Consider the following 72089-nt stretch of genomic DNA (forward strand, 5'->3'; position numbering starts at 1 on the left):
ATCACTCATTTTATTTGTCCCTTTTAATCTTACCAAACATGAAAAATGTATCTAATATATCACTCCCCTATTTATTCCTCCTCTTTTACCCTCAATCCAAGCAAGTCCTTAATAGTAATAAATGAGTGCTTTAACTACTTCCTCCGTCTCGATCATTTATTTACGTTTTATTTTGGCACAAATAGTGACAAAGGAGTGCTTTAACTATTTCCTCCTCTTTTACCCTCAATCCAAGCAAGCCTTAATAGTAACAAAGGAGTGCTTTAACTACTTCCTCCGTCTGGATCATTTGTTTACGTTTTGTTTTGGTACAAATAGTGGACAATAAATTATATCGATGATCAAATTATCCTTTAAAACTATTCCTATATAAAAAAGTAAACAACTGACTGTGAAAACTCATAAATAAAATAAGTAAATAAATAACCGGAATAAAAAGAGTAATAAAATGACCGTCTCACCCTCTTATTTTGTAGTTTATGTTGAACTAACGTAAGGAATTAACGAAGACAAGTATAGAGCATACCTAAAACATCACCAGCCCTAAAGGACTTGCCTCTAGGCCAATTGACCACATTGAAGGTCCAATTAATACTGTAGATGGCTCCAAGAGTAGGTTGGGCTATAGCCATAAGACACAAAATGGCTAACCCAATAGCCAAAGCCGGTCTAGCACTGCCTCTTCCCTGACCCATTTTCTCAATTAATTAGTGGGCTAGCTACTTGATTTTTTGTGTAAGTGTTCAATTAGCTAGTGAGTAGTATTGTTGGAGTGCTAAGTGAGCATGAAGTGATGCTCTATTTATACTAGTTTTCTTATAATTAAATATATTTTTTTCTTTATTGAAGGGTCGTATTACTCGTATAGTAAGAATACTTTCTACTTGTGTGGAGATTTTGAAAGATACATGAAGATTTTAGGGTCCCATAATATAATTAGTTAAATTTGCATGCGAATTAGATAGTACGTTTGAAAGTTTTGTTGGTAAGTATGACTTTTTGTAATGTGAATGTAAGACTTCTTTTTTTAGAACCTACTTCTTCCGTCCCGATCAATAGTTATTTATTGTTTTTCGCATAAAGACTAAGTAAAACAAAATGGTGATTTTGAACTATACAAAAACACACAAATGACACAACCAACTTGCACATGAGAGATGACCCACAAAAATCAACCAAAAAAGAAATAGATGACTATTAACTAATACATCCCAAATTAGAAATAAATAACTTATAACCGGAATAGAGGGAGAATAACTTAAATATAACTCCAACCACTCCACTATTGTGGGAATTAACACAAGTAGTCCCTCCATACCACACCAATGGTAACATTGACTTTTTTCACACTTGTCGAGACACGTTTTGTAACGTGAATATCTTTAGTTACACATTATTAAAAATTATAAAAATTTGATATTCTTATAGCATTCATAACGATAAATCAAACAAGATATCACATGACTATATTTTGTCTTATAGATTAAGAATAATATCAAAGATTCCCTACGACCATGAATAGTGTCAAGATTCTCAATGTTACCATTGGTGTGGTATGGAGGGAGTATATATAGTACTTCATTAATATTTAACCCGTATTTTAGCCCAATCTGTTTAAAAAGTCATATAAAACGACATTTCTCAAACTTTAAATTACATTTTGTGAATCGCGATAACTAACCTACTTCCTCCATTCAACTCCACTCTACCTATTTGTATTTTGCACAAATATTAAGAAGGGTGGGGTTGGGTGGAAAATATTGTAAATAAATAATGGGGTATAATGTAATTAAGTGGGATATGAGTGGAAAATGGTGGAATTTGATGTAGAAGTAGTGGGGTATGAGTGACAAATATTGTAAATAAGTAATGGGGTATGAGGACAAAATGGTCATTTGGCATTCCTTTTTAGGAAATAGGTAGAGTGAAATTGAATGGATGAAAAAGGAAAGATGGTAGAGTGGAGTTGAATGGAGGAAGTATATTTTAACCCAACCCCGATTCAGTTTAACAAATTTATTTATAGTTCTACACCAACTTTAGAGTCACTCCAAAAGTCACTAATTGAAGACATTATGGTCCCAAAGTAATAAAAACTACACAAAATCTCATTGAAGACGGACACTATCCGTCACAAGCTGAAGACGGATGTGTCCCTCTCACAAAATGCAAATGGATAGTGCAAGTGAAAGGAAATGGATATCCCCACTTGCCCTCCCACTTATATTTTGTGAGAGAACCACTATCCATCTTCAACTTGTGATGGATAGTGACCGTCTTCAATGGAACTCACTGAAAACACTAGGGATTTTTCAACAGACCCAAAACCCAACACTTAAAATGGCAGATATATGAAACTATGAAAGTCGAGTTGACCGGATCTCAACAAATCTTAGTCTCCTACTATTATTTCAAAGATTTTGGGCTTGTGTTAAAGTACCAATCCTATTCGAAGAGTTACCTGCCAATAGTACTATCTTATTTTTATAGTGCCTTTAGAACAAAAAAAAATGTGAGTGCCTTTCTTTCGAATTTCAGGCTTAATTACACTTCCAATTCTACGTTTACCAATCAGTCGGCACTACCTAGTCAATTCCGGCGTAAGTTGATCATGGATGTTGCTTTAGAGTTCTCTTTTTAATAATCCGTCCTTTAAGGGATGTGCACATTTGAAACTAGGGATATTAGTGTTGAGATTGATATATGAGATTGCGAATTGGTTTGAGATTAGTAATTGTTGTTATTGGTGGTTGATTGGTGGTTTCGTTAATACCGGTAATATCGTTACTACTTTTGAGGGATGTCGATGTTGTTTATTGTAGTATTGATTTTCCCTACTCAACGTTTAGTTGACGTGTTTGTGATGTATGTGTCGTCCACCCAACCTTTATAAAATTACTGACTTATATTATGATCTATTTGTTATTTTCGTTCAAATGGAGAGCATTGAATCTTGCAAGTAATTGAGTTGATGATATTAGTTGTTGGATGCGTGATCACGATGGGTGATTCGAGGACTAGACGTTCTTAGTAGATGACTATTTACTTACGAGTATCAAATTGAATATAGTAAATATTAGACTTTCGTAATAAGTCATTTTTTGGGAGGTGATGTGTCCATTTTATATATGCTTTTACCCCATATTTTAGCTCAAGTTTATATGATTATTGCACTAATATTAGTGATTTTGTGAGCTAATTCCGTGTTCTAGTTGCATTTGCTTGTTTCATCATGTTTTGTAGGAAATTAAGCTTTTAGTACCTTTTCCCGTCAAATAGCAAGCAATCGAGATCACGAGGCTAACAAAGACCAAGCATGACCATGGAAGAGTGTGTTTTCAAGCCCAAGCAAGAGTGTATGAGATATGGATTGATAATGCAAAATGATCTTACAAAAAAACCCAAAAGAAGTCCAAATTTATGAAGAAAATATCAAGCTTAGGATGCTCCTTTGGATGCTCTTAGGTAGTATTATGAAGCATTAACCGGAGACTTGAAGAGGACATTTATCACAAACATTGGATCCTCTCAATATTTAATCAAGAAATTATGGAGGAATAGCCGGATTCACTCGGCCCCAATCGGGGTTTGCTCCCTCTTAGCTTTTTACGTTATGCCCCTATTTCACTATAAATAGGGGCCTTAATCCGTCATTAGGGGATACCTTTTCTTAAGCAATTCCATTACGTTTTAGTTCACAAAATCCTCTAAATTTCAGATTAGTTTTAGTCATTAGGTTATGTTTAGATTAGTTTAGTTTTTATGTTGTTTACATTTCCTTTAAACAGTTCAAGTTATAATTCAATTTCCATTACAAGTTATTTACATTTCATTCCTTGTTCTTTATTTGCAAGTTCTTCCATTATCAAGGTAATTTCATTTCTTGCATTATTTTTATTATTCATTTGTCATTAGATAATTTACATTATGTCCGAGTAATTTCCTTAGTCTAGGGATTAAGGAAGCCGTGCTAAATAAATAATCACAATTGTTAAAATGAGATGTCATGATATCAAATAATAGTTTCTATACATGTTTGCATTGTATTGTTTAATCTTTGGTTATTGGCCGTAATCGTGGATTAAGTTTGTTAATTTATTCTATAAGTTTAGAGGCACAGAATTGAATTAGACTAAGCATGTGTAGTAGGACGACCTAGTCATAACGAGAGTTCTCTAGGACCTGGTCTATGGTTGACACTAATATCAAGAGATGGGTGTCTAAAGGCCTAAACTATTTATCATTATCAATGCATTTCTAAATTAACATGACTAATTAGTAATTTGCATGTGTGACCCGACTTCCCTAGACGCTTTCTTTATTATTGTTCTCATTTTATTTGCATAACCAACCAACCAACCAACCAACCAACAACCGATAAACCAACCTCGATAGAATTCAATCCATAGCAACTTGTTTAGTAAACTCCCATCTCCTTGTGGTTCGACCCCTATTACTACATTTATTTGTGTCTAGGGAATTTATCTTTGATTAGGTGTGCGACATAGCCTATCAAATTCTGGCGCCGTTGCCGGGGAGACGGTTTTGTTTGTTATTAGTTGTTTAATTTTATCTTGTTTTATTTTGTCCCGGGGAAAACTTGTTCCTTGGGATCTTTCTCACGGTTTTCTTGTAGTTTTAGTGCCTTTTTCAGGTGGTAAAACTATCTCGAGGGGATCCTCATATCCGTCCAATGGCCGTATTTCCTTTCCTGCAGCAACAAAATCAACCCTTTCATGACTATTTGTCCCAATTTGACGAATACGTTAATCATATTGCTTCTTTTGGATTCATTTACAATGAATATTAATTGAGTCAGGTTGTGCTTGACGGAATGGATTCTGAGTCCCGTGAATTGGCTCTTTACATGAGTTGTGAGAGTCTTTACTACAAGAGTGCGAGGGAGCTTTTGGTTTTCCTAAGGTTCATGGTCGACCAATGTCGGGAAGTAGCTCGCCAAGAAAATTTAAGGCGTGTCGCAGAGGAACTCACAATGCTTGTTCAAACTTATTTGGAGCAACAAGCGTCTAAGGCCCGTTCCTTAAAAAGGCTTGAAGACATGCTCAAAAAAATGCGAGAAGAAAATGAGCAATTTATCGAAGCTTCTACTATTCCAACTTCCCAATGTGAGTCTTATGCCTCTAATAATTTAGAATTATTGGAAGACGATGATGATGGACATAATTTTTCTTTTATTCCCTTTAATATCACTCCAATTGGCCACTTAGAGACTCATGTTAATGACATTGACCTTGTAGTAGATGACACCCATGACATAGATGTTGTTGGGCCCGATTTTAATGAACACGGATGAGGTTTCACTCGAGCCTTTGGAAACCTTTGAGAATCCTTTCACGGAGGATATAGTTGACCCAATTGTGGTTGGTGCGGGACTTCATGATGAGCCCATCGAGGATAAGTGGGAAGAACCAACCATTTCCAATGAGACCCACCTCCTTGATTCCTCGTGCCACCAATTTGAGACCATATATGATGATAATTTATGCACTAACGATTTATTTCATGATCTTAAGCATGACGCTCCATCTCTTGCTGACGAGTGGAGTAATACGGTGGTTGTTTTTGAAGCCTCTCCTACGCATTTTGATAAGATTTTTCATCCTTGTCCGTTGATCTTTTATGCGTTAATCTTATTAATTGCGTACATATGATTTTGTATTGCCCATGCACAGGTATATGATCAGCTTCTAAGGGCTTTGACTTATTTTTTTAAAGGATGACGAAGGCCGCAACGTTCGAAAAATAGGAGTCTAGCAAGACTTAAACTTTGCGCTTGTTAGGAAGTAACCCAAGCTTTTATTTATTTTTTGTTTTTAATTTTTCGCAAATTTAATGTTTTCGTAGATTTAGAAATAAAATTACTAGACTTGACGGTATTTTGTGATTTGTAAGTGAAAAAAAAATGAAGAAAACGAAACTCGATGAGGTTTTGCACGCTTCCCCATGCACGAACCCCGTTAGGGGACGTAACTTTCAAAAAGGGGACGGAAATAAGAAATAAGAGAAAAAGTCAAAATCGGTCTAAACTCGGTCAACCCCGATCGGGGTTTCCAACCCCCGATCAGGGGCGCAACTTTTTCCGGAAAAAAAAATCGTAGAAAATTGATAAATCACTTGCAAACATCATTCTTCATTATAAAGTCTAGTAAGTGTTCTTTCCTTTACATTTTAGTTTAATTTCTTCCCTTTCCCCATTGAATATAACCCTTTGTCTTATGTGTTTTGAGCCGTTTTCGCGGTTAGCTTGGATGATTTACATGTGGGCACATTGAGGACAATGTTGTGTTTAGCTTGGGAGAGGCATTGCATTCGCATCTTAGTTAGTTTGCATTTTCAATTCAATAAAAATCTGAAAATTTGAAAATTTTGTGCTAGTTTTTGCTTCATATGCTTTGCTTTCCTACCTTTTGTCATGGTTTTATACTAAAATACCTATGCATTTCTTAATGATAGCTTAATAGCTAATGACTCTTTATTATTGACGGGATTATTGCTCCATGGGGATGTCTTGACATAGTATGTGGAAGATGGAATTTGTGGACCGAATAAGCTTGATCTTGACTATTGGCAAGCCACAAAATTGGTAAGGTAGAACCTCCTTAGACTGATGCATCCATATTCGGTCTCTCTTAGGTGAGTTATTTAAGTCTCCTTATGGTGTGTGTTTCATCAAAATACACAAGTGTGGTCTTTATTCCATCACTAACAACTAACAAGCATTACTTTCATATTTTCCATTGCATTTGAGGCTATTCACTTTGATTATATTGCCCATTTCTAGCCCCTTTTACACATTCTTACAAATTCCCTAGCTACATTATATATTTGCCTACCTTGTCAAGCTAGTAGCTATGTCATTGGCGTAAGGTGCTCATTTGGGATGTGTCTTAATGGAAATCATAGTGAGTTTGGTTAAACGGAATTGCTAATTTCCATTTCAAATGATTATGAAAAAAAGAAATTGAAATGAAAAAGAAAAGGAAGAAACAAGAAAAGAAAATAAATAAATGAGAAATGAAAAGAAGAAAAAGAACATGATTTGAAAAGGAAGAAAGGAAGAAGAAAGAAACTCCCATGCTTTATTCATATATTTTGGGGAGTATTTCTATGTTTTACATTGAAAAAGAGGTCAATATATTATTATATTTGGTTTCTAAATATTGGGTTCGGGATTGAGCATTGTTACATTTGGTCATTGCTAGCTTGATCACCTAGCCCCACAAAACCATAATTCACATGTTCCCCCTTATTACCCATTACATATTGCCTTCTTCTTACCCATTTGGCTTCTTATATGCTTGCATTTTTTATTGTTTTGTCTTATATTTTGGATTGATTACCATATTAGATTGCGGCCACACTCTCATGAGTCGAGGATAGGTGAGTGTTACTCATGTAAATATCCTTTCACATATAAAAGAGCTTGAGTGTACCGTGAGAGTTCAAATTCAAAAGATCGTGCAAGAGCTTAAAAGTCCATTTGAATTCTTCCATGTTACTCCGCCATGTAAATCTCATGTATGTTTTTGCATTATCTTTATGCCCATGTTGATTCGGGATTTAAGTAATTATGCTTACTAGTTTGATTTGGGATTTTGCAATTGATGGGAATTGGTTTCTTGCTTGAGGACAAGCAAGAGTTTAGCTTGGGGGAGTTTATTGTGTCCATTTTATATAAGTTTTTACCCCCATATTTTAGCTCAAGTTTATATGATTATTGCACTAATATTAGTGATTATGTGAGCTAATTCCGTGTTCTAGTTGTATTTATTGTTTCATCATGTTTTGTAGGAAATTAAGCTTTTAGTAGCTTTTCCCGTCAAATAACAAACAATCGAGATCACGAGGCTAACAAAGACCAAGCATGACCATGGAAGAGTGTGTTTTCAAGCCCAAGCAAGATTTTATGAGATATGGATTGATAATGCAAAATGATCTTACAAGAGTCCAAAAGAAGTCCAAATTTATGAAGAAAATATCAAGTTTAGGATACTCCTTTAGATGCTCTTAAGTAGTATTATGAAGTATTAACCGGAGACTTAAAGAGGGCATTTATCGCAAACATTGGATCCTCTCAACATTTAATCAAGAAATTATGGAGGAATAGCCGGATTCACTCGGCCCCGATCGGGGTGGCCTGTCCCCGATCGGGGTTTGCTCCCTTTTAGCTTTTTACGTTATGCCCCTATTTTACTATAAATAGGGGCCTTAATCCGTCATTAGGGAATACCTTTTCTTAAACAATTTCATTACGTTCTAGTTCACAAAATCCTCTAAATTTCAGATTAGTTTTAGTCATTAGGTTAGGTTTAGATTAGTTTAGTTTTTATGTTGTTTATATTTCCTTTAAACATTTCAAGTTATAATTCAATTTCCATTACAAGTTACTTACATTTCATTCCTTGTTCTTTATTTGCAAGTTCTTCCATTATCAATGTAACACTACGGATTTTATAGGCTGGTACTCGACCGAGTATGGCCTACTCGGTCGAGTAAAGTGTGTTGGGTATTCTGTTTGGCTACTGCCCAGGAATACTCGGCCGAGTATGGGTAATACTCGACCGAGTAGAGGATACTCGGCCGAGTATACTCTATACTCGACCGAGTATCCGGTCTGACGGGTAATATTTTCCGCGGGTTTGATTTAAATGATTAGAGGTTATATCGTTCGTCAGTTTCAAAAGTCATTTCTCCCCAAAAACATAAACTACGTTCATTCTCCTCTAATCATCTTCATCAATTCCAAGTCAATGGTCGTCGATTGTGGGTTCTAGCATCTCATTCCGTGTCAATCGCCGTAGTAGGTGTCTTATCCTTGTTCATCTATTGTCATTCTTATAAGTTAACAAACCCTAATTTGGTTAATTTGGGAGTCTAGGGTTCTGGTCATCATATGTTGTTGATTGTTGATTATCGTTGTTGTAGGTGATGATGTGTTACTAGTTGTGCATTTGTATGATTGATTACAGCGTAGCGGATTGCGAAAAGGTAGGGTTTCCCTACTCAGTTCTTGTTTAATTGATTTGAGATATTTGTTGTATTGTGTATGATTGTTGTCTGCTGATCATCGGATTGTTGGTGTTGTGGTGACGGTGGTGATGTGGTTGTGTTGTGACGGTGGTGGCATTGTGACAGCTGTGTTACGGTGGTATGTGTGATTGTGGTGGAGTCACTTGCGGGAGTGGCTTCACACCCTAGTTCGCCCTCCGTTGAACCCGTCACGGGAGGGGATGTGCACATTAAGGGACAGGGATTGTTAGTCGCTCGTTGATGAGCTGGACTAGGTGGGGATGGGCTGCGGTCACCCACTGGCGGCGAGGATTACCTGTTGCGATGGGTAATCTGGCAGGGCTACACACTTCGGTGTGTAGTCGGTTAATGTGTGAAATCGGGAGACCGGGGATGGAGGATGATCAGCCGGTTACGCTATTTGTTTGTCTTATTTGAATTATGCGTGCTCGACCCCGTGTTGTTGTTTTGTAAACCTGCGGTGATCCATTCGGGGATGGTGAGCAGATATGACAGTAATGCGATGATGTTTAGTTATGGGACAGACATGGGGAGACATCACTTCGAGTCTAGTTTCATTTATTCGAGTTTAGCCGTCAATGATTTCAGTTGTATTGAAGTTCTTACACTTTTAGTTTGAGTTGGTTTGAGATAATGTATTCGCTAACTCTTTATACTTTATATAAATGTTGTTTGGAAATTGTAACTTTGATATACTAACCTCGGGAAACCGAGATGGTAACAACCTTTCATGCTAGGGTAGTCCTTGGTAAGGTACCTTGGTATGAGGGGTTGTTACAAAGTGGTATCAGAGCCGACGATTCCGGCACCTAAAACAAATGAACCCAATGAACTTAGGGAGTCTAAATAAAATGAACCCGGGGAGAGTTGTTTGGAGATACCGCAAGGACTTGGGAGACGTCCCGGAGTCGCACTATGGCCCTCACAATCTCAAGCCGGTCACGGGGGGAACTGTGTTGTGTGTTTATTTGATTCATGCGTGTGTTGTGTCGAAATCTAATGCTTGGAACATGTAGTAGGAGGTGTAATGTATGAAAATTTGTGAAGGACATTGTGGAAGTGGTAGAAAGACATGATGGAATTGATGTGTGAAATCAGTTGAAACAGTTTTGGCATGAAAAGTATTGGCATGTTACGTGTTTACTATGTGGCTTTCAGATTTATGATGTAATATGCTTAACTTTGGGTAGCGATGCATGGTATATAGAATTGCATGCTTAAGTATGTTATCGTAAGTTTATGTCGTGTTTAATTTTCATGTGAGTATGATAAAAGTGCATCTATGTACTGGTTTCTTGAAGTATTGAGTTGTTGTTGTTGCCTTATGCATGTTCAAATTGTTTTGGTTGAGACAATTTGATTTGTATGAAAACCGATTACGGAAGGGTTGTCTTAAAACTGTCATAAGTCGAGTTCTAGAAATGATATGGCTGTGATTCCAAGTTGAGGTGATAGCTTGTCTTCTTACGATTCTAACGATAGGTCGCACGCCCAAAATGACCAAGTAACGAGTGAGATATGACTGTTTTACGAACACTGGACGGAGCTGAGAACTGCGCCGATACTCGACCGAGTAGTCCCTACTCGGCCGAGTATCGTTTATACTCGACCGAGTATTCCATATTCGGCCGAGTAATCTCTCTGTGATAATACTGTTTAGCGTCTGGAGTCGTGAACTCGGCCGAGTAGTCTCATACTCGACCGAGTAAGGTCTACTCGGCCGAGTATTCCCAATACTCGACCGAGTAATCCTTCTGCGACAATTGAGTTTGCTTCTGGAGTCAAAAACTCGACCGAGTAATATAGTTACTTGACTGAGTACCTTGTACTCGACCTAGTATATTATGTACTCGACCGAGTACCTCATTGGATGGCCACTTTGAGTCGGTGGCTATGTTCTTACTTTTGTTTTGAGCCAGTGGCTATGTTTTTACATTGTTTTGAGTCGTAGGGTATATACACATGTATGTTTTGAGTCTTAACGCATTCTTTTATATGTGAGACGGTCTTGATACGTAAGTTACCGGAAGTTATGACATGGAGAATGACGGCTTATGAGGGACATGTGCTGGGTAAGGAAGACATGTGTTAATGTGGTTGTGAATGATAGTGGAAAAAGAAAAAGGAAGAACGATGAGCTAATGGAGGTAAAGAGCATGTTTTGTGAGATATGATGAGTGATATAGTCGTGTGTATGTTGAGTAATATAAAAGTAAGTATATATGGGCAAAAGTAATGTAAGTTTAAAGAAACGTGAGAATGAAAGATTGAGATAAGGGATACGAATAGTCGCATATTTGGATGTGTAAGGATTTATGGAGGAAGACAGCTAGGAAAGAGAGGTATATAGTGAACTTAAAGGAAGTTATGTCGCGATGTGGATTTGTAGATAGTGGCTAAGTTTGGAAAGTTGGAATATCAAAGGGGTGAGCCTAGTGTGTAATTCTTTGGACAAACGGTATGAAGTGAATTTTGGTTTCTAGAGATGCGAAAGGGAGATACGACTAATTGACGAGTAACTGTTAGTGTGCGGACTTGATGGTGACAAGGGTGAGTGTGAAGCAAGATGAGAGATGATAAATGATAAGAAGAATGATAAGATATTGAGATGAATTAATGGAATTAGAGTTGTGGAGCTATGGAAAATAAACAAGTGACTAAAGAGTTAGGTAGAAAGAGAAAGGAGATGACTTATTAATTGGCATTATTGAGTAAAAGGAGGGAAAGAGGGACGGAAGTAAGTTGAGAGAACGTTGACCGGAGTTAAGGAGCATGAAGGTAGAAAATTATGAAATGTACGATATCCCCACTAGAGGGTGTGAGTTATTGGTTATATAGGAGAGCAAGACGACGTGTTAGCCGTGAGTTTCGAGGTATTAAGGGAATAAGGAGCTTGTAGAGTGTTTGCACGATCTGAGATTTTGTGGAGAGTTAGGTAACGATATGATAAAGGATAGAATTGGGAATAATGCTGAGATAAATCTTGTTGATGGATTGGATGTTCGTTATTTGGGATGATAACCAAAGAGAGAAAACGGATTGTGATATTACGAAGTGATAGTAAGAGAGTGGTCACATGAAGGATGTTGGTGCCATAGTATTGTCACTAGTGGTTGAGGATGATGTTACTTTAGGGAAACTAGTGTTCTAATGAGGTTGATTTTGTAGAGACCAGATAGATATGTATGGTTGTGAGGGAGTATAAGATGTGGTTATATGAGGCGGTTGTTAGTAGTTGAGTATTAACGGTATGGTTACATTTGGCAGGGGGTGATGATTATGCGAATGGGAGAATATGTTATGAGGGGTGTACGAGTTAAGCTCGGGTGAGAGGTAACTTTTAACAGGTGGTAACTTACGTGATCAGGATTGACTAGTTAGATGTGATTATGGGTCTATGATGTGTATAAATGTTTGTGTGAGGTTCTGACCTCACGAGAAGCGGTAGGGTGTGATAGTCATAAAGTTGTTATATGAATGTTTGTGATATATGTTGGGTACGACAATCTATTGGAATAAGGTTCAAAAGGTAATAATTTGATTGATCTGGCATGGATAGTTAAAATCGTATGTGTATTGATGATACATGTTTATTCCGTGAAAAGGTATGGATGATAGGCATGAGATTCTTGTATGTTTATTCCGCATAAAATGTTGTGTTATGGTCGAGTAAAGCGATTTTGAGTAAGTTTTCTTGTCCTGGAGAGTTATCTTTGAGTCGGTGTTTGTGGGAATTATATGTGGGCGTGATGTTTATCGATGTGGTTGTTGTGCCTCGGGTGGTGATCCGGGCACGGTACTTCGTGTTGTGATGCGGGCATTTCCGGGCTGCGGTGCGGCTGTTGGTGGCGGTGTTGCGATGTCGTCACCGGTTGTGGTGGAGTATATGGGGTGGTTACGATTTGAGTTTCAAAGTCTGACCCGATTATGCACAGTTGTTGTTTTGTTCTTTGTTGTTTCTTGTGAGTTTTGGTTAGACATGCAGACTGTTGTTTTGTTTGTTGATGTTTCTTATCAGTTTCAGTTTGGGAATGAGGGTAGAGTATGATATGAAAGAGAGTTGTATATGTTTTCGTTGTTGTCATGGTATAGTGATATTCTGTTGATGGGACACAGTTGGGATATGTCGTTACAGTAATTTTGATCTTGTTCTAGATGAGGCTTTGGTAGACATGTTAATGGCAAGTGATTCGTAGAACATGTGTGGTAATAATCTGATATATGCAGGTGGTTCATAATCCTTTGTTGAGACAGTGAGTGTAGGGTGTTGGGTAATTAGTGTCGTGTTAAGTTATATATGAGTCTTGCGGTAATGAAAGAAAGGAACTTGAGGATCTAGTGTGAGTGTACGTAACAAGTGTGGATCGTGAGTTATGCTTTTGGCGATAAGAGTTTTATATAGTTTATATAGAGAGGTATGTCGTGTTGCGGTAATGTGGAAGAGTTAAAGTGTTTGTTATGATCAGGATTGTGTGGTTTTGGTTAGATGGAGTGCAGAATGAGTTGAGGTATGAGAACTGTTTAAGTATGAGAGCCTTGGATATAGGTATAGTAAGTGTTTAGATTATAGGCGGGTATCTTTCACATGTGGTGGTGATGAAGATAATGAGAGGTATAGTTAAGGATCTTGTATTAGTGAGTTACGAGGACGTAACATGTGTCTTAAGAGGAGTAGGATGCGGCAAAGAGCGTTTGAGGATTGTGCATGTTGTAATATTATTGGACGTAGAGTGTTGGTGTAGCATAAGGAATGGATGGGTACATATAGTGGTTGATAGTGTTAAAAGGTCATGGCTGTGCTTGTAGTAGTTCGATGTTTAGGAGTGTTCGATAGTGTTGATAAAAGTGGATGATGATATTTAGGAGTTCGAGAGTTTTGGCAGCTGGATGATGAAGTTGATGAGTGTGAGTAAACTTCGAGGACGAAGTTCCTTTTTAAAGGTGGTAGAATGTAACATTGCGTTTCGATGGTTGATCTTGTTTGTGGATTGTCTTGGTATTGAGTTGCTAGTGAGTGTTATGGAAGTGAGACAAGGTTGGCAACGTTATATTGTGGTTATTTGATAATATTATGGAGTCAATATCGAGAGGATATGTTATCTAGTAAGCGTGGTTAGTGGAGCTGGTGTTAGGTGTTCATGTTTTATAGGTTGGGTTGGAACTTCGGGGACGAAGTTCTTTTTAAGGGGGGAAGATTGTAACACTACGGATTTTATAGGCTGGTACTCGACCGAGTATGGCCTACTCGGTCGAGTAAAGTGTGTTGGGTATTCTGTTTGGCTACTGCCCAGGAATACTCGGCCGAGTATGGGTAATACTCGACCGAGTAGAGGATACTCGGCCGAGTATACTCTATACTCGACCGAGTATCCGGTCTGACGGGTAATATTTTCCGCGGGTTTGATTTAAATGATTAGAGGTTATATCGTTCGTCAGTTTCAAAAGTCATTTCTCCCCAAAAACATAAACTACGTTCATTCTCCTCTAATCATCTTCATCAATTCCAAGTCAATGGTCGTCGATTGTGGGTTCTAGCATCTCATTCCGTGTCAATCGCCGTAGTAGGTGTCTTATCCTTGTTCATCTATTGTCATTCTTATAAGTTAACAAACCCTAATTTGGTTAATTTGGGAGTCTAGGGTTCTGGTTATCATATGTTGTTGATTGTTGATTATCGTTGTTGTAGGTGATGATGTGTTACTAGTTGTGCATTTGTATGATTGATTACAGCGTAGCGGATTGCGAAAAGGTAGGGTTTCCCTACTCAGTTCTTGTTTAATTGATTTGAGATATTTGTTGTATTGTGTATGATTGTTGTCTGCTGATCATCGGATTGTTGGTGTTGTGGTGACGGTGGTGATGTGGTTGTGTTGTGACGGTGGTGGCATTGTGACAGCTGTTGTTGGGGTTGGTGTCCTTAACAGTTAGTGCAAGGACTTACAAACCTCTAAAAGGATCAAAGGGCATACTTTTGGTATTATTATCAGTTGATCCACGTTTATCAATAACGGTTGGCTTGCTAGATAAGTTTGACGTTATTGTCATACAGATGGCGGTGATCAACTGGTCCCTAAAAGTCACACCTATAGGATACGTTTGAGAGACGTGACAGTATGAAAATACAGTCATGTAGATGCCAAATTTGACTAACCAGTTAGTCCGAGTTATTTGACTAGTAATTAGTCAAAAATGTGATGTTGAGATATTATATTTAATACGGATTAAATATCATGGGCTAAGGCGAATTAACCAGTTAATTCGTAAAATTAAATATAAGCGATTTATATTTAATTAATGTATATTGAATATAATTATACAATATTGTCTTTGTCGGACATGTATTAATACTTCAACTAACCCGTGTTATTAGTTGATGTTTTAATAGCCGATAACCGATGACGATTTATAATAAACCGCGTCATATACATTTAGCAATTTTCGGGTCGTACCATGAGTTAAAAATTAGAGAAAGTGGAAAGCCCACTTTCCCATGTAAAGCTCTCGGCCAAACCGAGATTAGGAGAACAAAAGGAGAGCTCCTCCTCTTGTTTTAACCTAATCATTCACTTCTACAGAAATTAGGGTTTTGGAGACATTTTCTCTCTGAAACCTAGATCTCACATCTCGAAAACCTCACAACAAGTTCTCTCAATATTGCAAGGCAATCAGAGAACAACTTCTAGCACAAGGGCATTTCTCAGACGGTCTTGGGTGCAACAATTAGGAGGAAATCTCTGTTGATTTCTGTTCTTTACGCCGTGCATCAAAGGACCCGAGGTTAATTCTTGTTCCTTATCGTTTCTCTATTGTATTTATGTTTTATGACGATATTCGCATGTTAAATTTACGTTATAGTCCTAAATTTAGAGGGTCTTATACGAATATTACCCTACAAGTGGTATCAGAGCGAGGCCACGTAAATTTTTCTATGTGTTTTTCATAAAACGATTTTGAAACGGTTGTGTTTGTCTCGAAATCCGTGCCTTGTATACACGGATGTTGCGTTTTGTTAAAACCGTCGCGGCTTTTCACACTGTCTTGGGTTATTTTTCGATTTGTTCTTTTACATGTTGTTATTTTATACGGAGATTATAGCAACATGTCAAGTTTTGTCAATTGTTAAATTGTTTTGATGCGTTTTTGATCAAAATTGCAATTGATTTTGTCTCGACAAACTGTTTTCACGAGGGTTTTGTATTTTCCAGAATTTTTGACCTCGATCGAGCATGTTTTTACTCGATCGAGAGCTTTTTCTGTCTTGTTTTTGCTCGATCGAGTCCCTGTTGTACTCGATCGACCCCTTTCTAAACCCTACTGCTCGATCGAGTTGTCCTCGTACTCGATCGAGTAGATTTGCTGATAAAGGTACTCGATCGACCACCAGTTTAGTCGATCGAGCACTTTCTGTTTGGCAACCCTCTCGATCGACTTGCAGTTCAGTCGATCGAGTCCTTTTGTCCCTCGATCGAGCACTTATGTCCCTGGATCGAAGGATTTTTGTTTTGACAGCTTTGAAAATTTATTCTTTTTGCTTTAAATTTTCTTTTGGCCTTATTATGTACTTTATACGGATATTGTACACTCGCTATGATTGTGAAACGGTTCACACACGTACCATTAAGTTATTTTAACGTGTATTTAAAGTAACGGACTGTATTAGATTAAAATTAAATTGATAGAAGCGGTTTTATCACATGAATTTTAATCATTAAAAGGTGGTTTGGATAAATTTCACATAATTACGGAATTATGTCACGAATGAATTTGTTTTTAGTTGATGCATTTATTTTTCGTTAATGTTGAATGCTTTTGAATGCCTTTTATTACGTATTTATTTATTTTGCAATCAGTTGTAACTTAGTGTGGCCTTAGTAGAACGTGTTACCGTAATGATGGAACACGGTCTTGGTTGTATTTTGAGATCTCGTATCTCCGTTTTGGATTTTTCACTTGTAATTACAGTTTTTAATTAGAATGTAAATAGGTTTATATTTGTAATTTTAAATTGTAATTTTTGAGAAGACCAAAGATGGAGACCGGATGCTCACTCCCGCTACTTGGATCAAGATGGAACATCAAGACAAGCTTCTCGGGTCCAACGGTGGATTCCAAAGTTGTTTTATGTTTTGTTTTACTAGGATAGGCCACACTAGGAATTTTTATTTACGTATTGCATTCCTTTATTTATTTTTCGTAACGATAATATGCATCATATTCCGCCTAAAAACCAAACCACCTAATTATTGCATGAAAACTGACACATATAGAGGTCACGAGTTAGTTTTCATTGATATTCTCATGTCACACGATTTTTAAGCCATCACCCAAATTGATTCATTCACGCAGACGCTAGTTATTCGTTCACTTAAAATGAATTATAATTAAGTTGATGGGATCTTCCTCGTATAAACAAAAATTGAGAACGGTCTTTATAGGTCAAACTCCAATGAGTCCCTTCTTCGTCGGTAGGCATAATATGACCCCTTCTACGTCGGGTAAGTTGGAACCGATTGACCTATTTTATCTCAACACTATGGTCACTCGTGCGATCGATCCTGTGATGTGGTGGACTATAGATAGGATTTACGGAAATCTATCGACCAAGAGTTCTTCCGGAAGAATTAGCTAAACAGTTGGCTTATCAATTTACAGAAATTGAGTCTTGGGATCACTTGTATCATTCTTGAGGGAGATCAATTATGCAAGTGCGAGAGTCTACATGTTTAAAATAAATTTTAAAATAGACTTAAATCACCTCGATGAGTTGCTTATTTCGTTTTGTTTTTCTTTCTTTTTCAGTGTAGATCACGTTTTATTAAACTGCAAATAACAAATGGCTGGTTCTACTGATAACCCAATGCCAAGTGCCACATTGGACCGTGAGTCCTGGCTTCGGATCTTCATGAATCAGATGAATCAGTCCACTCGACTGAAGAATGATGGATCAAACTTCGCGGATTGGGAGGCGGCATTACGGAATGCTGCCGCTGCTGACGGGAAGCTCAAATATCTCTTGGAGCCCATCCCGGCAAACCCAGGTCCCACGGCTAGAGCTGCTGAAATCACCAAGTTTAATGATTTCTGCATGGAAGCGGGTGCGATTAAAAACGTACTCATTTTTGCAATGGAACCCAATTTGCAGAAACGCTTCATAGCCCATGGTGCAAACAAGATTTTCACCACGCTCACCAAGGAATTCTCGAAAGCACCGAGAATCGTGACCTATGAGCATACCACTCGCTTCTTTGATGCGAGACTCCAGAAGGGCCAACCGGTTAGCCCACACATTCTCAGCATGATTGAGAATGTCGAGAAGCTGGAGACCTTTGATTGTAAGATCAGCGAGAACATTGTTATTGACCGCATACTTCACTCACTCCACGATGGTTATTTGCAATTTAGAGCGAATTATTATATGAATGATTTGAAGAAAACTCCGCATGAACTGCACTCCCTCCTCGTACAGACCGAGAAGGACATGAAGTTCAGTGGGAGCATGAAACAGGATGTTCTCGTTGTGACAAACAAGGGAAAGGGTAAGGGCAAAGCTCGGCAAACCTAGCGAAAGAGGTAAGGCGAAGTTCAAGAAGTCGGGTTCGGGTAAGAGTGGGCCTGGTGAGTCGAGCACCTCATCGGCACGACAAAAGAGCAAGAATGAAAACATGGAATGCCATCATTGCCACAAGACTGGGCATTGGAGACGCACATGTCCTGTTTATCATGAGGACTTAAAGGCAGGTCGTGTTAAACCTGTTGGTATGTCTTCCTCTTCTTCTACTTTTATTCATATGATTGAGATTAACCACGCAAGTTACGGAACTTGGGTACTTGATACTGGTTGTGGTTCTCATCTGTGTAATCATGTGCAGGGGCTCCGAAACATCGAACCCCTCGTAAAGGGTGAGGTGGACCTGCGTGTTGGGAATGGAGCAAGAGTGGCTGCCATCTCAAAGGGGACATATGTGATCCAGCTTCCTAGCGGATTTGAGTTGTCATTATATGACTGCTATTATGTACCTAGTCTTTCGAAAAACATTATTTCGGTTTACGCACTTGATAAACTTGGTTTTTCATTTGTAATAGAAAATAATACTTGCATTTTCTCATTACACGATATGATTTACGGCAAGGCAGTCTCCATGAACGGAATTTATGTTTTAGATCAGACCACGGAAATATTACACGTAATGAATAAAAAGTTAAAGGTTGGTGACAAAGATCAAACGTATCTATGGCACTGCCGTATGGGACACATAAATGAAAAACGCGTAAAACAGCTCATTAAAAATGGAGCTATCTCGGCCTTTGATTTTCAATCATTTGGCACGTGTGAATCATGTCTCATCGGTAAGATGACTCGGATTTCCTTCAAAGGTGTTGGAATGCGCGCTGCTGACCTATTAGGGCTCATACACACGGATGTATGTGGTCCTATGTCAATCACCGCACGAGAAGGCTATAGGTATTTCATCACTTTCACGGACGATTTAAGTAGATATGGCTATGTCTACTTAATGAAGCACAAAAGTGAATCCTTTGAGAAATTCAAGGAATACCAGAATAGGGTGCAGAACCTATTGGGTAGAAAGATTAAAACACTGCGTTCAGATCGTTGTGGCGAGTATCTTTCTCATGAGTTTGCTCAACACCTAAAGGACTGTGGGATTGCCCTACAGTTAACTCCACCTGGAACACCTCAGTTGAATGGTGTGTCCGAACGGAGAAATCGAACACTACTTGATATGGTTCGATCCATGATGAGTCACACCGTGTTGCCTGACTCGTTATGGGGTTATGCTCTTATGTCAGCTGCTCTAATACTTAACCGAAGTCCGTCTAAAGCTGTTGACAAGACTCCATGTGAACTATGGAAGGGAACGGTCCCTAACTTGTCCTTTATACGGGTTTGGGGCTGCGAGGCTTATGTCAAGTGGAGACCTGAAGATAAGCTCGGCCCGCGATCGGTCAAGACATACTTTATAGGTTATCCTAAAGGAACACTTGGTCATTACTTCTATTCGCCAACCGAACAACGTGTTTTTGTTGCGGCTAGTGCGACATTCTTAGAGAAGGAATTTCTTGAGAATGCAAAGAGTGATAGAACCTTCGACCTGTCGGAGATTCCAGAACCAAACACCGAGCAACCATTGGAGGAACCTGTTCCTTCAATCCCGGCTGCGGTGAATATTCCTGAGGAACCTAGGAGGTCGGGAAGAGTCTCTATTCCTCCGCATGATACATTGGTATGGTCGAGGAACATGACATAGATGACGTTCTACTCTTAACGAGTAGTGAACCCGCAACCTATAAAGGTGCCATGACTAGTTCTGACTCAAAGCTATGGCTTGAGGCCATGCAATCCGAGATGGACTCCATGTATGAGAACAACGTATGGGATCTTGTTGACTTACCTGCTAAGGTTCGTCCCCTTCAATGCAAATGGCTTTACAAGATAAAGCATTCTGTGGAAGGTCAACAAGATATCTATAAAGCACGACTAGTTGCTAAAGGTTTCACCCAAGTGCCAGGTTTGCACTACGATGAAATTTTCGCACCCGTAGTCATGCTGCGTTCCATTCGGATTATCTTAGCGATCGCCGCTTTTCATGACTATGAAATTTGGCAAATGGACGTGAAAACCGCCTTCTTAAACGGTTTTTTGGAGGAAGAGTTGTACATGGTACAACCCGAAGGTTTCATCGATCCACAACATCCTAAGAAAGTATGCAAACTTAAGCGTTCCATTTATGGACTTAAGCAAGCATCTCGGAGTTGGAATCATCGCTTCGACCAAGTGATAAAAGAAAATGGATTTACTCGATCGGTCGAGGAACCATGTTTATATATCAAGTCGAGTGGGAGCAAGATTGTTTTCCTAATATTGTATGTTGACGACATACTCCTGATTGGGAATGACATACCTCTCTTAACTTCGGTGAAAGTATGGTTGAAGAACCATTTCCAGATGAAAGATCTGGGAGAGGCACAAAGAATTATAGGCATCCGTATCTATCGAGATAGATCACGACGGATGCTATCTCTCAGTCAGGAGTCTTATATAGACAAAGTCCTAGAGAGATTCAGCATGACGAACTCCAAGAAGGGGTTCCTTCCCATGGCTCCAGGGGTGCATTTGAGCAAATCTCAGGCACCAGAGACACCGGAAGAGAAAGAGCGCATGACACGGATTCCTTATGCTTCGGCTATAGGATCAATCATGTATGCCATGATATGCACACGTCCGGACGTGGCATATGCATTGAGTATGACAAGTCGATTCCAACAAAGATCCGGGTGAACCACATTGGCTGGTTGTCAAGAACATTCTTAAGTACCTACGGAGGACTAAAGATTGGGCATTGACTTATGGAGGCGAACAAAGGCTATGCGCAACCGGTTACGCAGATGCTAGCTTCCAAACGGATCGAGATGACTCGAAATCTCAGTCTGGATTCGTTTTTACTCTTAATGGCGCTGCAGATCAGTGGAAGAGTTCAAACAAACTGTTACAAAGATTCTACGACTGAGTCCGAGTACTATGCCGCGTCTGAAGCTACAAAGGAAGCGATATGGATGCGTCAATTCTTACATGGACTCTCTGTAGTGCCTAGTTCGAATGACCCGATCACCATCTATTGCGACAATAGTGGTGCCATCTTCCAAGCTAAGGAGCCAAAGTCTAGCAACAAGTCTAGACATGTACAACGGAAAGCTCATCTAATCCGGGATTACGTGGAGCAAAAGGAAGTAGTGATAGAAAAGATTGCTACAGATGATAACATAGCAGATCCTCTCACAAAAGCATTACGACAAGATAAGCATGAAGGGCATGTTAATTCCATGGGAATTAAACGTGTTCCTAAGTTGTAGTACTCTTTTATGGATCAGATTCATTCTCTCTTGTACTCTATACGACATCATCGTTTTGATATTTTATATATATATTTTGTTTTTCATGTGGAATTGTACGACAATTTTGAACACCACAAAGTGAACTGAACAAACATCATATCTTTTTAGTCCTTAATTGCCCACATGAGCTGATAACTCTGGCAATTATTTTGTGACGTTGGTTGATGGTGGGTTCAACGAGCCATAAGTCAACCGGTTGACTGACCAATCACAGAGGCGATTTATACGGATATTTCGTAGGACACTATTGTGACATCGACGTGGAGTCCTAAATGTTTTATAACATTCCGTGCCCGGTCGTGGATAGGACCTCCATGGTGATCCTAAGAGTCGATTTTTTTGACTATCGACTGTCTCTTGAGACTAAGGCAGATTTTGGGTGACTTTGGTTTCTTTCTCACGGTCATCCGTAACATGGGGCCAAGTAGATTTTTTCTGGGTCATTTCATGCTGTGCTTAGATCGGAAGGAGTCGAGTTGAAGGAAATATTCACCTTTATCGTGTACTCGATATTTCTCGGGGCCACTCGAGGAGTCAGAATCGAAATGCATGGCCATGCTCGAATACGGATTCGTTTTATCAGTTAAGTTACTCTCTAGTCGGGAAACCACTCTAGATACAGATCGATTGTAAAATACGACCTTTGCGGATCCGGATCTGCAAATTGTTTTACATTGAGTGGGAGAAATTTTAAATGAATATGAGAATCGGTTATCGCACATACACTTGTACGGACAAGTGGGAGTTTGTTGGAGCTTGTGTCCTCCAGTTAGTGCGGATAACGTCATTGCACATGCACTTGTACGGACAAGTGGGAGCTTGTTGGGGTTGGTGTCCTTAACAGTTAGTGCAAGGACTTACAAACCTCTAAAAGGATCAAAGGGCATACTTTTGGTATTATTATCAGTTGATCCACGTTTATCAATAACGGTTGGCTTGCTAGATAAGTTTGACGTTATTGTCATACTGATGGCGGTGATCAACTGGTCCCTAAAAGTCACACCTATAGGATCCGTTTGAGAGACGTGACAAGATGAAAATACAATCATGTAGATGCCAAATTTGACTAACCAGTTAGTCCGAGTTATTTGACTAGTAATTAGTCAAAAATGTGATGTTGAGATATTATATTTAATACGGATTAAATATCATGGGCTAAGGCGAATTAACCAGTTAATTCGTAAAATTAAATATAAGCGATTTATATTTAATTAATGTATATTGAATATAATTATACAATATTGTCTTTGTCGGACATGTATTAATACTTCAACTAACCCGTGTTATTAGTTGATGTTTTAATAGCCGATAACCGATGACGATTTATAATAAACCGCGTCATATACATTTAGCAATTTTCGGGTCGTACCATGAGTTAAAAATTAGAGAAAGTGGAAAGCCCACTTTCCCATGTAAAGCTCTCGGCCAAACCGAGATTAGGAGAACAAAAGGAGAGCTCCTCCTCTTGTTTTAACCTAATCATTCACTTCTACAGAAATTAGGGTTTTGGAGACATTTTCTCTCTGAAACCTAGATCTCACATCTCGAAAACCTCACAACAAGTTCTCTCAATATTGCAAGGCAATCAGAGAACAACTTCTAGCACAAGGGCATTTCTCAGACGGTCTTGGGTGCAACAATTAGGAGGAAATCTCTGTTGATTTCTGTTCTTTACGCCGTGCATCAAAGGACCCGAGGTTAATTCTTGTTCCTTATCGTTTCTCTATTGTATTTATGTTTTATGACGATATTCGCATGTTAAATTTACGTTATAGTCCTAAATTTAGAGGGTCTTATACGAATATTACCCTACAGCTGTGTTGCGGTGGTATGTGTGATTGTGGTGGAGTCACTTGCGGGAGTGGCTTCACACCCTAGTTCGCCCTCCGTGGAACCCGTTACGGGAGGGGATGTGCACATTAAGGGACAGGGATTGTTAGTCGCTCGTTGATGAGCTGGACTAGGTGGGGATGGGCTACGGTCACCCACTGGCGGCGAGGATTACCTGTTGCGATGGGTAATCTGGCAGGGCTACACACTTCGGTGTGTAGTCGGTTAATGTGTGAAATTGGGAGACCGGGGATGGAGGATGATCAGCCGGTTATGCTATTTGTTTGTCTTATTTGAATTATGCGGTAACTGACCCCGTGTTGTTGTTTTGTAAAACCTGCGGTGATCCATTCGGGGATGGTGAGCAGATATGACAGGTAATGCAGATGTTTAGTTATGGGACAGACATGGGGAGACATCACTTCGAGTCTAGTTTCCGCTGTTACGAGTTTAGCCGTCAATGATTTCAGTTGTATTGAAGTTCTTACACTTTTAGTTTGAGTTGGTTTGAGATAATGTATTCGCTAACTCTTTATACTTTATATAAATGTTGTTTGGAAATTGTAACTTTGATATACTAACCTCGGGAAACCGAGATGGTAACAACCTTTCATGCTAGGGTAGTCCTTGGTAAGGTACCTTGGTATGAGGGGGTGTTACATTCAAGGTAATTTCATTTCTTGGATTACTTTTATTATTCATTTGTCATTAGATAATTTACATTATGTCTGAGTAATTTCCTTAGTCTAGGGATTAAGAAAGCCGTGCTAAATAACTAATTACAATTGTTAAAATGAGATGTCACGATATCAAATAATAGTTTCTATAACATGTTTGCATTGTATTGTTTAATCTTTTGTTATTGGCCGTAATCGTGGATTAGGTTTGTTAATTTATTCTATAAGTCGAGAGGCACGGAATTGAATTAGACTAAGCATGTGTAGTAGGACGACCTAGTCATAACAAGAGTTTTCTAGGACCCGGTCTATGGTTGACACTAATATCGAGAGATGGGTGTTTAAAGGCCTAAACTATTTATCATTATCAATGCATTTCTAAATTAACATGAGTAATTAGTAATTTGCATGTGTGACCCGACTTCCCTAGATGCTTTCTTTATTATTGTTCTCATTTTATTTGCATAACCAACCAACCAACCAACAACCGATAAACCGACCTCCATAGAATTCAATCCATAGCAACTTGTTTAGCAAACTCCCGTCTTCTTGTGGTTCGACCCCTATTACTACATTTATTTGTGTCTAGAATTTATCTTTGATTAGGTGTGCGACATAGCGTATCAGAAGGATTGTAATTCATTTTAGTAAATTATATGATTATAATTCATTTTAGTAACTTATTTAATAAAGTATTTAATTATTCTTTAATTGTTTGTTATGATGCTCACTATCTCAATTTACCGATATTGTAACTCCCTTATTTATTTGGGAAAGTCTAGTTAAGGGCTTAAGGCCCCTGGATAAATGAGTCCGGTGTTACATTTACAGAACCTTTAACCCCGACAAATGAGTGATTTATGAGAATCTTAAAAACATAAGTTTGAGAGATTTAATAGGGGGTTTTAGAGAAAGGGAGAAAATCTATAATTTTAGAAGAAAAAATGAGTTTTAGAGGTTTAAGTGATGATTTTCTCATAAAACTAAACCTAAAAACTTGATCCAACTTGACTCATTACTTAATGAGTCGGGTACTACTAAAATTTCGCATAGAATATGATTCTCTACTTTATGTGGGCTTGTTTAGAATGATTTTAACCCAACTAAGCAAAAAATGAAATCCATAAAAATAAAAGCAATTATTAATAAATTACTGGTTTAGAATAATTTATTCAATAAAATAAAAGTGAATATTATCAAATTAACAAGAATTTGTATCTCTCTTAAACAAGTATGTGGTTAATCAGAGGTAAACAAATAATTAAAACATAGGAAGTATCTATTTAAAATAGTAATACTTAACCGGTTTTATTGTAAAATGCTAACTGTAAGTTAAAGAGGTTCCTCGCCAGACGTGTCACAATAAAGAGGTTATCCTCTTGTAAGTAGGGACGACCATGGTCCAAGACCCTACCTAGACTCTTTGGGTCTTACCCTAATGGGCCGAGTACTGGTCTTCTTATTTTGATTAAACCACACTACAAGGGCCTCAACTCTTATGTAATCTAGCTTTAAGGACCTCAATCATATTTACATAGCTTTAAGGACCTCTTACTACTTATTGTATAATACTACCCTTTTTTATTGTTGATATATTAATTGCATAACTATATATTTTACACAAAGGTAATAATTTTTTCCAAAGCCAAAATTTTGAGTTAAATAGCATTTGAGCCGAAGATGAATCCGCTTTTGCCGCTTATGTAATTTTGAGTTTTCGACTCCTTCATATTAGATATATTATTATTGATACTGACGTGGTCCCCACCTTGTGTTATGTTTATTGTTGTACACTAATTATTCACCTTAAGTAATCAGGCCCGACCCGAACTCTCCAAACCCGAAATCGATCTGACCCAGGCAGATCCTACTCGCACTCGACTCGGTTGACCCATTCAGCAGGTCTAATTTTAATCAAAGGTAAATAAATAATTTGAACTAAGGGAGTACATTTTTGAGATGTGATTGTTTAATATAACATAAAAATTGTAGACATGACGGAGTATTCATCTTAAATCTTAAAATGAGTCGAATAATACCACGTGAACATGTGACGGTAATGATAAAATGTTTTGCATTTCGTATGCAACTTGGCATGTGATTTGGTATGTATTTGAGTTTTAAACTTAAGACGGATAATGCTCCTCTTAAATGAGAATTTGTGAATATAAATAGTAGGTTTTTCTTAAGACAGATGAATCTGTCTTAATTTGTGAATATAAATAGTAGGTCTTTCTTAAGACAAATGAATCTGTCTTAAGAATAAAACGGGTCAAATAACATCCCACTTGCATATATGCGACAACCTTTTGTTAATCTCAATGCATTTTGTTTTTGTCTTATACGTGATATTTGACTCGTCTTAAAGTTAAGATAAATATGCCTGTCTGAAATGAAAATTTGTGTCTTTTTTAAGGTGTACAAGGTCTGAGAAAATGTAAAAAAAACGAAAAAAAAAAAAATGACGAAGTTGAATTGGCAAGATTGTCTTATTTTTTTTATTTTTTTCAATAGATTGACCTGTTTGTTTAAAATACTAATTTTGGCTTTGAAAAAATTATTATCCTTGTATAAACATATATTTATGCAATTAATATATCAAAAATAAGAAAGGGTAGTATTGTCCAATAAGTAATAAGAGGTCCTTAAAGCTATGTGAATAAAATTGAGGTCCGTAAAGCTTGATTACATCAAAGTTGAGACCCTTGTAGTGTGGTTTACTCTCTTATTTTGGACCCTTATAAGAATGGGTCGAGTATGGGTCTATGCATAAAAAATTGGGTATGACCCTGCCTTAAAACAATTTATAGAAATATATTTAGCTTAATCTTTTAAGTTAAAGTATAAACTTTTAAGTTGATTTACATTTTTTTTTCTATCAATCATCTTTCCCTCACTCAAGATCCATCTTTGTCATCATTTCGGTTGACGTTGACATTTGTATTCGGCATCATGATGCGTGGTTATTTTCAAGTTACGTGTATGGTGTTTTGATATATTATGAATATAAACATGAAAGATTTTGTTGCTTGTCTTTGTTATTACACTTTCAATAAAAATTGATGATATTTTAAAGCTAAATAGTACATTTATAAAATATTATTAAAAGGGTAGCCTAAAATGGCACGTAGACAATGTCACATGTGATGAAAAAAAGCCATGTACACAATAACAATGTGACTTGGTAAACTAATATAACATGGATTGCCAATTTATTATTATATTGCATTAATTTAATTCACTTATTTCCTTTAAAAACCCATCTATATTCCATTAGCTTTAACACTACTACAGATATAGGGTATAACAACGGTTAAAGACCGTTGTTATATAAAAAAGCGGACGTTGTTAAAGCGTCCGTTGTTAAAGGTTTTAACAACGGTTTTTTTTTTAAGAAACCCGTTGTGAAAAGTCGTTACGAGTCATTCGTTGTGGAAAGTGTGACTAATTTTTGGTTGGAAAGTTATAACAACGGTTACAATAGAAAAAACCGTTGTTATAACTAAAGACAACGGTTTTTTTTAAAATAACCGTTGTTATTGTTTTTAAAATAAAAATAAAAATACAAAGCATTACTGCCAAAATCCCTCCTGCATCAATTAATTATATATTACTAGATGCATTATTACTGGCAAAATCTCTGCATGAAAGGGCACAATATATGGAATGCGAAGGGTTATAAGATTTGAAGCAGGGATATGGCACAACTTACTAAACAAAAATATACTTCGTATTAATTTAAGCATCAAACCCTAAACATATTAATTAAAAAACAACTCAAACGACACATATACTAATTATAAATTCATTCCACTATCTCAATAACCAATCCATTATATCACTATCTCCACCCTAAACTCCAAACCCTAAATCTTTAAAACCTAATAAACTCCAAACTTCCTTCAATAATGAATGATACCATTCGTTTAACTTGCATTATAACCGAGTACAACAAAAGTTTCATGCGCCACTTACTGGAAATCGAGAGGAAGAACAGGCTCTTCCTTGAGGAAGCTCGGATCTGGCTTGGTGCAGGATATAGAGCCGCAGTGAAACAAGGCTTGGTGCAGGAGTTAGAGCCGCAGATAATGCAGCTATATGAAGATATGGCATCTGCGAAATGAAACCTCCAAATAGCAAAAGAGGAGAGGATGATTCTCATAGAAGAGAATGCATCCCTAAATGAACAGCTAAGAAATGTATTTTTAACAATGCATTAAGTTTATTTATATATATCAATTAATTAAGTTTATGTATGTTAAATGTGGATTTGTTTTACTATCCTCTCCATCATCTTCTTTGTTTTATTTTATTTAAGTTGTTTTACTAATAAACGCAGAAAAACTAAACGAATAATTAGAGAAAGAACAATGACGGAGAAAAACACAGCAAATAAAATAATTAGAGAAAGAACAATAATGACGGAGATGACAAAACCTAAAACCATAAACCGATAGATATATACCTGATAATTAGAGAAAGAAAGAGACGATGACAACAACAGTGACGGAGATGATAAAGCGACAATGAGAAAGAGACGATGAGAAAGAGACGATGCAAAAGAGTGTGGTTGTGTGTTTGTGGTTGTGGTTGTAGCTGATCTGTGTTTGTGTGGTATATATAGTGGTATTTGCTTGAAAGTATTGACAACGGTTATTACACATAAACTCATTGTCATTAGATAATATATTAACGACGGTTCCTTTGACAAACGTTGTTAAAAAGTATTAACAACGGGTTCTAATATAACCGTTGTAATTACTTTTCCCTAATTTTGAGCCAAATTATTAACAACGGTTATAATGTATTACAAAGTAAACTGTTGTTATTAGTTTTTATATTAACAACGGTTATGTAAGTTTTACCCGTTGTTAAAACTAATAACAACGGGTGACAAAATAAAACCGTTGTAATTAAGTTTAGTAAAATTGCGCGGAAAAACAATAATTCATTCAACAACGCCTTTTCGTAATTTTCGTGAATAAGCGTTGTTAAAGGGCCGTTGTGGTTGCCTAGTATTGTAGTAGTGTAAACTTAATTAACTAACTCAAAAAAAAAACTACAATACAAAAATACCGAAGTTAATAATTTCAAGATATTTCATATGAAGTAGTATTATATTTATTCAAAATAAAAAAAAAAAACTGAATACATAAGAATTAAGAACGAAGAAGAATAAATGAAGTTAAAAAGAAAAAAAAAATTGTATTGTCACTAATTCACTACTTTTTTTTTTGAAAGATACTAATTCACTATTGTTGTTACTATAAAAAAAAACAAATATACTATAACTTTGTTGTATATAGAAAATATTTTACAAAACTAATTAATCGACAAGTGAGTATTAAAGATCATATAAAATATTTTCTTAGGAAAATATAAAATATATGGAAAAGAAAATATTTATTTAATTTAAGTAATTTACAAACAAATTCTATAAATACTTAAATGAAATTAAACCCACTAATAATAGAATTTTACAATGGTAGTAATACCATGTATTTAGTTCATGAAATTATTTCACATAAAGTATAAGGTTTTGTAAAAAAGAAAAAAAAAATTGCATTGTTTAGCAACATATTTAGTAAGTAAAACTAAAATAATTATATTTATAATTTTGTGTTCATGGTGAATTTAAATGAGACCTTCTCCATTCTACTTTTTTTGTTTAATTATCCTTTAAAATTTATTCCAAATTAATTGTTTTTTCGAAATTTAGTATGATAAATGACTTAACTATCAGTATCTATACAATATAATAAAAGGCAAGATGAGTTGTTTATTATTTGACGTGTGTCATGTTAAGCAATTTTAAGTGCCACATTTTATGTTATTTTTCTTTGCATTTTATTAGAAATAGTAAGAGACTATGAGTTGGTATGTATAAATTATGACACAATGAATTATCATACTTAAGTTTATTAGTGAAATTATGATACAATGAATTTGCATAATTAAGTGTATTAGTGGTGACTTTTCGGTTGCTCACTGTGTTTGTATAAATACCTCCTCATAGAGAAATAAGAGAATCAAGCAAATACAAAATCAATATTGTAACTCTCTAAAGTCAAACACACTCATCCTTAATTCTTCATGGGTCATGTAAAATGTACATTGAAGACAAACATTCCATCCACCCCTGTTTTATTGTGCTTTGAAAATCAATGGTTCAATGTCATATAAATTTTGGATCTCAAAGGCGCTACATTGCTACTTAAGTTTAAACTTTTTAGTTTGTTTGCATGTTAATTTCTCCTGATTGTTCATAGTATAAAGCTACAAAATTTAAAAAATTAATATTTAAGTTCTGCGTAAAATAAAAAAGTTCAACTTCATAGTTATGAAGTCAAATAACCAACTCCAGTTCCTTCCTTGCTAATCTCTAAATCACGTGATTAGTATTTGTAATCTGCTTATAAGGTGATTAACTTGCTTTCATGTATTTTTTTTGTTGACATACAGGTAGTACGTATAGATTATGTAATTGAACAAGCCAATATGGAAGATGTTGTGCATTCATTACGTAGTTTGATTTACATTGCTAAGACAAATTTGTCCAATTTCAAGATTTCGATAGATTTGCAATATGTGATTAGTCACAACAATCGTTTGGTTTGAAACGTGATGTAGAATATTCGGTTGTTACCCTACAAAGTAATTAAATACAATGAAAAACGATTATGCATATGACTTGAGGCAACAAGTTACATCATCATGTTTAGAATGTTATGTACTGTAATACAACTCAAATTCACAAGATAGTCAACCAAAATGAATTTAAGTTTGCATACTTTGTCATTAACATAAGAATTTCCACGTAAATAAAACTATGTGTTCCTTCTTTGTTTATAATGTCATCACATTAAGTACACGTCGACTTAGTAACAAAAAAGTACATTTCGACTTTGCAACCCACTTTGAACAAACATATGCATGAATAAGTTTTAAGAAGGATTATACTCTCTATTAACTAACCCACTTCTCAAACTAAATTCTTCCATATTTTAAATCTTACCACAACATGGATTATTTCACAACATGTGTCAACCGTTTTACATTTTATCTTAAAATCTTTTAGTTATAGTTGAAATAAAAATTGATCTCCATTTTTCTTTCCCTTCATTAAATTTTCGTATTAGAACAAAGTTTTAGGGAAGCGTGTTATATATTGATAAAACTCATGCATTGCACGAGTCACAAAATTAGTTTTAAGTCAAAAATTGTATGGTAAATTAAGCGAGATCAGGCCCATGGTTAAACCCAGACTCTATCCAGACCCATTAGGGTCGGGTATGGGTCTATGAATTTCTGTCCCTGGCGAATATGAATCGGGTATGGATCAATCATAAAAATATGGGTACAAATATGGGTTTTATCGAGCCTACTCATATCCTACCCATCACCATCTCTACCTGTAAGGCCCTGTTCTTTTGGACTTAAAGTCACTTAAGTTAAGTTCACTTCAGATCCTATAAGTTCGATTCGATTCGAGATCGATCATCATATAAGTTCGATTCGGATCCTATAAGTTCCGTTCGATTCGATCCTATAAGTTCGATTCGATTCGAGATCCTATAAGTTGATTCGATTCCTATAAGTTCGATTGATTCGATCCTATAAGTTCAGTTCATATCCTATAAGTTCAGTTCAGTTCAGTTCATATCCTATAAGTTCAGTTCAGTTCAGATTAGATCCGTTTCAGTCCAAAAGAATAGGGCCTAAGAGCGAAAAAGCCGAGAACGTCTTAGTTCTTTGTTGTACATGATTTTGGAGGTGGTGATGGTAGATATATAGTAGCAAGTTAAATAAAGCTAATTTTCATATCTAAAGCTAGTGTTTCTACTAATTAAGGGGGAGTTTTACTATTTATTGACATAATTAAATTCGTTAAATAATTTAGCTAAGTCAATTAAGTACATAAGAAGTTTCAAATTTTAATTAGCTCCCCCACTTACCAGTAACACAATGTTTAATCTTGTTAAATGATACTGTAAATAACCCAACAATTAAACACACGAAGATTAATTATACTATTATATTAAAAATTGATTAATCTTCAAACACACAAAAGCTTACATCGCATTACAAACGTTGCCTTCTAGATTACATCTAGCAATAACAAGTATGAAAAACCATACTGTTGTTTCCACTCATTATTTAGCTCATTACTCTTTAACACACACTAAAACACACATATAAGGATACATATAGATCCTAATTACAAATAGAAAGTAGGATCATTAATACAAAAACCCATTATAAGCTTAATTAGAGACATTAGTAGTAGCAAAGCTGATTAACTTAATTAAGGAAATAATTAAGCAGCATTAACAGCAATCTTCATGCCACCCTGGCAATGTCCTGGGAAACTGCAGAGGAAATAATTGGCACCCCTCCTTAAAGTGAACCTGTCTCTACCAGTTTGGCTGACTCTTCCACCTCTGCCATTGCAGCTCTTGTATCCAGCGGCACTCACTGGGACCACATTGTGTAGAGTTCGTGCATAGTTGAAAACTGCATTTCAAATATTTCACTTAATATCAGTTAATCAATCTACATTCAAGTGTTAGATAAACTCAACCCGAATATAAAAGAATGAACTGAACTTGTTGAGTTGACTTCTCTTAACATATGTCCATTTAAAAATGACATGAGATCGTCCAAAAGAATTTGAGAGTCGACTCTTTAACTGAAACGATTTGAAAGATTGATTAATTTAATTGGAGCACGGTCGATTACTCGAATCATACCAAAAAAAAACATAATAACAATGTATCGAAATGAACCAACAAAAACCTACTCGAATCATACCAAAAAAAAACTTAATAACAATGTACCGAAATGAACCAACAAAAACCTAACCCGGCACTAAATTAATTTGGGTAGGTAATGAGCATTGTTTAGGAGTAGCACAATCACATTGAATTGAAGCTTTTACTTAATACTTGAATAATTAGTCTTGCTGAAGACGGGTCGGAGCAAATGACGGGTAATGCCATTCACAAAATGGATAGGGGGGGACAAGGTGGGGCACCCCATGTGCTTCCCTCTCTCCTCTATTTGGGTCATTTGTGAGAGGAAATTGTATCTGTCACTTTATAAGTGCCGTCTTCAATGAGATTTTGTGATACTTGAATGACATAAGAGTGATGGGGTGATGGCATCACAGAATGACACATTGCTAATTGGTAGTATCAAAAAGCGTAGACATTTTAAAAGAGCATTAAAGTCGGTAACATTCCACGGTTATGAAAGTATGGCCCAAAGGCTACTATTATAAGAAATTATCACACTTTTGCTTTCATAACTGATTTGAAAGATGAAATTTTTTAGTGGGTGTAAATTTTGTAATCGACCGCTCTAGTGTATTTGCATGAGCCAAAATTATTAAGCTGACAACATACTTTCTAAATACGTATAAAAATTCGTATTTAAGATATAAAAATTTGTTTTAAATATGAAATAAGTCAAATAGATCACAAAAACAAATTATTTAGGAAGTGGCAAACATTTGTCCATCTATCTATGAAGGAAATGGCCGTTATAAGAGCCATTTGACAAAGATATAGAAAGCATTCCAATTGTTACAATACGAACCATGATTTGTATTCCACGTTTAATTGTATACACTAAACAATAAACCTCACCTAATGTTAGTTAAATTAAGTATGCTGATTTATTTATTAAACGACTTATATAGAAATTTAGGCACAATATTAAGAAGGCATTCAATACCTTACACTAAGGTGAAATTAATTATTTTTATCAATTGAGTAATGTGTCTATATGACATAAAACATGAATATAGACTGAAAATGGCTATTAACTTTCATCACTTATTTTTCATATTTAACTTAATCATGACCAGTAGCTCCATAACTTAATCATGACCAGTGGTGAAGCTAGGGAGCTAGTAAGGACGCTAGCTCTCGCTAACAATTGAAAATTTCAAAATTTTTAATTAGAATTTTCCAAGTTTTTTCAAATTTCCCTTACCAGCTCACCCCTACTTAGATTTTTCGTCTCCACTACCGTTAATTTCTGGTTTTACCAGTGACCATAACCCTGTTAAACTAAATCTACCCCAACAGATGTGGTAAAATAAAGTAGACAAGAAAACGTGTAGCCTCAATATAGTACATGCCCAAACTTTAAGGCATGTCAGAGTAACCAACCTACCATCATAATCAATCAATCAATCAACATATTATATCTTAAATTAACTAATTAAACAACTAATTCCTTGTCATCTTTTAGTGTTTTTATAGTGTGAGATTATCCTTTTATATACCAAAAATATTCATTTAGGGATAATAATAGAGAGCATTTAAGTAATACAATAATCATCTAACAATGTTATTCTAACGTATAAAACAAAAGTAATTAACAGAGACATAATAATGGTAAAACATACCTAAAACATCACCAGCCCTGAAGGACTTGCCATTTGGCCAATTGACCATATTGAAGGTCCAGTTAATATTGTAAATGGCACCAAGAGTGGGTTGAGCTATAGCCATAAGACACAAAATGGCTAACCCAACAGCCAAAACTGGTCTAGCACTGCCTCTTCCCTGACCCATTCTCTTAATCTTAATTAGTGAGCTAGCTACTTGATTTTTTGTATTAAGAGTTCAATTAGCTAGTGAGTAGTGTTGTTGGAGTGAGTAGTGAGAATGAAGTGATGCTCTATTTATACTAGTTTTTATTATTATTAAATTTATTGTTTTCTTTTTTGAAGGGTCGAATAGTAGGACATTTGAAAATATATGAAGACTTTAGGGTCCCATAATTCAATTTAAATTGCATGCGAGTCTAGTACGTTTGAAAGTATTGTACAATTGTAGGTGGGGATGACTTTATGTAATGTAAATGAAAGACTTCTTTTTTGGGAGATATAACTTAAATATAACTCCAACAACTCCCTCCACTCACGATACATATGTCGGATGCCTTTCAAGAGGGAAGATCGATAGATAAAGACGTGTCTACTTCGCATAACGAGAATTATACGTTGTGCGTAATTGGTACTTTCTTCGTCCCGATTATTTGTTTGTCTATTTGATAAGATTATAAAAGAAAGAGTAATACATATAAATGATTTGTATTATTCAATTGTGTCTTATATGATATATGGTGAGGTATTATAATAATACCTCACACCTTAATTTAGCAAAACCTAATGGTTAGTCAAGCTTACGTCTAATAGCCTAATATCCTAATACTATTTTATTTTGGACGGTCTTAGTTAATTATTTATCTTTCTATTTTATTAATGTCTTTGATAGACAATTGAATCTTTTACACTCAATTTAATCTACTTATTATTTAATAATTAACATCATTTATTTTTTCTTTTTATGTCAAAACTAAAGACAAACAAATAATCAGAATGAATGAAGAGACTAATTGAGTAGTGTTTGGTTTTGGAGTTAGGCACGAGTCTCTCATACTTCAGTATGTAGGTAAGCGACCGTGTGCCCTAATTTAATGACATTATTTGACTTGTCGATGAGATTTTGATTTCAATTATGTATTTGATTTGATTGCTTCACATTTTGTACGTATGTACGTAAGGTAGTTCCTTAATTGTAGGCTAAAACATCTCATTGTCATTGATTAGCATGAATTTATTTAACTTGTGTAAGATGATTAAGGAAAGGCAAGTATTATTTCATTTTTTCATGGTATTACATTTGTAGTAAGGAGTCTCTTCACTAAAGATGTCTTTTAGTCTAATAGTTATGATGAATTTGCTCTCAAATTTAAATTCCCACTCCCCTTTATTATAATGTGACTAAGTGCGCATTAAAAAAAAAAAAAAAAAAAAAGGAACAAGCTTCTCAAACATCTCGACTCGACCAATACCCAATTTAGGTCGTTGTTTTACCAATTATGTGGAATCCAATTGCGTACTTTTATCACATAATCAAATCAAAGTAAATGAAAGTCGAACCACACCTCAATTTAAAGATGATCATAAGAAGTTTTGAGTAAGTCTCATGTAAAACGTTTTTACAATATCACATTGTAAAACCATATAGCGAAAGACTTTAATGCCCGTATTATGGAAAGTGGTGATCGATTGGTTTTATAGTAATGCTTATGTAAACGATTTTATATAAATATTCACAGTCCAATTTTGTGTCTTATCTCATGTCTCCTTAATTCTCCTTACGACACATCATCACTTTAATCTAAATCATCATTATCTTTAGAGTTTTTTGATAACTGCTGACATAGGTAACCCACTTTTTGAGAACTGCTACCAAGGTAAAAAAAAGTTTAAAAACTCTTACCATAATCTTTGGTTCGGTTAAGAATCAGTACCAATTAACCCCGAAGCACATTTTTTCACTTGAAAAGACTAAAATGCCCCTTCTTTAACCTTCCCCTTTCTTACCGAGCCATAAAACACATTTAATCTAACATTACAACTTAACACTCATACTCACTCTATCAAATTCACCTTCATCACTCAATTTTTTCCATCTTCATCCCTCAAGTTCAATCAAATTAACCAACTCATTTGAAGAATTTAATCTAACAAAATTCACCTTCATCACTTACCTTGATTTACCTGAAAAAGCCCCTTTTCAGCATTTTTAACTCATTGTAAGGTTTGTTATCCATCCTTATTTACTATTTATTCTTAATTTACCTTTAATTTAGTAGTACAAATTTAAGAAAGTTCATTGATTTCCTAAGCATGGCAGCGACTTCCTCGAGCTTCTGATTTTGTTCCAAGTGTGCATTTTCGCACATAATCATCATCAACTCACAATCTAGTACTTTACCTCCTTCTCCAACATCAACTGATTAATTGTATTTCTTTGCCACTCTATTTGTTCTTCATCATACCATCTAAAATATCCACAACCAAGAGTTGAATTTGGTTTTGAAAACTTGCAACTAATAAACCTTCTCCTAGGACTCTCTTGTGTCCATGACTTCAATAAAGCTACTGGAACGCCACATCCACACTTAACACCACCCCCGCGTTATTGGACCCAAAATAGGAACCCGAAGACATTGTTGCACGATTGAAATAACCAAAAGCCAGATTTCACAACCCTAATTTGAAAACAAATTAGAGATTTTAACATATGTAATACTACGGTTTTATGGGTTTGAGGGTACTCTATCGAATGGAGCTTACTCTGTCGAGTAAGTTTGATTTTATACAAAACAGTAGTCTGCCTGTAGGGTACTCGGTCGAGTAAGTTTGGCACTCGATCGAGTAAGGGTCACTCGATCGAGTAAGTGATTTACTCGATCGAGTAAGTCGGTTTACGGGTGATTTGCGACGGGTTTGTTAATAATGCGGATTAATATATATTAAGTTCCGTCACCTTTCTTTAAACACTTTTACAAAACCTAAATCACAGTCAAGAGAAGTTTCAAGTTACGTTGTCTTGTCCCTTCGCATTATTAGCAAATCTCGGAGCTAGGAGTGTCGGTTTTCATCATTCTTTACACCTTTATGATCCTTGTGTCGTGGGTAAGTTCTACATATCATTTTTATATCATTTGGTTAATGTTGGTTAAACCCTAATTTGGGGATTTGGGGGTTTTTGTGATTATGTGGTTACGGTAGTGATAATATGTATGTATGTATAAGAGGAGGCTTTGTTGAGGAGAGATTCCAAGTAGCTGCTTAGATCGCCTGATTTCGTGTTGCTTTCCAGGTAGGGTTTTCCCTACTCAGTATTAGTTACATGATGTGTGTGGTGGTTGTATTGTGGTTATTGATTAATTATATTGCTGGTGATTTTGACGGTTGTTGGTTTATATTGTTGATTGTTGTTGTATAACTGTCTGTGATATTCGGGGCGCGTCCCTGGCTGAGTGGAGTCACTTGGGGGAGTGGCTTCACGCCCTTGGTTCGCCCTTTGTGGAACCTGCCACAGGAGGGGATGTGCACATTAAGGAAACTTGGGTTTATCGCTCAGTGGTTGATGAGCGGGGATTTGGTGGGTACGACTGCGGTCCCCCACTGGCGGTGTGGACTACTTGTTGTGATGGGTACTCTGACAGGACTACACACTTTAGTGTGTAGTCAGTTGTGCGAAGATTGATTATGGAGACTGGAGATTGATGTGTTGATTGAGCTGTTTGGTATTTGTTTCATTGTGATTTGTATCGTGTAATTAGTAATGACCCCGTTATTTGTTTTAAAAATTGTGGTGATCCATTCGGGGATGGTGAGCAGTTATTGAGCAGGTATGATATGACGCTTATGGGATAGCTGGGATGAGTCATCACGTGGCAGTTAGAAGAGTCTTCCGCTGTGTCAGACGATATTTTGTAGTTTTGGTAGTTTTGTTAGTGGTCTGTTTGAATACCTTGTATTTCAGTTAACAGTTTTGGATTTTGGAACATGTAATCACTTAAACCGTATTTTATCTTTAAATTATGTTTCTTCATTATCTTATGATTATCATTGCCTCGGGTAACCGAGATGGTGACGTTCTTATACCTAAGTGGTCCTGGTAAGGCACTTGGAGTATGGGAGTGTCACAAAGTGGTATCAGAGCGACGATCCTGAAACCTGTAACCAATGAACCTAATGAACATAGGGAGTCAAATTAAAATGAACCCGGGGTAGAAGTTGTAGGAGCTAATGCAAAGGCTTGGGAGATGTCCTAAAGTCGCGAACTCGCCCTACAACTTTGAATCGGTCACATGGGGTGCGTGTAGGGATCGTATGTTTTATCTTCTTGTTTGTATGACTATATAATAACATGTGGTGAATCGGTGGATGTATGAATGTGGGGGATAGGAGGTATGGAATGAAGATGATGATTATGTGATTTGTATGTTGGATGAATGAAGGCATGTTGTTTGTTTTATAATGTGTGATACACTCATTTTATATATACTTTTATCCCCATATTTAGCTCGGTTTTATAGTATTTATCCGCTCTTAGGAGCGATTTATTGAGCTAATATCGTCTTGGATAGTATTTCTTGTGTTTATGTCATTTGTAGGATTTGAAGCGGGTTTTCCGTCAATTTCCTACAATATTGATGATCCCGAGTAAGGCGGAGCTAATTACGAGTAATAAAAATAAGTTGACGTGCCTTGTTAATTTGCAATTCCCGACTCAAAGGGAACGCGTTTCATGCCATTTGAAGTTCAAATAAATAAACTACAAGATGGTTACCATGCCATAGTAAAGACGGGTTTATGCCAATGTTTTATACTTAATTGAAGATGGATTCATGCTCATCTAAAGATGATAGTGCTGCATTTGGGCGTGAAAGAATGGAGCAGCACGGCCTGGTCATAGGGGTTGTATACTAGCTGCAACGGAGACGGAACTATGCCCAAATAAATAGGATGCGACGGTCTTTGTGCTGAAGTTCAGACGGAGTTTTGAAGCTCGTATGTTGATGGGCTCGTGCCAATGGTCCATGGTTGAGCACAGTGGCCTGATCTGGTGCTGGCCGTGACCTGGTGGTGCCGATGGTGGTGGCCCACGGCCTGGTTTTGCATGAAATAGAGAAAAGCAGCGAGGAGTAGAGTACATGGCTTCAACCCCGACATCCTAACCCCTGGCCACCCGGGTTACATCATAGCATGCTCAAGTTTGAAATTTAGAGAATAAAAATGACAAACTCACGACCCCGATCGGGGTGGTGTGGCCCCGATCGGGGTGACTGATGGCAGGCTTGACGGTTCAAGTTCCAGCGTGTTCCTATATAAATAAAGCTTCAGTTCGTGTTTTGGGGGATTTTTGGGAATTTCCGCCGTCATTTTCTTGCTTTAGCCTTAGATTAGAATTAATAAAAATAACCTACTATATTTTAATACGTACGTACGTAATTCATTTCAATTATTTATATTCTCGATTCGGTTTTAATCTACGCATTCCGTTCTTCCAATTTCTCGCTCTCTTGTTCCATTTCTTATGGTATTGTTCTTTTCCTCTTTTTCCTTTATCAATTTCATTAACTTATCTTCATATTTGTTATTATGTCATTATTTATATTTATATTTGTCAATTGTTTACATTTTATAATGTTTGAGTAGATTAATATTCTAGGGTGAAGGGGATTAACATGTTTAATTAGCGTTTTATATTGTTTGAATCGGGTTTGTATCGTCATTGTAATTGTCTATATTCTTTTCTTGATTTAATTTATAAACTATGTATTATGGCCACAATCATTTGTTTATACTCGTTAATTTCCGACTTAAAATCGAGAGATGGGAAGGGAATTAGACAAAGCAAGAATACTAAAGCGACCTAGAAAGGGCGAGAGCCTCTAGAACCCGTTTTATTGTCGGTAATAAACCGAGAGGTATGTGCCATTGACTTAGTGATGCGTGTCATTTATATGATGTTTTACACCTCATTTTACACGTATTTCAGAGCTCATTTGTGTAGTTTATGCTATTATTCTCCCTATTTCCGTCTACTTTCGCGTTTTTGTACATTATTGCAGAAATGTGAAGAATCCAGCGGAAATCAAGCCAAAACCGTCCCCGAGTACCTTGCATTGCATTTGACATGAAGTATTTACACAAGGAACGAACTTGGTGCGCATTTTGGGGCCTGAAAGATAATTTTATGAAGAATTAGAAGCCAACTGCCAGCTACTCCAGTCGATCGACTGACCTCCATAGTCGATCGACTGACCTCCATAGTCGATCGACCAGAGCACGACATACAGGAACCACTGTTCAGTGCAGACAAGTCAATCGACCGGTCCCAGTGGTCGATCGACCAAACCGTGATGCTGGCGTGAATAAAAAGATCGAGAATTGAGAAGCCCATTGTGTATTAGGTTTAGGAATAAGTGTTAAGTTATATTCCTATATAACGTAACCTGACATTAATGAGTTTCATCAAGTTTTTTTTATCATCAAATTTATTAGGGTTCTATATTGAGTTTAGTTTCTAGGGCATAATTGTTCGAATACAATTTACCTTCGTTCTTGCTTTTCGGATTCTTCCTTTCTCTGCAATTCCATTCGGTATTTCTCTGTTCCAATTTCAGTTTACTACTTTATTTCGTTCGTAGTTTAGAAATGTTAGAGTAGTTTCCCAAAAGCCAATTTATCGTCTCATGTTAATTGCTTGTTTCGTTAGTTTAATCATGCATTCAAAATCTTTATTCATTAATTTCATTGTTGTTTCCATAATACTCATGAGTAGCTAAACTTGTCGTGCTAGGATGTAGGGAATCTGTAGAAGTAGGCGGCATTAGAATAGTAGACCAGGAATCGCGCAACGGTCGATCGACCGCACACCCTGGTCGATCGACTGGCCACGTGAGTTTTACCTTCGTTTTAATTAATTTAATTGCTATGTTTGAGGAATCGAGTGCACGCGACTAGTTGAATGCTTAGGAATTGACCGACCCAATAAAGATCGAAAGATAGGGAAGGGAGATAGCCTACCTAATTAAGACGACTAGATTAATAAGATCGAGAGATGGGTTAATTTAGCCTTTTTAGTCACTTTTCAGGACGAAAGTTAGTATTAGTGATATTAGGGACCTGTAGCGAGATCGAAAGATGCTACCTGTAAGATTGGACCGAGAGGACTTCTTATTTTCCCGTCTCACGTGTTTGTTTTAGACCTACCTAGTATACTGTCGCCGAAACTATAGTGAACCGACCATCTTCACACCCTTTTAATATTTGTTTTCATCCGTTTATTTAGTTTACTTTTCTTTTATTGTCTTTAGCTATAGAACAAATCAAATCAAACCCCCACACTTGTTACTTTAAAGACTAAAATCAGACAACTATTGATTGCATCGCCTCCCTGTGGTTCGACCCTGACTGCCACTAGCTATAGTAGTAGTTTGGACTATAAATATTATTTTTGGTGCATACAACGACATGCATCAAATTTTGGCGCCGTTGCCGGGGAGGCAATTGTTTAAAATTTCTAGTTGTTTCTATTTTTAGTCTTTTTTCTAGTTTAAGGGACATCTGTTCCTTAAACTATTCTCATATTCTACTTATAGTTCTTCTTAGGCGCAGGTCACAGGGTGGTGAACTACTACCGTTTAATCATGAGATTGAGAAGACTTTGCATGAGTTGAGACGATCATCTAGAGTATTGCCGACAGAGGAAGAGCTGCGTACTCTGTCTAGTTACTACGAGAACGAGCTGTTTGAGGAGGACCCACCTTCATCTCCTATTTCTACCTCCTCAGCTGAGACCGTCACATCTCCAGACATGGCTGAAGAAGCAACTATAGCGAGTCACTCCGAGCCGACAGCTGAGAATCTCTACAAGGGATTCGCATTACCAGGGACGGATAGCAAATTCGAGCCGAAACCGTCCTATATCAACTTGGTTGAGAGAAACCAATTCGGGGGAGCTGCAAATGAAGATGCAGCCAAACATATGGAGACATTCATTGATTATTGCTGTTCCATACCCCCACCAACTGGTGTGACCCAGGACCAGGTGAAGGAGACCATGTTCATATTCTCTCTCCGTGATGCTGCAAGGGAGTGGTACCGAGACCTGGATCGAGCTGCTAACGGGATTACTGATTGGAATTCGCTGGCCTTAGCATTTTACAAGAAAAATTTCTCTGCCTCGAAGACAAATGTCATTAGAGCTCAGATCACAAGCTTTAAACAGGGTCCGGATGAGAATTTTCATGAGGCATGGGTTCGTTTCAAGAAGCTGGTGCGAACTATTCCGCACCATGGGTTTGAGAAGTGGAGCCTATGCAATCAATTTTATAATGGGCTTTATGACGATCAGAGGGCTATCTTGGATGCGGCAGCTAATGGTAGATTCCAGGAGAATGTTGGAGAGACTAAGGGGTGGAAAATTATTGATGATTTGGCCACCCATAAAGCTGAGTATGGAAATTCCAGGGGAAATCAAAGGAGAAGTGCTGAATCCCCTTCTGTAGCTGCATTAGAGGCTCTCACGGCGAGATTTGATAAGTACGAGTTGGGAGGAGCTTCAAAAGGAGGGATCTATCATGTGAATGCTATTTTAGACGGTCCTTTCGTCTACAAAAGATGTGGAGGAGAAGGACATGTTTCAGACAACTGCAGCATTTCCTATGAGTCTTGTGCTGCCTTTCAACATTATAGGCAGACAAACACCTATTTTGAGCCGAATGTCCATCCGAACTTGAGGTGGAGTAGCCAAAATGTCCTAAATCCGACTCCACCTCCACAGCAGCAGCAGCAGAATTATGTGCCCCCTCATAAGCAGCAGCAGCCATATCAAAAGCCTCCCTATGTTCCACAGCAGCAGCAACAGTCCCAAGGTTCCGAATTTGTCGAGTTGAAAAATTTGTTGCTGAAAGAGTCTCAAGCTAGAGAGGCCGGGATGAAGATGTTAGAGAGCCAAATTGCTCAATTGGCTAACAAGAGTGCAACTCGAGCTCCGGGGCATTTACCGTCGCAGACGGATCAAAAGGAGACCCTTAATGCAATTACTTTGAGGAGTGCGTCTACCCTTGATGGGCCCGCTATGGTCGAGGAAGCTACTGGAAAAGATGAGGCGGAACCAAGCAAGAAGAAGGCAGTGGCGAATAATAGCAAGAAAAAGACGATCAGCAGGTATGTCAGTCGATCGACTGACATACCCAGTCGATCGACCAGTCCGCGAAGTGAAACGACTTTGTAGAAAGTCGATCGACTGACCAACATGGTCGATCGACTGACAGCGCTGCTGATAATGAGTCTTTTCGTCCTCCAATGCCAAATAACTTGAGGGACCACTTGTTTCGGGGTACGACCACTCCGAAAATATTAAGGCAAGACCCAAATGCTGATGGGTCAGTTCCGGTTCCGAAGTACGACCCGATGACGATTAATGGTTCATTTTTGAGACGGTCTGAAGAAGGGTCAAGCTTCAACAAGGAGAAGGTAGTGGATTTTCAGCCTAAGTCCACCGATGCCGGCATGAGAGACCTAGAGGAGAGGGCTAAGTTACTTCTTTCAGCCCCCTATCCGGAGAGATTGGTGCCGACGAAGGAACAGGTATCGTTTAACAAATTTGAAAATGTTATTCGTAGCTTAAACGTACAAGTTCCTTTTTTTGAGTTAGTTAATCAAGTGCCTGCCTACATGAAATTTATGAAGCAACTTTTGTCTAAAAAGAAGTCACTTGAAACTGTGCAATCTGTCGCACTAACTAAGGAGTCATGTTCTTATTTGACCCACACTGCACCTCACAAACTAGAAGACCCATGTAGCTTTTCAGTCCCATGTAGTATTGACACCTTTTCTATAGAGAAGGCCTTGTGTGACCTAGGAGCCAGTATTAGTGTCATGCCCTTGAGTCTTGCTAGGAAGTTGAAACTGACTAGGTTTGCAGTCACCAACATGACAGTACAGATGGCTCATCGATCTGCGGTCCAGCCTATAGGAGTCTTAGAAGACATTCCTGTGCAAATAGGAAAGTTCTTCTTCCCTGTCGACTTCGTTGTACTAGATATGCCCGAGGATGCCCACATTCCTATCATATTGGGTAGACCATTTCTGCACACTGCTGGTGCAGTTATAGATGTTGGCTCAGGGACATTGACCTTCAAAGTAGGGAAACACTCCATTGTCTTTTCCCAGACAGCTAAGAAGAAAGACCCCATGTGGCCCGTCACTTGTAATACGGTTTCTGAAAAGAAATCCTATTTTACGCTATCTGACATGCCTGTCTCTATGCCTGTTTCTGCTATAACACCTCCGCCCCAGATTGGGAGCAAATTGGAGGAAGATTCTTCTGTTTTGGATATTGCAGGAGCTGGTTTGGGGAAAGAAGAGCCGCGTGTTGCTCCAGCTGTGAGGGAGCCAATCGTTCAAAGAGGCGGCCTAGGATGTCTTAGCTATGGCACTGATGAGGAGCCTGATGAGGAGCCAGTCAAAGTGAGGGAGTCCGATCTGGATTCTGATAAGCCAGAAGAGGTCATTGATTGGGGAGATGCTGAAGCTGTTGATCCGTTAAGTTCCGCGGATGTTGGAGTTGAGAAGAGTGCAGCTGAGAAGATGAGCACTGTAGAGGCTACTTCTTGTAGCGAGAAGCCGAGCAAGTGGGCCATTCCGTGGCCGTTCTTGATCAACTATTAGTCGATCAAGCGCGTTACAAACATTTTATTTGCTTTCATTAAACTTTTTCTTTTATTGCTTTTGTGTGCGCGAGACTTCGCATTTTAATAAGTTTGCTTAGGATTTTATATACTTTAGACTGTTACTTTGGGTTTTGCGCAATTTTGGGCGCGTTATTGTGTGTATTTGCAGGTTCATAGACCTTGATAGCTCAATTTATTGAGCTAATTCGAAGAAATCAGAAATTACAAAGAGTTTTCCATCGATCGATCGACGCCTGTGTGGTCGATCGACCGAGCCTGCGACTTCCGGAGCTTACATTCTGTTCACCCTGGTCGATCGACTGGGTGATGTGGTCGATCGACCATGTTCGCTGCTGTGCCTGTTTTCGATCATTCCTCTGCTATGTTTGGTCGATTTGCGGAGTTGAGGGAGTCTTTTCTCCACTTTATTCTCCGACTCATTTCTGTTTTCTTCCGTTTCTTTATTTTACACATAATTTTGTGTTTCATAAATTGCTTTCTCGGAATTATGCGTGGTATTGTCTGTCTTTTCAGGTACTTATTGGTAGCACTACTGGCTACTGAAACCTCCTAGCTCACGCTGATTTGGGGAGGTTTCCTTTTGCTGCGCTTAAAGTCTTGTGAGTTTTCCGAGTCCTTACTTAATGTCTTGTTTAGTTAATTTAACGCAAATTCCCGTTTTCCTTTTACTTCATTACATGATTTTGCACAATGGGGACATTGTGTGATTTGGTTTGGGGAAGGGTTTTGCGTTGCATTTCATTTGCTTGCATTCACGTTTACATTTTGTCTTGCATTGTTGTTTATTTTCTCTCATATATACAGAAAATTCAAAAAATTTCAAAAATTTCAAAAAAATGCACGTTTATTTTAGCATATAGGTTGAGTCGGAACGGTAGTATTTCAATGATGACATTGCATTTTCAGCTGTTTTATGCCTAAGCCTTGCTAAATTGACATGTTATTAGTAGAATCATTTGCATAGTCTACGAGTTTTCGTTAAATTTCTTGCTGAACTTGAGACTTGACTTGGAATTTTGGCAAACTACATCATATTCTGAGGTTTAGAGCCTATAACTGGTGTCATCCATGACCAGTTTATCTAGGATTGTGAGTAGTTACTCCTTATGAGACATGTTACATCAAATTGAATAAATATGAACTTAATCTGCTTAATACCTATATGCGTTCGGTTTGTGGTTTGTTGACACATGTGGAAGAGGTTTCCTTTATTCATTTTGTCCCATAAGCTTCACACTGCCAAAAATAGACTTTTTGTCCCGTTAACTACATCCTACATTTAGCCTGCCCTTGTCAAGCTAGTAGTTTATGTTCTTGGGATTGTTACTTCGTTTTTGGTAGTTAATGCTCATTTTGAGGTGTTGTTGGGAAATTGAAAAAGGAAGGAAAGGAAGGAAAAAACAGAATTGAAAAAGAAAAAAAAAGAGAGAAGAAAAATGATTCGAAAAAAAAGATGAGTGCTGTACTGTAGAGGGCGGTCGATCGACTGCCCATCTTGGTCGATCGACTGCAGCCCGAGAAGAAAAGAAAAATCAAATCGCATAATTCAAAGTCTTTATTAAATGGCGATTTTTGCTCCCATGTTGCATTCATATCTTATGGGGAGTTGATTAATTATGGAGATTGTGAGATTTGTGCTTGTTATTAGCACCGTTTCGATTGAAATTTTGAGCAAGAAGTTGGTTGTTGTCATAATTTGGTTCCCTTAGTTACTAGCTTGGCTTTTAACTCTGTTTTTATCCAAATTTATTTTAGCCTCTTCTTACCCATACCTCACATATCCATATTTACCTCGGCATGTGTCATGGTCATCTGTTTGGTTGGAATGCAAATGTACGGTTGTAGAGATTATCTTCATATTAGACCGCAGGCATGTTCTTATAGGTCGTAGTTAGGTGAGAGTCATTACAATATTACTTCTTTCTATCTTTATATATATTCACCTTGTGCTTATTTGAGTGATATGAGCGACCCATGAGAGTCCAATTTTAAAGGTCTTGCAAGGTTGACGGTTCAGCAATTTTTAACGACTCCATAACTCGTTTGCATGATTCGTATTGCTAATCGATTGTTAGTTGTTGCATTAAACTGGCTTAGGCTTTATAGTTGCATTTCGCTCTGAGATTGAACTCGTTCCATTAGGTTTTAGGATAGAGTCTAGTTGTTGCTTGGGGACAAGCAAGGGTTTGGTTTGGGGAAGTTTGATGCGTGTCATTTATATGATGTTTTACACCTCATTTTACACGCATTTCAGAGCTCATTTGTGTAGTTTATGCTATTATTCTCCCTATTTCCGTCTACTTTCGTGTTTTTGTACATTATTGCAGAAATATGAAGAATCCAGCGGAAATCAAGCCAAAACCGTCCCCGAGTACCTTGCATTGCATTTGACATGAAGTATTTACACAAGGAACGAACTTGGTGCGCATTTTGGGGCCTGAAAGATAATTTTATGAAGAATTAGAAGCCAACTGCCAGCTACTCCAGTCGATCGACTGACCTCCATAGTCGATCGACCAGAGCACGACATACAGTAGCCACTGTTCAATGCAGACAAGTCAATCGACCGGTCCCAGTGGTCGATCGACCAAACCGTGATGCTGGCGTGAATAAAAAGATCGAGAATTGAGAAGCCCATTGTGTATTAGGTTTAGGAATAAGTGTTAAGTTATATTCCTATATAACGTAACCTGACATTAATGAGTTTCATCAAGTTTTTTTTATCATCAAATTTATTAGGGTTCTATATTGAGTTTAGTTTCTAGGGCATAATTGTTCGAATACAATTTACCTTCGTTCTTGCTTTTCGGATTCTTCCTTTCTCTGCAATTCCATTCGGTATTTCTCTGTTCCAATTTCAGTTTACTACTTTATTTCGTTCGTAGTTTAGAATTGTTAGAGTAGTTTCCCAAAAGCCAATTTATCGTCTCATGTTAATTGCTTGTTTCGTTAGTTTAATCATGCATTCAAAATCTTTATTCATTAATTTCATTGTTGTTTCCATAATACTCATGAGTAAACTTGTCGTGCTAGGATGTAGGGAATCTGTAGAAGTAGGCGGCATTAGAATAGTAGACCAGGAATCGCGCAACGGTCGATCGACCGCACACCCTGGTCGATCGACTGGCCACGTGAGTTTTACCTTCGTTTTAATTAATTTAATTGCTATGTTTGACGAATCGAGTGCACGCGACTAGTTGAATGCTTAGGAATTGACCGACCCAATAAAGATCGAAAGATAGGGAAGGGAGATAGCCTACCTAATTAAGACGACTAGATTAATAAGATCGAGAGATGGGTTAATTTAGCCTTTTTAGTCACTTTTCAGGACGAAAGTTAGTATTAGTGATATTAGGGACCTGTAGCGAGATCGAAAGATGCTACCTGTAAGATTGGACCGAGAGGACTTCTTATTTTCCCGTCTCACGTGTTTGTTTTAGACCTACCTAGTTTACTGTCGCCGAAACTATAGTGAACCGACCATCTTAGCACCCTTTTAATATTTGTTTTCATCCGTTTATTTAGTTTACTTTTCTTTTATTGTCTTTAGCTATAGAACAAATCAAATCAAACCCCCACACTTGTTACTTTAAAGACTAAAATCAGACAACTATTGATTGCATCGCCTCCCTGTGGTTCGACCCTGATTGCCACTAGCTATAGTAGTAGTTTGGACTATAAATATTATTTTTGGTGCATACAACGACAGGCATCACTTAGACAATTACCGATTTCACTATACCCGTGTTCGACAATATTCCTATGCTAATTTACATGTGAAACCCCGTCCCCTAGATTTTCCTTCTTATTGTTATTTATCTTTTTGTCAATTGTTTTATTTTACAAACCCAACATCCAACCAAACTCGTTAATCGGCCTTGATAAATTTCGCACCATGACAACTAATTAACAACTCCCGTCTCCCCGAGATCGACCCCTACTTTCCTAACTACATTAATTTGTTTGTTAGCCAAGCCTAGGGTAAAAATATTATCTTTGTTTAGGGTACGCGACAACCCTATCAAATTTTGGCGTCGTTGCCGGGGAGCACGGTTTTGTTTGCTAATTAGTTGTTGAATTTTATCTTGTTTTCTTTTGTCCCAGGGAACACTTGTTTCTTGGGACCGTTCTCATGGTTTCTTTGTAGTTTTAGTGCCTATTGTGTAGGTCATGAAGCTATCTCAAGGGGGATCCACTTAGCCGTCCATAATGGTTGTATTCCCTTTCTTGCAACAACAAAACGAACCCTTTCATGACTATCTTTCCCAATTTGAAGAATATGTCGGCCGTATTGCTTCTTTTGGTTTTATTTACAATGAATATGAATTGGGTCAAGTCATGCTTGAAGGTATGGATTCTGTGTCTCATAATTTGGCTCTTTACATGAGTTGTGGGAGTCTTTAGTATAAGAGTGGGGAGGAGCTTTGGGTTTTCCTAAGGTTCATGGCTGCCCAATGTCGAGAGGTGGCTCGTCAACAGAGCATCCAAGAGGAACTCAAAGTGGTTCAGGCTCGTTTGGAACAATTTTCTCAAAAGCAATTGAGACGACGTGAGCCTATTTTTTCACCACGTGAGCCTATTTTTTCTCCTTTTGCCGTTCCGCCCTCCCAATGTGAGTCTTTTCCTCCTAATGATTTGGAATTGTTGGATGACGATGACGATGGTCCGACTTTCTCTTTTGAAATTCCCCCTAGTGTTATTCCAATTGACCATATAGAGACTCATGTTGATGACATAGACCTTGTAGTGGACGGGCCTCTTATAGTAGATGTTGTTGAGCCTTCTTGTGACTATGACGAGATTGAGCCTTCCAATGAGGTTTTGCCCGAGTCCTTAGAGACCTTTGAAAATCCTTTCGTAGAGGATATTGTTGATCCATTTGAGGTTGATGGAGGACTTAGTTATTTTAATTTAGAGGTTAAGTGGGATAAACCCCCTATTTTTGATGAGTCCTACCTCCTTGATTCTTCATGCCATCTATTTGAGACCTTTGAGAATGATAGTTTGTGCACTAACGGTTTATTTCATGGTCTTAAGCTTGTTGCTCAATCTCTTGCTGACGAGTGGAGTAGTGCGGTGGTTCTATTTGAAGTCTCCCATGCGCTCATTGATAAGATTTATCAATCCTTACCTTTGATCTTTTATGCTTATATCTTATCAATTGCTTATATTTGCTTTTGTATTGCTCATGCGCAGGTTTACGATAGACTTCTAAGGGCTTTGACATGCTTTTTAAAGAACAAAGGACGATCATTTTCAAGGAGAACCAAAGTCTAGCAAGACTTTAAATTGCGCTTCTCGGGAGGAAACCCGTGTTTAATTATGTTTTTGAGACAATTACAATTGCAATTTCAATTTGGTATTGATGTAATAGTTAAGAGAATAAGACAATTAGCTTGCTTTAGTATGTAGTAGCTTGTCTTTCGCAGGTACTTTGTTACTTGGATTGGACTTTGCCCCCATTTTAAAGCTAGCTTGGGGGAGCTTCTACGCGGTTGTATGTTTTCTTTCCCTTCTTTATTTCCGCATGTGTCATCCCCATATCCCCTTGTTGGTTTTATTTGTCCTTCTATGTGGTTTTTTGCGCTTAAACCCATTTTACCCATTGAGGACAATGTGTTCTTCTAGCTTGGGGGAGGGATTTAGTGGTCTTGTTTATTGCTTTTATATATTTGAAAAACCCATTAAAATTGAAAAAAATTAAATAAATTTTATAAAAACTTTCATGTTGTGTCCACCCTTTTGTCTTATGCATATGTCATTCCTCCTTGCATTTTCCATATTATTGCTTTTTAAGCTAATGATTCGTGCTTTTGACGGGTTTTGCATTCATGGGGATGTCTTGACAAAGTGGGTGAGGGATGGATTTTGGACATAGTAGACTTGATCTTGACATTGGCAAGCTACATATATGATAAGGTAGAGCCTCCACTTGCCGGTGCATCTATACCCGGTCTCATCTAGGTGTGTGTAGTTTCTCCTCTTGGTGTGCGTTACATCAAAACGCACAAGTATGGTCTTTGTTCCATTTTATATGAGCTTTGCTATCATGATTGCATTTGAAGCCATTCACCTTGTCTTGCTTACATATATTGCCCAAATCGTACCCCTTTTCCTAGCTACATATATAACATTGCCTACCTTTGTTGAGCTAGTGACCTGCTACTTGTGTTGGGGTGCTCTTGCGTCTTTGGGATATGGTTATTTGTCATTGTTTTTGTAGGCATTGTTGTACGGGATTGCTGATTCCCGTATATTGGTGGATGTATTTTGGAAGAATGAAAAAGAAAATAGATTGGAAAAAAAAGATGCGAAATGAATGAAAAAGAAAGAGAAAGAAAGAAGCTTGAAAAAAAAATGAGAAAAATGACGAGAAAGAAGAGAAGAAGATAAATATTACTTCCATGTTTTCATAAAAGAGTTGTTTTGGGAAGTATTCTGTTGCTTTATAATGTTTAATGAGCCAATTTGCTGCTTTTGGCTCTAATTGTTTTTGCTTGGGAAGGGTTAAGGTTTGATTAAGAATCCTTGCACATTTGGTTGGTTGCTAGCTTGATATTAGCTCCACATGACCAAAATTATTTGTCCACCTTCTTACCCATTTCCCCTAGCCTTCTTCTTTGTCCTCTTGGCTTCATTTCTTATGCATTATGATCATGTTTAGCATTGTCTTGTTGATTTGGAATGTTTACCATACTAGATTGCGGGCGCATTCTCTTGAGCCGAAGATAGGAGAGTGTCATTCACATATATATATTGCCATGTTCATTTCATGAGTGTGAGTGATTTCCTGTGAGGAGTTCGATGTCAATAAGATCATGCAAGAGTCAAAATGTCCATGTTAAATCCTTTGTGCTACACCGTCATGTAAATCTTATCCATGTATTGCATTTTCCCTATGCCCACGTTGTTTCGGGATTTGATTCATTGCGCTTTAAAGTTACTTGACGGGATTTGCATTTGGATGGGATGATTGTTGCTCATACCCTTGTCCTTCTCACGTTGTTTGCTTGCTTGAGGACAAGCAAGGGTTTAGCTTGGGGGAGTTTGCTACACTCAATTTATATAAACTTTTATCCCCATATTTAGCTCGGTTTTATAGTATTTATCCACTCTTAGGAGCGATTTATTGAGCTAATATCGTCTTGGATAGTATTTCTTGTGTTTATGTCATTTGTAGGATTTGAAGCGGGTTTTCCGTCAATTTCCTACAATATTGATGATCCCGAGTAAGGCGGAGCTAATTACGAGTAATAAAGCTAAGTTGACGTGCCTTGTTAATTTGCAATTCCCGACTCAAAGGGAACGAGTTTCATGCCATTTGAAGTTCAAATAAATAAACTACAAGATGGTTACCATGCCATAGTAAAGACGGGTTTATGCCAATGTTTTATACTTAATTGAAGATGGATTCATGCTCATCTAAAGATGATAGTGCTGAATTTGGGCGTGAAAGAATGGAGCAGCACGGCCTGGTCATAGGGGTTGTATACTAGCTGCAACGGAGACGGAACTATGCCCAAATAAATAGGATGCGACGGTCTTTGTGTTGAAGTTCAGACGGAGTTTTGAAGCTCGTATGTTGATGGGCTCGTGCCAATGGTCCATGGTTGAGCAGAGTGGCCTGATCTGGTGCTGGCCGTGACCTGGTGGTGCCGATGGTGGTGGCCCACGGCCTGGTTTTGCATGAAACAGAGAAAAGCAGCGAGGAGTAGAGTACATGGCTTCAACCCCGACATCCTAACCCCTGGCCACCCGGGTTACATCATAGCATGCTGAAGTTCGAAATTTAGAGAATAAAAATGACAAACTCACGACCCCGATCGGGGTGGGGTGGCCCCGATCGGGGTGACTGATGGCAGGCTTGACGGTTCAAGTTCCAGCGTGTTTCTATATAAACAAAGCTTCAGTTCGTGTTTTGGGGGATTTTTGGGAATTTCCGCCGTCATTTTCTTGCTTTAGCCTTAGATTAGAATTAATAAAAATAACCTACTATATTTTAATACGTACGCACGTAATTCGTTTCAATTATTTATATTCTCGATTCGGTTTTAATCTACGCATTCCGTTCTTCCAATTTCTCGCTCTCTTGTTTCATTTCTTTTGGTATTGTTCTTTTCCTCTTTTTCCTTTATCAATTTCATTATCTTATCTTCATATTTGTTATTATGTCATTATTTACATTTATATTTGTCAATTGTTTACATTTTATAATGTTTGAGTAGATTAATATTCTAGGGTGAAGGGGATTAACATGTTTAATTAGCGTTTTATATTATTTGAATCGGGTTTATATCGTCATTGTAATTGTATTCTTTGCTTGATTTAATTTATAAACTATGTATTGTGGCCACAATCATTTGTTTATACTCGTTAATTTCCGATTTAAAATCGAGAGATGGGAAGGGAATTAGACAAAGCAAGAATACTAAAGCGACCTAGAAAGGGCGAGAGCCTCTAGAACCCGTTTTATTATCGGTAATAAACCGAGAGGCATGTGCCATTGACTTAGACAATTACCGATTTCACTATACCCGTGTTCGACAATATTCCTATGCTAATTTACATGTGAAACCCCGTCCCCTAGATTTTCCTTCTTATTGTTATTTATCTTTTTGTCAATTATTTTATTTTACAAACCCAACATCCAACCAAACTCGTTAATCGACCTTGATAAATTTCGCACCATGACAACTAATTAACAACTCCCGTCTCCCCGAGATCGACCCCTACTTCCCTAACTACATTAATTTGTTTGTTAGCCAAGCCTAGGGTAAAAATATTATCTTTGTTTAGGGTACGCGACAACCCTATCAATGTGGCATGTTAGAAATACGGAAGTAAAGTTGTTTGTTTGAGTATATAAAGGGTTGCGTATATATATATATATATATATATATATATATATATATATATATATATATATATGTATATATATATGTATTGTTGTTGTCGTTATGTTGGTAGTATAAAAGTTGTATATAAAGTTGGGGAAAGGAATATAAGCATGCGGGTAGTTATACGAGTCTGCATGACTCGATCGAGTGGGGGGCACTCAATCGAGTAGGTGAGAGGCTCGGTCGAGTGGGTCTGACTCGATCGAGTAGGTAGTTTTGTGTTTTCTGGGCAGAAGCAGGTTTTTGGGCGCTCGATCGATTAGGTAGGGGCACTCGATCGAGTGGCTAGTCAACTCGATCGAGTGTGTTTTTAGTAGCTCTCTGGTCAGGTTCTAGAGTCGAGGTACTCGATCGAGTAGAGGGTGTAACTCGATCGAGTGACCTCAACTCGATCGAGTAGGTTGAGGGGCTTGATCGAGTGGGTTTTATACAGATCGTATACATACTTGAGATGTGGGATATGTGTTTATATCTACCTTTTCTTATATAGTTACAAGATGCCGCCGAAAAGAACTGATTTGTACGCTAGAGCTGGGAGTATGATAGTTGATGACATAGTTAAGATGTTGGAGAAACAGGATGCTCTCACTGAGACCTTGAAAAGAGTGGGAAAAGATAAGGATGTTGATCACTCCAAAACCAGCATTCACATAGCTAGGTTCAACCCAAAAGAGTATAAGGGGACTCGGGCGCCAATTCTGCTGGATAATTGGCACAGGGATATGGAGAATATCTTCGAGTTAGTTCATTGCCCAGAGGAGTTGAAAGTGGAACAAGCTCCGTTCTACTTGAGAGAAGCGGCCGGTGAGTGGTGGGATAAGGTTAAGGTGGGTGCTAGGGAGATGTATATGAAGCAGGGGCTACCTGTAATACCTTGGGATGAGTTCAGGAAAGCTATGAGGCGTGAGTTCGTGCCGGAACATGTGAGGAGTAAGTTGAGAGAAGAATTTGATGATTTTAAGATGACATCCGATATGACGGTAGCTGAGTACTACCGCAAGTTTAATGAGAAGTCCAGGTATGCTGAGGACATGAGGCTGAGTGAGGAGAATTTAGCTTTGAGGTTTGAGAAGGGGTTGACCCTCAAGATTATGGAGAAGTTACCGGTGGGAGTCCTTACAGATGTAAAGGAAGTCTTTGAGCGAGCTGGGAGGGCTGAGAGGTTGGTTAAGATGACTAAGGAGAGGGGTGATGAGAAGAGAAAAGCTGAGAGTGAGGGTGGTGGTCAGTCCAGCTACAAGAAGAGTAACCATAATCAGGTGAGAGCATATTCGTCGGGCTCATGGTTTAGTGGTGAGGCTTCATACGGGCGTGGTCGTGGTAATGGTGGTGGTAGTTGGGGTATGACCTGTTATAACTATGGCGGTGTGGGCCACAAGAGACATGAGTGCACCAGTGCGGTGAGTGGGGGTTTCCAGAGACCGTCACAGAGGAGTTTCTCACAAGGTCCTACACAGAGTTATGCTAATAACAGGCCGCCTGGGTTATGGAACAACAAGGGAGGTCAGAGCGACAACGGTGGGGCTAACCGTAATGGCGGTAATTCTTATCAGAAACCAGCTACAAACACCAACAACAACCAGGGGTCGGGTACTAAACCGACTACCTCAGCTAGTACTGTCCAGGGAGGTGGGCAGAAGACCAGTGGCAAGCTGTTTATGATGGAGAACTGAGGATGATGCTCACGTTATCACCGGTACATTTCTTGTTAATGGTGTTTATACCTTTGTTTTGTTTGATTCGGGAGCGTCACAGTCGTTTGTATCATCGAGTCATGTTAAAAGGTTGGGTTTGAGTGAGTATGAGTCTGTAAGAGAGGAAGTTTTTATACCTTCTGGTGAGTCTGTATCTTGTGGGAGGTTGTATAGAGGTGTGTCCATGATAATTGGGCAAGTTGATCTACCTGTAGGCTTGTTGGAGTTTCCTTTAGATGGTTTTGAGATGATAGTCGGGATGGATTGGTTGGGAAAGTACAAGGCTAAGATAGATTATCATCGGAAGAGAGTTTCTTTGAGACGTCCTAAGGGGATTAGTGTGTCTTATCGTGGGTTTGTTGTCAAACCCAAAGTTAAGTTGATTGCAGCAGTGACCTAAGTCCTATCTGAGGAAGGGGTGCCCGTTGATCTTGTGCCATGTGAGGGATCATAGAGTGGAGAGTTCGACAGGTTGAGCAGATACCGGTGGTGGGAGAGTTTCCAGATGTCTTTCCAGAGGAGATTCCGGGGTTGCCACCGAAGAGAGAGATAGATTTCAGTGTTGAGCTGAAACCGGGAACGGGGCCAATCTCTAAGGTACCGTACCGTATGGGTCCTAAGGAGTTGGAGGAGTTAAGGAAGCAGTTGGATGATCTGATTGAGAGGGGATACATTAGACCTAGTATATCACCGTGGGGAGCACCAGTTCTGTTTGTGAAGAAGAAATATGGGAGCTTGAGGTTGTGCATCGACTATAGGGAGCTGAACAAAGTGGCAGTAAAGAACAAGTATCCTTTGCCAAGGATAGATGATTTGTTTGATCAGTTGAGTGGTGCAGCAGTCTTTTCTAAGATTGATTTGAGGTAGGGTTACCATCTGGTGAAGATTCGAGAGGAGGACATCCCAAAGACAGCTTTCACGTCGAGGCATGGTCATTATGAGTATGTGGTGATGCCGTTTGGGTTATCTAATGCACCTGTTGTGTTTATAGATTTGATGAACCGGGTCTTCAGTCAGTTCTTGGATAAGTTTTTGGTGGTTTTCATAGATGATATCTTAGTCTTTTCTAAGACTAAAGAGGAGCATGAGGAGCTTTAAGGATTGCGTTGCAAACCTTGAGAGAACATCAGTTGTATGCAAAGTTGTCTAAGTGTGAGTTCTGGTTAGAGGAGGTTGCTTTTCTGGGGCATGTGATTTCAAAGAAAGGGGTAGTTGTGGATCCTGCAAATATTGAAGCAGTTACCAAGTGGGAAGCATCAAAGATTGTGGCTGAGATCAGAAGTTTCTTGGGTTTAGCAGGGTATTATTGACGGTTCGTGAAAGATTTCTCCAAGATAGCTAGACCTATGACAGCTTTGATGAGGAAAGAGAACAGGTTTCGCTGGGATGAAAGTTGTGAGACGGCGTTCCAAACATTAAATGAGCGTTTGACCATAGCTCCAATTTTAGCATTGCCTGAAGGGAGTGAGAACTTTGAGGTGTATACAGATGCTTCAAAGAATGGGTTGGGTTGTGTGTTGATGCAGAATGGGAAAGTGATTGCCTATGCTTCTAGGCAATTGAAGCCTTATGAGGAGAACTACCCTACACATGATATAGAGTTGGGTGCAGTTGTGTTTGCTCTTAAAATTTAGAGACATTACCTATATGGGGCGACCTTTAAGGTTTTTTCAGATCACAAGAGTCTCAAGTACATCTTCACTCAAAAGGAGTTGAACATGAGAGAGGAGGTGGATGGAGTTGATTGGTGATTATGACATGGATATTATATACCATGAAGGGAAATCCAATGTGGTTGCAGATGCTTTGAGCAGGAAGAGTGTGCATTCTTTATGCACAGCTATATCTTTGATGAGATTGAGAGATGAGGTGGGGAAGTTCGGGATACATATGATCCAGAAAGGGGATGCTATGGGGGATTTGATAGTGGATCCAGGCCTTTATGATGATATTCGCAGTAAACAGGCTTTGGATCCCAAGATTGAGGAGTGGAGAGCTGGAGTAGAGAAAGGGACAGTGTCTAGATACTCTATTCATACAGATGGTAGTGTGAGATTTGATGGGAGGTGGTGTGTTCCTAATGATGAGGAGTTGAAAAAGATGATCATGACAGAGGCCTATTGCACACCATACTCGGTACATCCAGGCGGTGACAAGCTATACAAAGATTTGAAAAAGACTTTCTGGTGGCCTGGGATGAAGAAAGAAACAGCTGAGTTTGTGGCTCAATGTTTGACTTGTCAGAGAGTGAAGGGGAGCAGCGACGACCAAAAGGTAAGATTCAGTCTCTTGAGGTACCTGAGTGAAAGTGGGAGTCCATTTCTATGGATTTTATAGTGGGTTTAACGAAGAGTCAACAAGGTAACAATATGATATGGGTTATAGTGGACCGACTGGCCAAGCCAGCTCATTTTGTGCCAATGAAAGATACATGGACTAAGACACAGTTAGCTATGGCTTATCGGAAGAATGTGGTTCGACTGCATGGGGTGCCTAAGGATATAGTATCTGATAGATATTCGAGATTCATCTCACGGTTTTGGAAAGAGTTGCAGGAGTCTTTGGGAACTACCTTAAACATGAGTACAGCATTTCATCCTGCGACAGATGGCCAGACTAAGAGGACCATCAAGACTCTAGAGGATATGTTGCGAGCTTGTGTTATGGATTTTGGTGGTAGCTGGGAGCAGAGATTGGATTTGTTTGAATTTTTTTACAACAACAGCTATCACACCAGTATTGGCATGGCGCCATTTGAGGCTTTATATGGGAGGAGATGTAGGAGTCCGATTTGTTGGGACGATAGTGCTGAGGCAGTGGTTTTGGGACCAAAGATGGTACATGAGATGGTGGAACGGATTAAGCTGATCAGACAGAGGATGAGAGTTGCCCAGGATCGACAAAAGAGTTATGCAGATCTACATCGTCGGGATATAGAGTTTCAGGTTGGGGACAAGGTTCTTTTGAAAGTGTCTCCTATGCGTGGGGTCATGAGATTTGGTAAGAAAGGGAAGCTGAGTCACAAGTTCATAGGACCGTATGAAATCTTGGATCGTGTGGGTGAGGTTGCTTATTGGTTAGCTTTACCGTCTGCTTTGGATAGAGTACATAATGTGTTTCATGTATCTCAGTTGCGGAAGTATGTTAGTGATCCGTCACATGTGTTAGAGGTAGAGAACATAGAGCTGGATGAGTCCTTGTCTTATCTTGAGGTTCCTAAACAGATTCTTGATCGAAAGGTTAGGAAAGCTAGACATGGTGAGACAGTGTTGCTTAAGGTTCTTTGGTCTAACCATGATGTTGAGGAGGCTATATGGGAGGCGGAAGAGGCTATGAGAGAGCGGTACCCGTCTCTTTTTGATCAGGTATTTATGGTTACGGGGACGTAACCTTGTTTCTTTTAGGGGAGTAGGAGATGGTCGCATAGTGTTTTTACATGTTTTTATGTTGATTTTGATATGGTTAGTAGTTGTTTTGAGTCGGGTTGAGTTGGTTTGGGAGGTATCTTTTGGAGTTTTATGTTGAGTTTTGTTTGTGTTGTTGTGTCAGGAGGATGTTAGTGTGCTTTTGTTTTGGTTGAACTTCAGGGACGAAGTTCTTTTTAAGGAGGAAAGACTGTAATACTACAGTTTTATGGGTCTGAGGGTACTCTATCGAGTGGGGCTTACTCTGTCGAGTAAGTTTGATTTTATACAAAACAGTAGTCTGCCTGTAGGGTACTCGATCGAGTAAGTTTGGCACTCGATCAAGTAAGTTTGGCACTCGATCGAGTGAGGGTCACTCGATCGAGTAAGTGACTTACTCGATCGAGTAAGTCGGTTTACGGGTGATTTGCAACGGGTTTGTTAATAATGCGGATTAATATATATTAAGTTCCGTCACCTTTCTTTAAACACTTTTACAAAACCTAAATCACAGTCAAGAGAAGTTTCAAGTTACGTTGTCTTGTCCCTTGGCATTATTAGCAAATCCCGGAGTTAGGAGTGTCGGTTTTCATCATTCTTTACACCTTTGTGATCCTTATGTCGTGGGTAAGTTCTACATATTATTTTTATATCATTTGGTTAATGTTGGTTAAACCCTAATTTGGGGATTTGGGGGTTTTGTGATTATATGGTTACGGTAGTGATAATATGTATGTATGTATAGGAGGAGGCTTTGTTGAGGAGAGATTCGGAGTAGCTGCTTAGATCGCTTGATTTCGTGTTGCTTTCCAGATAGGGTTTCCCCTACTCAGTATTAGTTACATGATGTGTGTGGTGGTTGTATTGTGGTTTTTATTAAATATATTGCTGGTGATTGTGACGGTTGTTGGTTTATATTGTTGATTGTTGTTGTATAACTGTCTGTGATATTCGGGGCGCGTCCCTGGCTGAGTGGAGTCACTTGCGGGAGTGGCTTCATGCCCTTGGTTCGCCCTATGTGGAACCCGCCACGGGAGGGGATGTGCACATTAAGGAAACTTGGGTTTATCGCTCAGTAGTTGATGAGCGGGGATTTGGTGGGTACGGTTGCGGTCTCCACTGGCGGTGTGGAGTACTTGTTGCGATGGGTACTCTGGCAGGACTACACACTTTAGTGTGTAGTCAGTTGTGCGGAGATTGATTATGGAGACTAGAGATTGATGTGTTGATTGAGCTGTTTGGTATTTGTTTCATTGTGATTTGTATCGTGTAATTAGTACTGACCCCGTTATTTGTTTTAAAAATTGTGGTGATCCATTCGGGGATGGTGAGCAGTTATTGAGCAGGTATGATATGACGCTTATGGGATAGCTGGGATGAGTCATCACGTGGCAGTTAGAAAAGTCTTCCGCTGTGTCAGACGATATTTTGTAGTTTTGGTAGTTTTGTTAGTGGACCGTTTGAGTACCTTGTATTTCAGTTAACTGTTTTGGGTTTTGGAACATGTAATCACTTAAACCGTATTTTATCTTTAAATTATGTTTCTTCATTGTCTTATGATTATCATTGCCTCGGGTAACCGAGATGGTGACGTTCTTATACCTAAGTGGTCCTGGTAAGGCTCTTGGAGTATGGGGGTGTCACAACATAAATTAATGGATTAGAAGGAGAGACAATGAATGAATTGAAGGCAATGTTACCTGACACGATAGATTCAAAGAGAAAGAAGGAATGAATAGATTCAAATAGAGGGAATGAATGAAGAGATTTGTAGAGAGATTAATAGAGTATAAGAGTGTAAGAAATTAGGATGAGAGTCATATTATAAAGAAGGGGAAAGGTAAAATAGGAATAGAAATAATGACTTAATCTAAGGATTTAAATGAATGGTTGAGATTCATTTTAATTGAGCTTTGGGGTTAATTAGTACTGATTTTTAACCTAACCAAGGATTATGGAAGCAGTTTTCAAACTTTTTTTACCTTTGTAGAAGTTCTCAAAAAGTGGTTTACCTTTGGTAGCAGTTATCAAAAAACCCTTATCTTTCTTACTTTAAGCATGATGTGTCACAAAATTAAGAGGTTGGGACACAAGATGAACACAAATGTGGGACAGGTGATATAAACTCAATAACAGTTACAAGTCTTACAACAGTCGAGGATAAAACTTACATTTTGTGAATTGTGTTAACTAACCCTTATTTTAGCCCCAATTTATCTAAAAAATCATATAAAACCACATTTCTCAAACATAAAATATATATAGTATTTCATTATTATTTAACCCGTATTTTAGCACAATCCGCTTAAAAAGTCATATAAAACGGCATTTCTCAAACTTTTAAATTACATTTTGTGAATCGCGATAATTAACCCATATTTTAACCCATCCCCGATTCAGTCTAACAAGTTTATTTACAGTTTTACACCAACTTTAGAGTCACTAATTGAAGACATTATGGCCCCAAAGAAAAAAAAAATAGGGATTTTTCAACAAAGACCCAAAACCCAACACTTAAAATGGCAGATATATGAAAGTCGAGTTGACCGGATCTCAACAAATCCTAGTCTCCTATGTACCAAAAAAAAAACAAATCCTAGTCTCCTACTAATATTTCAAAGATTGTGGGCTTGTGTTAAAGTACCAATCCTATTCGAAGAGTTACCGGCCAACCTACTATAGTACTACTATCTTATTTTTATAGTGCCTTTAGAACAAAAAAAAAAATGTGAGTGCCTTTCTTTCGAATTTCAGGCTTAATTACACTTCCAATTCTGCGTTTACTAATCAGTCGGCTAGTCAATTCTCCCAGCTTTCACTTGGCTGTCGGTAGTAACTTCTACTATGGACCATGATAATTATTTTGACCCTACTCGGCTCCGTTGTTAAGCCGAGTAATTTTTTTTTTTTTTTTTGAGGAGAGGGTTGATTCCTCCCGGATCCATGCATTCCCGCACTACTACATGGATCATCTAAGCCACCTCCTTCAGGAGCTGCAGTGGTCAAGTGATCATCGCTCCAAGTGGTTTAACCCGAGTAATCTTATCTATATAAAAGCAAGATAATTTCTTGTATTGTGGTGCATCCACGTCATCATGTGTATGGATTTTTTTTTATAACAGCCAATGTGAACCCGCTACTTAGATTATGGAATTAATTTCTGAAAAACCACCATCTTTTGTGCGTAAATGTTTATGTTTAGGTTTTATACATCTTTTTTACGTAAATGTTTATGTTTACGTTTTATACATAATAAAATAAAATAATGAATAATGCGTAATTTTAAAAAAATAATACATAATACATAATTTTGTCCAAAATTTTACTCCACTGATAAATAATTATATCTCTATTAAAGCAAAAACAAATAGTGCAAGGAGAGCGATCACGTCACCAAAACACTACAAATTTTATTCACTTTTATCAAAAGAAGAATGCAATATAGTATAGAAAACTCTCTACATGATTTACTCGCAAACCGCCGATAATTTCTCACCCAACATGTATATCATCCAAAAAAAATTAAGCACATCACATTTTAACTTATTTATTTATATAATATAATACTCCCTCCGTTTTTTTTTATTATTTGTCATTGAACGGAAATACACACGTAATTGTGAAACGTAGTTACATTTACTAAATGAAGTTAACAATTAATAACAATAATTAATTAATTAATTAATAATTTGACGAGTTATGATATTTTTTGAAACACAATTTTTAACTCAAAGAGATATTATAACTCTATAAAAGACAATATTGACTCAATTGATTGAAAACTATCATAAGTTATAACGAGTTTATTTATTTATAACAACAACCGAGTTTTTCTTTTTTTTTTTGAAGAGAAAAGCCCGAAGGCTTACTGCATTAAAGAAAGATCATAAAGAACAACATTGTTCGCAATCGCTGGTAAAACATCCGACCACTCGACTCTACCAAGAACCCTAGGTGTAGTATGAGCTAAAGCGTGCGCCACACTATTGTTCACACGACAAGTATACTGCCAAGAAATAGAAGCAAACGAATTACATAAAGCGAAAATATCATCTAAAACTAAAGACAAAATGCTCCTCCATGCGACCTTTCTCTTCAATTCCTCGGTAACGATCAAGCAATCGCTTTCCACAACGACTCTGAAATGGCCCTTCCCATTCGCTTCCCGGACACCTTCAACCGCCTCAGCTACCTGGGGATCCACACATGTTCCTGCATGACCGAGACACCCCGTAGCACCATGCCCTTCTCGTCACGACACACCACTCCTAGACTCACCTGAACCTCCTCCTTAGCCCCCGCATCGACATTCACCTTCACAACCCCTCATGTGGTGTAACCACCCCCTCTTCTTCGGTTGCTTCTCTCGCCTCTCATCCCGGCCCTTCCCTCCTCTTATTTCGCAACCCCCCCCCCCCCCTCGATCTCCTTCACGACATATGTAGCTCTCCTAATAACCCGTATAGGGTCCGCCCCCATCGAATCAAACACCACTTTGTTTCGGTGTTCCCACAAAGCCCAACACCCTACCATAAACAACCGAGTTTAGATAAATAAATAAAAAATCGAATTTCGATTAAAAAAATGTGTTTTAAACTTTAGATATAAAACAAAATCTATGAGCATTCATAATTTATATTTAAAAAATCTTTAAAAAAGGACTTTAAATAATTACGATAAAAATATTTTACTTACACATCTAGAAATAATAATATGAGTTTTTATAATAATAATAACATTATAATTATTTTGCAGTAATTAAGTAGGTATAGTTACGACTTACAACCCATCTATTTTTTAATATATTCATATCAAACAATTAAAAAAAGGATTTTTTTTGATCGGTTACTGGAGTAAAACGTCTAAGACTCAATTTTGATTGAAATTTGACACGAAAAACAGATAGCTAATTGATTAAAATTGAGTGAAATTGGATATGACTTGAACCAAGCACAAAGCCAAGATTCAAGCCTAAGAGTTAATCCAAGCACAAAGCAAGGAATTCACTCAACTCCAAGCACTTAGCAATGGAGGATATTTTAGCACTAAGCAAAGAATTTAAGAGAGAAAACTAGGTTTTCACTTGTAATTAGGTTCATTCAAATATGAAATTCTCATGTGGTTTGGTTGGTTTATATAGACCAAGCCTTACAATCTCGACCCTTGAGTACAAGCTATATCTAAGGGTCACAAAAGGAGTTGATATACTACAACAAAAATGGCAGCAAAGAGACCCTACAAGCGTTACACAAACTGAAAATGAAAAGGGCATAAAGCAATAGAATGATAAAGTAAACTAATAGTCCAACCCTTCTTTGATTACTTGCTCAACTCCTTATTTGTGCAATATGGACTGACTTGGCTACCTAAAGAACCGTTTAAGACTCTTATGCAGCTTTCAAAAGTCCCTTAAGCTTTGTTGGATTAAAATAGGAAAGGTTGAAAGCGACATTCAGCACATTGTTCAAAACCGAGGACCATGTGTACCTTTGCAAAGATTCCTAAATTAATTCTTGATAGGCACTTCTTTGAGATAAAAGTCCCTAGATAAAAATGTCTCAAATTCACCCGATATGTGAAATAGGACGGTTGGAACCATGACTTCTTAGACGGATTTGGAGTTATACCTCAAATTATGACGAGGTCCAAAACCGGGTGAATTAGAAGCATCCTCGGGTTGTGTCTTTTCAGTCTCCCCTTCTTGAAAAGGATTTGCCCTCAAATCCTCGAAAATTATCATTTTCAATCTCTTCATAATAAGGACTCAAATCTCCAACATTGAAAGTTCCATGGACTCCATACTCTCCGGGAAGATTAATCTTGTATGCATTGGACCCGAATTTTTCAAGGACTTCGAATGGACCATCAGCCCTAGGCATGAGCTTATTCTTCCTTTTTTATGGAAATCTCACCTTTGTCAAGTGTGTCCAAACAAGATCTCTGGGCTCAAATTTTTTGGTTCCCCTAGCACCCTTGGATATGGCCTTATGAGCCTCATTAGTCTTCTCAATTTGCTTCTTGACTTGTTCATGGATATGAGGCATTTGCTCAACTCGTTTCTTAGCATCATAATCAATCGTGTTCCTCTTAATAGGTGCCAAATCAGTAGACGTCATAGGATTCATGCCATAGACTACTTCAAAGGGAGACTTGCCCGTGGTTATGGAGGGTGCTCGGTCAAAGGCAAACTAGGCTTGAGCTAGCTTGAGATCCCAATCTTTTAATGACTTAGAAACCATGCATCTAAGGATCCTCCCCAAGGTCTTGTTGGTAAACTCCATTTGCCCATCGGTTTGAGGGTGATGGGAGGTATTAAATAAGACCCTTGTCTTGAGTAGCTTCCATAAGGTCTTCCAAAAATGACTCATGAACTTTGAATCCCTATCCGAGACAATGGACTTAGGAATACCATGGAGCTTGACCACTTCCTTGAAATAGAGCTCGACTACACTAGTTACATCTTCGGTTTTCTTACAAGCAATGAAATGAGCCATTTTGCTAAACCTATCCACAACCACCATGATTGAATCTTTTCCTCTTTGAGTTCTTGGAAGAGCAACAACGAAATCCATGTTTATATCTTCCCATGGCTGATTTGGGACGGGTAAAGGAGTGTAAGGGCCTGTTTGGAAATAGGACTTTGATTGTTGGCAAGGAGCACACCTCTTGATCACATCTTGGACATATCTAAGCATCTTAGGCCAATAGAATTGCTCTTGGAGTATGTCATAGGTCTTTTGAATGCCAAAGTGCCCGGCAAGACCATTGGAATATACCTCTCGCACCAACAAACTTCTATAAGGCCCCCTAGGCACACACAACCGGTTTCCAAGAAATAAGAACCCATTTTGAACCAAGTAATGACTTCCAACTTTGATTCGGTCAGCTTGAAGTAGCTCCCATTCTTCTTTAAAATCCGGATCCTCCACATATAATTCTTTCAAGTATTCGAATCCAAGGACCCTTTGCTCCATGAAACTCAACATAATCAACCTCCTAGACAATGCATCAACAACTACATTGTCTTTCCCCTCTATGTACTTTCTTGAAAAGTTGAAGGATTGTAGGAACTCCACCCATTTAGTGATACGTGCAATTTATATAGACTTTTTAGCCTCTTATTGCACGCATTTTTATGTCATTCTCGTTGTTTTGTATTGCAAAATACCCCGAATTGGCTACTTTGGTTTGTTTCGTCTCATTTACAGGAATGGACCTCAAAGTGGTGGAATCGAACCTTATTCGTTCCTCCTAGCATACATTTAAGGAGATGGAAGATTTAGAGCAGAAATGTCGTACCTCGGGAAGCGTAAAGGAGGTCCTTAGAGTCTAACCAAATAGAGTCCAAGCTGTTTTCAGTGGCTAACTGCTCGATCGAGTACTATCTTGGTCGATCAAGTGGTTTTGACGGTTGCTGGTATTCGATTGAGTCCCTGCTGTACTCGATCGAAGTGCACTGATTTGGAGGTCTTCGATCGAAAGTCATATTTGTTCGATCGAAGGGATTGGCTGGAGATTCACTCGATCGAAAGGAATGAAATACCTCGATCGAGTGATTTGCTTAATTACTTGGGATTTTATTCCGTGTTATGTTTATTGTTTTGATAATAATCTCTTCCCTATTTAAGGGAGACGTCATTAGGTTAACACATACATTACACTATGCTTAATTACTCTTTTTTCTCTTAATCACTGCTGGAACTTTCTCTCTTGAGGTGCTTTGCCTCTTAATTCTGGATCTAAACTTAATAATCCTTCTTTACTCTTCAATCTTAATTTAATTCTTTTGTTTTCTCTTAATCCTTGCTCTCTCATCTTTGTTTCATTATTCTTATTAGTAATATATGCTTCATCTTTATTATTCATCTACCATGTCTTTCTTTAGTATGTTCAATGTTGTTATTGTTTATGTCATTAATAGCATGAGTAGCTAATTTCCTTTATGTTAGGATTAGGGGAGCCATGGTAGTGAGTTGGCGATGTTGTGAATAGATCAGATAATTAATTGCGAGAACTGTTTTATAACAATATAACTGTAATTGTTTAGTTGAGTGCACGCTTCTAAACCCATTAAATTGGTTAAATTCAATCCTAGATCGAAAGATTGGAATGAACAGACCTGTTATGAACAGTAGACTACCCTAATGAGGACGGAAGTTAAGTTAGTTGTATTCTGGGGTGGATAGCGGACCAGAAGTACCTTTCCCTTGCCCTTCTCGCATTTGATCATCTGAACTATTTATGACTGAGTTAGTAAACTACCATGGTGAACCGAATTCCTAACATATTTCTCTCTATTTGATTACATACTTCGCTCGTCTCTGTTTTTACTGCTCTTTTCCCTTATTCTCTTCCCTTGACTCTTTTAGTAGTTAGAACTCAATTTATAACCCCCCTTTGTTACCAGACAGACTTAGATTAGCAGATAGATACAATAGCCTCCCTGCGGAGATCGACTCTACTTCCGCTAACTTCTGTTAGTAGTTATAGGTAATTATTTTTGGTACTAAACGACGTTATCAAATTTTGGCACCGTTGCCGGGGAGGCAATTAACCTATTTATCTGTCTTATTTTGGTTTGTCTCAGACTCAGGGAATTTTTAATTCCTTGAGACAGTTCTTATTTATTTTCTCTAGTGTTATTTATGCCCAGGTCTAACAGGTCAGAGTTAGTGTCAGCTGATCCTGAACCAGATCGGACCTTTCGCTATAGACAAAGACTGCTGAGAAAGAATTAAAAGGAAGTCTTGAGTACTTTTGAACCCGATCTTGAACATTTCTTATTTGCAGAAGACCAGTCTTTCGAAGAAGATAATTCTATTTCTGCTGCTAGCTCTGTGAAGATGCCTAATATCGCGAGTCACTCTGAGCCTACAACTGCTTCAATTCCTAAAGGTTTCAACCTCGCCACCGAGAATGGGAACACATTTGACATTCGGTCGTCTTATATCAACCTGGTCGAAAGAAATCTGTATCATGGTGTAGCTGAAGAGGATCCGCGAAAACATATGGAGATTTTCACAGACTATTGTTCTACCATTTCCGCCACTAAGGGAGTGACTCAGGACAAGATTAAGGAGGTCCTGTTTCCTTTTTCTTTAACCGATGAAGCCCGAGAATGGCTCACTGATCTTGACGAAACCGCGGCTGGGATCACCAACTGGGAGACCCTAGCCCTTGCTTTCTATAAAAGATACTTTCCTCCACAACGAACTAATCAGCTGAGAGGAAAGATTACAAGCTTCAAGCAAATGCCAGATGAGAACTTCTATGAAGCTTGGAGACGATTTAAGAAATTGGTGCGGTCTCTTCCTCATCATGGTTTTGATCAGTGGTTCTTATGAAACCAGTGTTATAATAGGTTGTACGACGACCACTGGGCTATTTTGGATGCTTCATCAAATGGGCGATTCCAAAAGAATATTGATGATGACAAGGGATGGGGCATTATAGAGGAGATGGCTACCCACTGTGCTGAATATGGGAACCCTAAGAGGAGGAATTAGAAAAGTTTCTTCTGTTGATAATGCAGTTGTGGCTCAGCTGGAAGCCATGAATGCCGGGTTTGACAAGTTAGAGTTGCAGAATGCGGGAGATCAACAGACGGTTCACTTGTTGACTAGATAGGAAACCATCTCATGTGAGATATGTGGAGGAGAAGATGGTCACACTGTCTAGCTGAGAAGGAGCAGGTTTATGCCTTTCAACAATATAGGCAAGGCGGCTCCTATTACAACAATCAGAGTGGAGTCCATCCTAACTTGAGATGGACTTGTGAGAATGTATTGAATCCTACACCTCCACCACAGCAACAACAACAGGTCTATGTTCCACCTCATAAAGCTCAATAAGGCTTTCAAAAGCCTCCATCCTTTCCACCGCCGCAACAAGGTTCTTCCTTAAGTGGTGTAAGTGAAATAGCTGAGTTGAAGTCGATAGTTCAATCATTGACAATTCTGTTGCAGAAAAGTGACCAACAAAAAGATGCATCAATCAAGTCACTTGAGTCTCAAATAGCTCAACTCGCCACTAATCAAGCTTCAAGGCAGCCGGGCCATTTACCGTCCCAACCAGATAAGAAACATCATGAGATGGTGAATTTGATTAATCTGAGGATCGGTCTTTTCTATGAGGGACCCAAGATGTCTACTGATGAAGACAAATCAGGCCCGGGAATTACTGTTGCTGAGCGTGGACAGTCATCATTGGACGAAAACATGTTGAATCTTAAGAAAGTCCTCGATCGACTCATTTCAGGTGGTCGATCGAGAGGAAATGTTAAGGAAATTGCTCGATCGAATGAAACTGGTGTTCAATCGAGTACTGTTGATATTGAAGCCTTCGATTGAGAGGATAATAGTCCTAGATCGAGTGAAATGGTTGATGAAAGTGCTCGATCGAAAGGGAAAAGAGGTCGATCGAGTAAAATTGCAGCTGATCCTGTGGAAACTTTGGCAGAAAAGAATAAAGGTTTGGAAGTTCTCATTACGGTCCCTTTACCAAGGCGATTACAGAACAGGAAGGTTGAACAACAGTTCGAAAAATTTGCTGATATTTTGAAGAGCCTTCACGTCAACGTTCCCTTCGCCGAATTGCTTACCCAGGTACCCTCTTACATGAAATTTATGAAAGAAATATTAACGCGTAAGAGGCATATTAGCGATCATTAAACGGTAGCTTTGACTGAAATAGTTTATGCCTTCATTCAGAATAAGACACCAACCAAACAATCTGACCCGGGTAGCTTTTCTATTCCATGCCATATAGGGACCCACTTAATTGATAATGCGCTATGTGACTTAGGAGCTAGCGTGAGTGTCTTACCATTGTCTCTCGCTAAGAGACTGGGTTTGACCAAGTTTCACTGTACCAATATGACTGTGCAGATGGCCGACCGTACTTTATCACGGCCCCTAAGTGTCTTAGAGGATATACCTGTGAAGATCGAGAAATTCTTTATTCCTGTAGATACCCGTATCCGTCGATATTGGAATTTATAGAGAACCCGACAAACACCCGATGATGATAGGACACATGTATTCTTTAGTTGTCACTGTCATTTATTTGGGTTCGTTTTACGATGTAGAATGGGCGTCGTCGATGAAGTATTTTATTAATTTAAATGATATTTAAATTAATGTTTTTTTTAAGTGAGTTCATTTTGTTAATTTAAATGATATTTAAATTATGGTTTTTTAGGTAAATTCAATTTATTTTATTTTATTTTGAATTTATTTTTCCCAAGTTTATTTTGTTGAAAATAGAATAAATAATTGATTTGAAAAATCATTTTATGAGTATATTTGATTTGAAAAGTCATTTATTTCAATGCGTTAGTTGATTTGAAAAATCGATTTTTAAAAGCGAAGAACTCGTTTTGAACACTTGTTTTTGAGCTCGATTTTAGCTCGGTTTTTGAGCCCGTTTTCTTTGCAAATTGGCATGAATCTCGAGTACATTAACCAACCTAGACCAATACCCATTCACCCTTGTTCGAACCCCCCATACCACGGCCCAAATTCTCGTCCCAAACCCCTCACAAGCAGCCCGCAACCAATGCAGCCCCCTGTTTTGCGTGCCAATTCCCAAGCCCAAAACCCGCTCCAAACACTACCAAGACCCATAAACATTAACCCTAACCCATACCCTAGTATCCTACCCATATTATCCTAGCTTAATCACCAAGAAAACCCCCCTCAAACCCTCACAAAAACTGCTGGACAGCAGCCATACGGGATGAAGCCCGATTGCCTCTCCCTCTCTTTTAACCTACTTTAACTCCTTATAAATACCACCCCTTCACCATACATTGATGCCTCTAAGTTCTCCCTACATCCTACCATCACTCACAAGCTTTAAACCTCAGAAACAAACCCTAATTGCCTCTCAAAAACCCTCCACAAAACCGACATACAAACTGAAACTGTTTGTGTGTCCTCCTCGAAAAACAATTTGTTCCTCCCTCAAACCTCCATCAAAACTCGAGTTTCTTGTTCCTAATTAACCACATAACATCCATCTACACATTAGACAAAGATTTACGAGCCAAATTGCCCTTGAGAGTACACGAAATCTCTCGAAAAACAGAGTGTTATACACTCTGTTTTCGCGGTTTGTTCTTGTCTGTCCAGTTCTGTTTGTGCTCGTTTTTCGTACCCAATAACCCAAAACGAGCAGGGGTTGCTTTAAGATCTCTGTTCTTCTCTCTTTCTAGTTTTCAAAACATCTTTTAAATCGAATTTTCATCGTGAAACGAGGGAGAAATCATTGTTTGAAAGTTGCTGTCCAGATTTGCCAAAAACGCGTGTTTGCTTTGTTTCTTCGTCGACGACGGCCTCTCGAGATAAAACCTACCATCGATTACGACCCAAGACAGTGTCAACGATACATGTAGGTTGAGGGTGCATCAAATCCTCCTCTTTCTCCCTTTTTTATTTCGTTTTTATGTTTGTTCTTTTATAGTTTGTTTTGTTTGTTTATCGCTTTTTATTTATCGTTTAAATTAACTATGAAACTAGTTTAGTCCGAGTATGAGTTAAA

The 72089-nt window shown here is 38.1% G+C and overlaps 2 protein-coding genes and 2 non-coding genes across 4 annotated transcripts in view; all 4 read right to left on the reverse strand.

Moving 5' to 3' along the window:
- LOC141605391 (basic blue protein-like) overlaps nucleotides 1–833 on the reverse strand; it is a 2019-nt gene extending 1186 nt beyond the window's left edge. The window contains exon 1 of the mRNA XM_074424127.1: nucleotides 527–833. Coding sequence (XP_074280228.1) covers nucleotides 527–695 — 169 coding nt within the window. The 5' untranslated portion in view covers nucleotides 696–833. The remainder of the gene's footprint in view (nucleotides 1–526) is intronic.
- A 31643-nt stretch (nucleotides 834–32476) lies between these two features.
- LOC141605392 (basic blue protein-like) lies at nucleotides 32477–35258 on the reverse strand. The gene is made up of 2 exons (XM_074424128.1): nucleotides 34885–35258; nucleotides 32477–32984 (listed from the first exon to the last, which is right to left on the reverse strand). The coding sequence occupies exons 1-2, from the start codon at nucleotides 35051–35053 to the stop codon at nucleotides 32788–32790; spliced, it is 366 nt and encodes a 121-aa protein (XP_074280229.1). The 5' UTR covers nucleotides 35054–35258; the 3' UTR covers nucleotides 32477–32787.
- Nucleotides 35259–43051: 7793 nt separating this feature from the next.
- Nucleotides 43052–43158, reverse strand: LOC141609891 (small nucleolar RNA R71). The gene has a single exon (XR_012527796.1). It is a non-coding gene; the product is annotated as a small nucleolar RNA R71 (small nucleolar RNA).
- Nucleotides 43159–68768: 25610 nt separating this feature from the next.
- Nucleotides 68769–68874, reverse strand: LOC141609770 (small nucleolar RNA R71). Its single transcript, XR_012527681.1, has one exon. It is a non-coding gene; the product is annotated as a small nucleolar RNA R71 (small nucleolar RNA).
- Nucleotides 68875–72089: the final 3215 nt, after the last annotated feature.

Source organism: Silene latifolia, chromosome 10 (genome assembly GCF_048544455.1).
Source record: "Silene latifolia isolate original U9 population chromosome 10, ASM4854445v1, whole genome shotgun sequence".
Taxonomy (NCBI): domain Eukaryota; kingdom Viridiplantae; phylum Streptophyta; class Magnoliopsida; order Caryophyllales; family Caryophyllaceae; genus Silene; species Silene latifolia.

What these genes read in the sequence shown, in the direction of transcription:
- LOC141605392 (XM_074424128.1), bottom strand. Translation starts at nt 35,053, where the DNA reads ATGGGTCAGGGAAGAGGCAGTGCTAGACCAGTTTTGGCTGTTGGGTTA. An exon ending in CAGGGCTGGTGATGTTTTAG is followed by an intron (nt 32,985 to 34,884) that starts GTATGTTTTACC and finishes TTTGAAATGCAG; the next exon opens with TTTTCAACTATGCACGAACT.